Below are 71,680 nucleotides of genomic sequence, written 5' to 3'. Positions count from 1 at the left end.
AGGCGATAGGGGTGTTGTCACACCCCAATTTATGAAGGAATAAGTATAACTGAGGTGCAACTAAATCATTGAAATGAACAAGGGAAAAACCTTGTAAAATATGAATAATGGGATGATAAATCGGGCTTCGCCCCTTTAGATGAAGAAAGATAGATATCCAAACGATACTAATCCATCGACAAACATTACAACTTCAGGATCACAAGTTTAGTTTCATGCTTCGGATAACCAACATTCATTAATCAAAATGCTTAAGAGTCAAGAGTTTAAGCTTATCAAAAGATATTATTCAGAGTCATAACAAAATGTCTTAAGTCAAGGAAACGAAAGACAAAAAAAAAGCTAGTACTACAGCGGAAGTCGCAACACGGAGTTGAACCCTAGCCTCAGCCCTCCCCGTCATCACCTGCCGTTAACCTGAAAAAACATTTGAAAGTATTTTTGGGCTAAGTACTAATGTACTTAGTGGGCTGCAACTTTAAAACATTTCATAATCTGAAGAACAGTTTATCCAATCGTACTTGACATGACTTAGAAGGTTTTAAAGTGAAAGAACTTCTAAGCATGTTAAAACATTTCATATATATATATATATATATATATATATATACTTAGTTTTGCGCGCAGATGTCACACTCAATTCTGTTACTCGCTATGATCCCGGACCTTTTAGCCACCGACGGATCCATTTCTCCCATTACTTGAACTGAGGGCGTAACCCAGACAAGTTTACTTTTGACCTCGGGATGCTACCCAGACAGGCCCTTACATTACATGCTTCGGAACACATCCAGCAAGCACCCTTATAACGCCTCTTAGTTAGTGCCCGAATGGAGATCAACCCACCGAGTCAGCTAACAGTGTACACAATTCTCAAATAACGTGTTAGGTCATAAGAGAACCTCAATTGATTCGTTGTGGCGAGTCTTAAACAGAGCAGAGTGCACATAAACATTTTATTGGATAAACAATTTATTTTTCACGAACATTTAAGCTCAATAGCTAAATCATACATTTGGAAAAAAATAAGCCCACCTGTATAGGCAAAGCCAGTCGTTTAACGTTATCTCTGAATCGGAATAGCAGTGCTAATCCTCCTGACGTTCAAAGCCTACAAGAAAACTATTCTCAAAAGGTCTCCTTGAATCTAATCTTAAGTCGTGGTGAAGTGCTTAACATTCTATGATTCACTTAGCCGGGTTTTCAAAATTTAAAGAATAAATAATTGAAAACATTTCTCTTGAGTTAAGAACACCAACAATATTCTTACTCATCTTTCTTTAATAATTGGAAATTAAAACAAAAAAAACAAAAACAAAGAAAAACGGCCCAACTGACTTCAGCCCTAACCCAAAACCCAACCTTTTCCTCCTTCTTCCTCTTCATCAGTCACGCACAACACACACATCAGTCACGCACACACTCACGCTTCAGTCTCTCTCTCTCTAACTCACGGCCGCGTGCCACCACCCCCGATGACGAGCGCCGCTCCGGAACACCTCTCCCTCGAACCCCTGTCACTCCCCCTGTTCTCTCTCTCCTTCTCGGCGACGACGAAAACGCCGCCGCCTCCCTGAAAGCTCAAACACCGCCCCAGCCCCTGTTCCCGATGGCCGACGACCCCCAGGCCGCCGCCGTTCTGACCTCGACGCAACTCAACCCTGTCCAGCCCACCTCTTTCTCTCCAACCGTGGCCGGGCAGCAACGGCACAGCCGCCGTGCCCTGCCTCCCTCGACTCTTGACTCGACAGCAAACACAAACCAAGTTCAAGACTCAACCTTTCTTCCTTTTTTTTTAAAAAAAAAAACATGCTTGTAAAATTATATACGAACAGAGTGTATGCATAAGAATAAAGTTTGCATCTTTTCAAAATCTTGCAAAAACTTATACTGGTATGGTGGTTTACTGGAATGACACCATTGATATGCTTGAATTTACAGTTGAGTAAATGAGATAAGGGCTCAAGAGGGAACCTTAAGAGGTTTCGGTTGAGATTCGTTCTAGTTGTTGCTTGAATGAGGAGTTGATGGTTTAACTTCTTACCGAAGGGATAATGAATGTGCCGAGAAGGGTGGAGTAATCTCATCAATGGTGTTGTTTTATTAACCCCATTTACTTAGCCATCAAGTATTGGATAAATATCACATGCTTAATTATCCACTTGCATAAAGTATCTTATCCGTTAACTATGTTTATCCACTTGCTTTGACTCCTCTCTCTCTCTAAAGTTAGTTCCGCACCAGAGCAGAGGAATGGTGATACCAGGGGAATCACGGGGAGCAGCGAGATAGCTTTCGCCAGAGGAGTCACTCTCGCCAGAGGAATCACTCTCGCCAGAGGAATCACTCGGCAGAGGAATCACTCGGCAGAGGAAACACTCGCCAGATGAATCACTCGCCAGAGGAATCACTCGGCACAGGAATCACTCGCCAGAGGAAACACTCGCCAGAGGAATCACTCGGCAGAGGAATCACTCGCCAGAGGAAACATACTTGTATTTAAATCAATATGCAATGCACAAAATAAAATTTAAATAGCTTGAAAATTTACAAATGCTTTCGTAAATCATTTTTGTTGGAATTAAATAAATTCTTTTTTTCTCAATCCGGCGTGAATCATCTTAAATCTAAGTTCAAAATTATTCTAAACTTAGCTCGAGGAAACGGGGTATTACAGGTGTCAACGTTGGGGCATTGATACTTAACCCGCTAATAAAATTAAAATTTGACATCAAATTTATCATTTAAAAAGTGGTCTAATTTTTTAATATAACATGTATCTAGACATAGATATAATATCACTTGTATAAGGAGTAACTATAATTATATAAATCAGATTCATTGTATAAAATAATTTTCTACTAATTTGGTATGGAAAATAATGAATTTAAAAAAATGAATTTGTGCAAATTATGAGATTCTAATCCTGACTAATTATCTCAGCACATATTTTTAAAAAAATTAATAGACACGTAAAGATATCCGAAATTAATTTCATACAAATTATAGATAATTGTATGTATACATAAAAATACATACATTAATTCAAAATAAAAAATTATTATATTTAGAAAGCAACAGTAATTTTGAACAAATTCGGTCATATATAATTTTCTTGATCTCTTATAACTTTTGATTCAATAAAAATAGATAATTTTGTTTATAAATATAAATTATTTTATGTATTACAACTTTAAATTTTCATAACTTGTTTATGTTAAATTTATTTTTTATATATTATATATCAAATTAAAGTTCGATTTTATAAGCTTTGATTTAATATGTACATTACATATTTTATCTAGCACGTAATTACTTGAAAATGAAAAAGAATGAATTATGTATATAAAAAAAAGAAATAAATAAAAGATTTTAATAATAAATTGCACACCAAATTAATTTGGCGGTTTCGCATTCCAATTTCCAAGTAGTTGTCGGCAGTTAATTTTTTTTTATATATAATGAATATATTGAATTTGTTTTGTAACTATTATTTTTTTCAATTCCAATTATATCTTTGCAATTGAATTAAATTATATTTACTTTGTTTTTTATATATATAAAGATTATAAAGTGTGGTTCTAGGAGAATTGCAATTTACGTAAGAACGCGAGAACCATTAGACTAATACATTCGGTGTAAAGTTTACTGCACTCGAAAAAAAAAGAAGTTTTATTCAGGATTCGAACACAAGTGTTGTGTTATGTATCCACCGTAGATTTTAATGAATGACAGAAAATAGTTCATCGTTCTTTTTTTATATTTTTTAAATCCTAGCGAGAGATAGAGAAGAGAAATAGATCGTTTTTTCATAGTATTTTTTAAAATTCTCAAATTAGAGAAAAAGAACACATGGATTAGATCGGGGAATCAAAATCCTTGAATTTCACGTAAGTTTCGCCATATTTACGAACTAGGTTACTTTTCTGATTTCCTTATAATCAAGCTAAACACGAAAATTTAATAATTGAGAATCACATTACTCTCTTATAGCATAGTCCCTGCTTAATAAACACGCCCTTAATTAGGGGTTATTTTATAAATATAGCCTGAACTTTGATTTCTTGATAACTTTTTAGCTAGAATTTATAAATATTACAGATAGAGCTTGTACTTATTACAAATGACATGGACCTTCGAAAATGGACCTCTGAAAATTGACATGACATTATTAAAAATAAATAAAACTATACATGTACATGCAAATTAATTATTAAACATTAAAAAAATTAAATTTTCCCATCGACCAAATGTGCTGGTCCACGTCAAAGCGACAACAAGCAGAGCAATGGAATCAATGTTGAAATCGCAACGATTCTTGAATTTTGGAGACAATAGATTGAAATCGTGATACTCAACTATAGTGTTGTAGCTGATTTTGATTGGACAAATAATGCGAAAGAAGCGAAAATGGGCAATAATGAAGATGAGGAGAGACAAGAGATTACATGGATTTTCCTTTAGGGAGACGTCACTTTGATAGATGTGAAAATAAGCGATAACAAAAATTTATGTCTTTAAATTTAAGCGATAATATTATCCCTACTTAAAGTGAAAATAAGAAAGGAAAAATGGTGAACTTTCTTTTGCGTAAAATATGGGAAAAGAAAGGAAACATTTAAAGGCATATAGTTTTGTTATCCTTCATTTTTCCATCCATCAAAGTGAACGCACCCTTAATGTTTAGTAATTATTTTGCATGTGTGTGTAATTCGTTTTTTTTGAAAAATAATGTCAAGGTCATTTTTTTATCAGACCACGTCGTGTCTAGGGTCAGAATTCTAACTCGAACTATAAATTAAATATCAAAGATAATTACAAGTTATATTTATAAATTTGAATTAGAAAATCACCCATAAAATCAAGGTTCAGACTAGTTTTTTAATAATTACCCATTCTATTATTAATATTATCCCTTATCAACTTCACTCATGGTACCAATCAAAATCAATCTGTACTGTCTCTTAAAATTAAAACTATATAATAACTCTCGATTTTAAGATATCATTAATAACCATCTCCCCTTTTAATAAAAATAATTATATATAAACATTTAAGAAAAATATAGATTTTGCGATGTCCAACATTCGGAGATATGTCCCTCAAAAAAAAAAAAAAAAAAAAAAGGGCCATTCGGAGATATGTTTCAAGAGCACTTTGAAGTAGGATCCGAAACTTGAGCCCAAACAGCTACAAAATTTCGGCCCAGAAAACGTACAGTAGCCCAATTATTGTTGATAATTTAGTCCTCAGTCCACGTTAATTGAAATTTAAATTCAAGCTTGCCAGCTAATGTTAGAAACTCTTTTTTTTTAGAAAATAAATTATTCAAATAAATAAAAAAAATTTAAATACCACGTGACGATGGACTCGAACCCAAAACCTAAGACCTTGGACACTACCACTTACCGCTAGGTGAACTCACGCACACACTAAGTTTAGAAACTTAAATTAAGACAAGGAAGCTAAGATTAATTGATAAGACTCTTCTTATTAGGGCTGGGAATTTCGGGTTCGGGTAATCGGGTACCCGATACCCGACCCGAAAAAATCGGGTATTGGGTACCCGATATCCGATTTTTTCGGGATCGGGTACGGGTTCGGGTAGTTAGGGGTTCAAAAAAACGGGTATCGGGTATACCCGAAAATACCCGATTTTTTTAATTCTATTTAAATTATTTAATTAATCTAAAACTAAAAACTGTGAACCCCAGCCCTTACCTCCTCCCGCGCCCCCCCCCCCCCCGTTTTTCAATTCAGATTCATCCCTTCCCTCCCGGCTCCCGCAATCGGCAATTCCAAGCCCTAGAACTGTGAACTCTCGGCTCTCACGTCCAGCCCCGGCCGGCCGCCACTCGCCGTCGCCCCTCGCCCCTCGCCAGTGCAGCAGCAGTTCCGCCTCCGGCCTCCCCAGTTCGCGACCCTCGCCTCGCCTGTGGCAGCAGCCCTTCGCCGCCGCAGCAGCCCGCCGCCACTCGCCGTCGCCCCTCGCCCCTCGCCAGTGCAGCAGCAGTTCCGCCTCCGGCCTCCCCAGTTCGCGACCCTCGCCTCGCCTGTGGCAGCAGCCCTTCGCCGCCGCAGCAGCCCGTGCAGCAGCCTCCGAGCTCCGACGACAGGTGAGCTTTCTTTGTCATTGAATGTATAGAATGTATACTTCACAAATGTATAGAATGTATACATTATATGGTAGTTTATACTTTATAGAATGTATAGAATGTATACTTCACAAATTTAGTGTGATTTTGGCAGTTTATATGGTAGTTTATAGAATGTATACGTCACAAATTTAGTACTTACTACTTAGGATTTAGGAAACTGATTTTGCAGTTTATATGGTAGTTTATAGAATGTATAGAATGTATACTTCTCGGGTATAGTGTGATTTACTGATTTTGGCAGTTTATATGGTAGTTTGATACTTGTTGTTGGCAGTTTATATGGTATAGTTTGATTTTGGCAGTTTATATGGTATAGTTTGATACTTGTTGTTGGTAGTTTGATTTTGGCAGTTTATATGGTATAGTCATAGTGTGATTTACTGATTTTGGCACTTCATATTTCATAGTTTGATACTTGTTGTTTTGTTTTGTAGTTTGCTACATTGTCATGGAATCTTCTCGCAATAGTAATAGAGTTGAGGAAGATGATATTGATATGAATGATGATATGGATGATGATGGCTTAGAGGATATTCCTATTGGCGAAGACGGGGAAGAGACAATACAAACTGGAGCTCAAAGTGGAGCATCAAAGTGGCGCCCACATCTCGACCACGAGTTAGTGCTTCTACGTCAACATCAATCAGAGAAAGGAGATCAGAGCGTCGTAGTGCAATGAGCCTTGAGGCTTTGCAAGAGAGTGATCAAGATTGTGATGATCTTGATACAAACGAGCTCACTATCTACCTCACTGAGAAGCAATACAAAGTGGGTAAGAATGATGTCGACCAGTTTGATATTTTGATGTGGTGGTCGAGCAATACTGCACGTTATCCTGTACTTGCTGAGATGGCCAGAGATATCTTAGCCGTCCCCATATCTAGTGTTGCTTCGGAGTGTGCATTTAGTATGGGAGGACGTGTTCTATCACCGTATAGAAGCTCTTTGGCGCCGGAAATGGTTGAGGCCTTGATTTGTGCTGAGGATTGGTTAAGATCTACCGATATTGATAAAAAAGATGAAGAAGGCGTTCCAGAAGAAGAGCAACAGAAGGAGTTTGAAATGGGTAATTATATTTTATTCAAGTCTATTTGACATTAACATATTATTACGTTACATTGTTTGATTTTGTTTATCTTAATTTCAATTTCTTACAGTGCTCCATAGCTATACTCATGGTGATCCGAGGACGGCACAGAGTCAGACGGATCAAAGTGGAAGTCGTGCAACGGAGACGGATTAGTAGTTATGGCCCATGAACATCATTTTGTGATTGTGTATTTGACTTGACATTTGCTTATGTTAACAACGTACTTGGGTACTTCTAAAGTTTAGAAGTTCGTTTAATTTTAAATTATGACTTGGGAGCTGAGATTTGTGCTTGTTGATTTTTTATTTGTTGTTATATATTATTTGTTACTACAGGGAATTAAAAACGTAAGAAATTGTATAGGGCAAAGGCTGAAAAATAGGGGTTACATTTTCAATTTTTTTTTTAAAAAATAGGGTATTTTCGGGTATTAGGGTACCCTAATATCAAAATCGGGTAATTCGGGTACCCTAATACCCGAAATACCCGATTTACCCGATTGAATTGGACGAGCTCATTTACACCGGGTAATTTCGGGTACCCGAATACCCGACTCGGGTACCCGAAACGGGTATTAGGGTACCCGATTTTAAATTCGGGTTCGGGTTCGGGTAGCAAATTTAGGGTATTTTCGGGTTCGGGTACCCGATTTTTTCGGGTAGGGTACCCGACCCGTCCCGTTTAGACAGCCCTACTTCTTATCGAATCAATAGATTTGCGGTTGAGTGTGTGTGAAATATAACTAAAAAAGGAAACTTAAATTGAAATGCATTCACAAGTTATGACGACTCAGACCCGATTACAGATCTTGACCCGTTTGGACGGTTCCCGTATCCGGATCCGAGTGGATCCAAATATAGGCATGTCTCTTGAGAGGGGGTGGGGGGAAATTTGGAACCATTTTGATCTTTCTTAAAACAAATCTCATCTTCATCTCTCAACAATGCAAAGCTCCCTAAACCAAATCTTAAGAAAACATGTTCAACTTAAAGAATAAACACATGTAAGAAGACGGCCACTTTCGAATTCAACCAAACAATCCGACAGAGAAGAAATGATTTGCAGAAGATGCAAAAGGCATACCATGGCTCATACTCATAGCTGCAGTTAGTATCTTCACAAATCCAAGGAAACTAGTTCAGAAGCATCAACACTTTGCGACTTCAAACGTGACAGCACGAATACGGATCTCTACGACTTGATAAGTTATACACAAATAGATTTCAACTTGTAGCAATTCAAGGCAGAAATGACTGGTTTAAAATTGAGAAACTTGGCCTTAAAATGAGTTGTTGGTGGAAATCATGAAGATTGAATTGAATCAAATCTAGTGCATAGCAAAGCTTCACTATATCCATCATCACAAGCATCAGCTCACATGTCTAAACCAAATGCCAGCAGCAGCATAGAGGAGACGAGCAAGCAAGCATAAAACGTGGCAGAATGAGTGAAGAACATTGAATTTTACCTGAATCTGATACGAAGAAAGATTGCAGCTGATCCAAACACAAGCTAACTTATGTTGTCTCCACGACATCCCTGACATTCAAACTGAACTGCAAAATATAACGGAGGAGATATAATAGTGTCATGGAAGCAAGGATTCAGCCAAATATAGCTCACTTATCTAATAACAGAAACACAAAAGACTTGTTAAACTCTTTTGCATTAACAGAAACAATTAATTCCAATAATATTCCAAGGCATTAGCAAAAACATGAACTCAAAAACAAATATTGGGAAGGCCCTATGAGCCACTCTCAGTGTGCAATACAAAATTTATTTGCATTCGACACCAACTTCAGCAGCCCGTCTGGGCTTGTTCTTCCTTCTGCTCCCGTGTTGTCTATAGCCAACGGGCTTGATTAGGACAGTGGCATTACTTTTGGCAGCCATGGCATTCTCCTCCTTTACTAATTCATCACTTTCCTTGATCTGTGAGGGCCTCTTCCTCTTCCTGCCATTCTCTGCAACAGCTTGGTTCTTGCTGCTTTTACTCAACACCAAATTCTTCGTCTCCTCACCATCCTCATCTTCTTCCTCAATCTTCTCAACTTCGTCTTCCTCCTCAAACTCATCTTTCATTGGTTTTTGTGGCCTCCCTCTTCTCCTCACAGGTAGCTTCTCATCCTCACCGCTGCCAGTATCATCGCGAGCAGCAATCGCAGATTGTTTCTTCCCTTTCCCTCTCCCTCTTCCCATTCTTTAAAATCAGCAATTCGACCAAAATTGTGATAGTTCTGCAATACACAACATGGATACATATGAATCCATTTGCAAAGATTGATGATGGATATTCTAGTACAATCAGAAAACTAGATAAAGTAATCCAAAAAACAATCAAGAAAACAAACAATTCTGCAGATAATTAAGCAACAAAGCAAATCTAGAACTAGATAAATCCAAATCTAAATCTTATCTATATCATCCACTGAAAAATTCAAGAAACCAGACCCACTAAACCTGTGTTCAGATTTAGCATACATCACATTTATTTACTTAGCATACAATACAGCAAACAACAAAATGAGCTTCAAATCCCATAAAAATTAAAGCTAAATCGAGATGCTTGACTTGCAAATAACCTTAGTAAATCCAATAAAAATACATCCAATCCATGTATATAGCATAACTTAGAACCTCAAGAAACCATCTTTTTTTCTTGAAAAGAAAACTAAACGCAAAAAAATAGACACACTAGATCACCGTAAACAGAAAGCAACAGACTATGATCAGATCATTACTTTATAAGACAAAAAAAATATTACAATAAAAATAAAGAGAGTTACATACCAAATGAAGCTGGCTTCATAAGAAACAATACCCATCTGCATCCTAAATAAAAGAACCCATTTTCAAGAAAAACAAACTACACCAATCAGAAACCCAATAAAAAGATAAGATTTTGAACCTGCATGAATAGTTTCAACGGTAAAAGGGAAACAAAGGAAACAAAAAGGTGAAGTCTTGGTATGCTATGAGTAAGAATTAGATGAAAATTTGATCTGAAACAGGGAAAGAAAGGGAGAGACAGAAAGCCCAGATCAAATATACAGCAAGAGAGGGATTAAAGATTCAGAAAATGAACTCAGATTTGAAAAAAGATTGGATATTTTCCAGATTTCAAAGGCTGAAGGTACCAGCCAATGAGCTAAGGGAAGCAAAAACAGCAAGAGAGAGAGAGAGAGGAAGTGAAGAAAAAAATGTGTAGTTAAGTGGGAAGTGGTGAAAGGATATTTATTTAATTTGATGGGCTGTTTGGGAAGTTAGGGTAAAGTGCAATTGAAGGTAAAATAACTATTCAATACAAGAAACCAGTAAAAAAGAAATAAATACAGAAGAAATGAAAGAGATAAAATAGTATAAGAAAATTGTGGCAATTTAAATAAATGAGAAAATTGAAAGGCCATCTTTTGTTATGTCTCTCCTGTACCACACACCTTAGACAGAGTCAAACTTGTTATCTATAACAGTTTTTAACATGAGAGAAAGAGAGAGCACGTTGTATCTAATGTTGTATCTATAGAGTCAAAAACCCTAAACCATCTTTAAATATTTCACGAGTGGGAATTCTCTAAATTAAGTCCTTCAATTTGTAAAGTTCATGCACACAATCAAAATCTGCATCCACAGTTGACAGCTGTATATTATCTTATTACGAAAATATTATATACTATCATTGTCTCAATATCTTAGGCACAAACTTCATTTTCTATATTTGTTTAGTTTATGTAGTGTTTGAAATTCTAAAGAATTTTTAAGTACACTCATTCACTTAGTTCTTTTTGTTTGATTTAGTGTGGATTTTTGTGGAATAATATCGAGAGTTTTTTTGGGGCAAGGAATAATATCGAGAGTTAATTGTACTTTATCATTCAAATTTTCAAATTCTAGAGTTATTTATAAAAATTATATAACCTTTAAAAAATATAGAAAAATAATTTTGAATGTTAATAAAAAAAATGTAAAAATTGCACGAACTTAAAAATAGTCTGAATTTAATGAAAGTTATAAAAATGGTATGAGCTTACAATTTTGAACTTAAACTATAATGTGGAAGGCTCGAAATTCTAAATTCCACTTAGAGCGTTTTCAACAAAATTTGAGAATTCTTTTTTTATATCGTAGAGTCAATTTTGGAGGGTTCGTATGAGAAAAGAATTCTCAAATTTTGTTGGAACTGCTCTAAGTGGCATTAAAATTTTCACATAAATTTCATGTCTTTAAACATTCCATGTTATAGTTTGAAATTGAAAATGTAAGCCTATGTTATTATGAAAGTTCATACATCTTTTTGTATTTTTTAAAGTTCGTGTCATTTTTATAATTTTCATGAAAGCTTGAGCCTTTTTTTTTAAGTTTGTACTATTTTACAAATGTATCAAACTTCGGGACATAAACTACAATAATCCTAATATTAAGCCCATTGCGAGGCGTTTTTACACGTTTTTTTGCTATGCTTTTAGACGGATCCTTTGTTATCCGGCCCTTCGTTAGCGTCTATGCTCTCAGGGGTTTTTAGGTCTCTTTTCTCTTTCTTTTTTTTAATAAAATTTCTATTTCAACCTAATATTAAGCCCATTATTTGGCAAAATCTAATTATACATTTGAAAATTAATACTCTATCCATCTACCAAAAGTGTAGTATAATTTGAAGGGCACATATTTTAATAAAATGTTGAGAGTTATACTTTGAGTGGATAAAGAGTCATAAAAAGGGTATTGTATTAGTGTCCCATAAAAGGATTTTGAAATGGTGAAATTGGTGTAGGCGCATGTATTTGGCGTGGTCGAAGGGTATATCCGGAATTTCATCTTTACGCGGGAAGTCTTCCGCGTTTCTGGCGATCCCTCTGATGGAGGTGATCTCTCTGACGTGGCTGACTTCTCTGATGTGGAAGACTTCTCTGATGTGGAGGACTTCTCTGGCGTGGCTGACTTCTCTGGTGTGGAGGACTTCTCTGATGTGGAAAACTTCTCTGGTGTGGAGGACTTCTCTGGCAAAAGCCATTCCTCTGGTGGATGAGTTGTCTCTGATGGATGAAATCCCTCTGGTAAGAATGATTCTTTTGACCAGTATGATTCTTCTGGTGAGGATGATTCCTCTGATTTGTATCCTTTCTCTACTCTACACATATTACTCCTCATCAACCACTCCCCCCTCTGGTCTGGTTGAACCGGGTATTCTTCGTGTTCAACCATTGAAGTATTGTTAAAACTGGTGTTATGATGTGTTCCCTGATCCCTGCAAGTCCTGAAAACACGAGAATTTTAATACTATAAGAAAGCAAGGATAAAACCCTATAAATTATTCTCCAGTGTTTTTATTACTCCCACCCCCTGGTCTGGCTAGTTCACTCTGGATTAGTGCAACTAGTCAGAGGACTCGCCCGCGTGGGTGACGTCACCCGCATTAAATGCCTGTCCGAGCTACAGTGCTTTTCCCGTACCCCGAGGTTATCTTTTAACCTTTGCGTCCTTTCGCCTCTCTGTAAGGGTTTTCAGCCGTCGATTTATTTCCGTATGCCAAGCGTCGCTCATCCCGCGCATTGGTAGTTGCCCGCGTACATTTTTACTTAGTCGATTCGAACTCTCGTTTTTCACTATTCTTCTTCTCCAAGTTTTCCGCACTCCTTTATCTGTGTTTTCCGGCGATTCTCTCCTTGTTCCGGCGTATTTCCCGCGATCCCTCCGCTCCGGTTTTTACCGTCCATTTTTCTCTGCCCTAGGTAATTTGCGTATCCTTTTTCTTCCCCATTATTTGTGATCAGTGTAAGTAGTTTTGAAGTTTGTTGGTGCTCTGATTGAGCGTGTTAGAAACCCTAGGATTGATATTTCTGATAATGGCTTCCACTTCCGCTCCTCAACCCTCGCGTTCGCCCTCTCCTTCTTCCCGAACTTCTTCATCTTCCTCTCCCCAACTCCAGGATCTTGATAACCTCCCTTCCCCCTCTGCCTCTTATGACTCCCAAACTATCCCCAGCTCTTCTCGGCCTAAGAAAAGGGGTAAGAAGACCCCCCAACCCCCAAAGCGTGTTCCTGAATCCCTCCTTGGCGTCGCGGCAGTTGAGAAATTGGAACGTAAATGTCGTCACCCTGAAGGTTTGAAATTCGAGGCCTTCTCTAAAGGTTCAACACCTCCCGAGAGCCTTCGCCACCCTAGGGTAATAGTCATCTGGCAAGCCCAAATAGATGCTGGCCTAAGGCTTCCTCCTCCTACCCTTCTGGTTGATGTCTGCAACCATTTTCGTATCCCTTTTTTTCAAGTCGCTCCATCTGCCATCCGAAGATTATACGCCTCCCATATTCTTTGCCGAGCCCACGGTGTTAATGATACCGCCAAACTGTTCTGTCAGACCCAATCTCTTCGCATGCAGGGCAATCCTTTGTATAGCTTTGCGGGTCTTCGAAGATATCCCACTTCTTTCCTTTCCTCTCTAAATTCTTCTGATGGTGGCTTTTTGAGCTATTACTGTTATGTGCGCACCATGTTCGGCACCTGGCGTGATTATCATGTTCGGGAACTAGAATGGCACAATCCTCGGACTAGTTATAGACCAGCCTCCTCAGAAGCTCCCTCTGCTTTTGACTTGGAGGTCATAGCCCGTCTGAATGCTATGAACAAAGCCCGGCCCTTAGACTGTAAATACCTTGCTGAGAATAATTCGGCTCTGGCATACAATGGCCTGTTTCCCTTATATCCCCAGAAATCAATAGGTAAAGAATATGAATTAGAAAATACATTAACCTTTGTTACCCTGATTTTAAAGATGTGGAATTTTGATTTGCAGACATGTCTTGGAGAAAGAAGTGCGGGGACAATCTGCCCACTATTACTTCTCCTGTTCCCAGTGGAGAGCATGGCTCGGGGGATTCTGCTTCCCGAACTGCTCCCTCAGAACAACCAGCTGGGGCCGAGCTGGTCATCATTCCCCCGGTGATAGAGATCCCAGAGAGAAATGTGGAAGTCTCCCGCACCTTTGATGCCGAGGAGGTTGATGCGGGTAGCCTTGTTCGTAGGCGTGGCCGCCCCAGCACTGGTGATACATCTGGTGCCGGTGAAGGAGATGTCCAGATTGTGGACATTACCGATGAAGTTCCCTCGCCTGATTCGGTCCCTGGTGTCACCCTCTCCGAGCTTTCAAAGAAGAGGAAGAGAGGTTCTCTGATTTCCGTCGGTGAGAAGGAGAAACAAGAGAGCCTGAAGAAGGCCAGCAAGTCTTAGGAACCATCAAAGAAGTCTGCTGGTGGTTCGAAGGTCCTCTCGTCTGCAGTGGAGAAAGGCAAGGGGCCAGCGAAGAAGTCTGCTGGTGGTTCTAAGGTTTCCCCTTCTGCCGGGGGAAAGGGTAAGGGCAAAGCTGTGGTGCCCCCTGCTGATGAACCAGAGGATGTTGTTCCTGGGCCGATTTTGAGTTTGTCGGGGCAGGGGTTGATTGATGCCTTGATAGCTCGTGTCCACTCAAAGGACCAGGAGAAAGTGGAAAAGCTGACCCGGGGGGTTTTAGTTACTCAGCTGTGCCAGTTGGCTCTTCAGGTACCCTGCTTTTTACACTTTTATTATAGAAAAGACGAAGTTACTAACCTCTTTATTGTTCTAACGGAATCCTTTTTGTTTTCTTGTAGGTGGAGGCTCGGATGTGGGGGGCTGTTAAGTGCATCCATGACTATGATATGTCAGAAAAAGAGAGGGAGAAAGAACAGGCGGATATCGCTAAGCGTGATGACGACGTGGCCGGGGTGGTGGAGCGTTTGAGTAAGGCTGAAGCGGAGATTGCTGAGTTAAAGGCTCAGTTGTCCCAAGCAGAGGTGGAGAAGTCTTCCCTGGTTTCTGAACTAACAAGGACGACCAAGGAAAGTCATGAGAACCTGGCTAGGTTCAAGGCGGGATATGAAGAAGCCTACAAGGCGACCCAGCGTGATTGGAAGAAGACGCTCGTGGAAGCGCAGAATCGTGCCTATGTCCTGGGGGCGCGAGATCAACGCCTGGAGTATTTCTTGTCTCCGCAGGGTCAACACTTTCTGGGGTTGATGCTGGAAGGCACCTTGGCGGCCTTCAAGCGAACTCAAGAGTACCTGGAGGATTTCGGACCCCTCTTTGCCTATGTGATACAGCAGTCCGCCTCCAAGGCGTTAGAGATGGCGAGGACGACCTCGGAGCAGCTCGCTACCCTGGATTTGCATGCCTTAATGGATAACCTCAATGATGAGGAAATAAATAAGCTGATGGGGATCCCTGCGAATTCTCCGAAGAAACCAGAATGGTGGTATCCAGTGCTGGAGAGGGCCATTCCCTATTTCGCCTTTGGGGTTGGATCTGCTTCATTGCCCTCAGCTCCATTATATACGCCTGCTTTCTCTGCTTCCCTGGCGGGCTTTGTGAACCGGCTGTGGGATCCCACCAACAAGAGCACCCGACGGTTCTCTCAGTATGGCGTGGTGCCTCCTCTGCCCTCTGATCTGGCGGCCTCCGTTTCTGAAGATTCCGCTTCCTCCTCTTCTGCAATGGATCAGCTTCTTACCCTGTATCGAGATGAGAAAACGTTTGTTCAAGAAGCTGTGAAGCTGCTGGACTTGGGAGTCCGTCTCCCCGAGGTGAAGGAAGCTGGCATGCTGCCAGTCTTTACAGAGGGAACCTCTGCTAGCCAGATCCCTGCCAGTGATGTTCCTCCTCTGATTTCCTCTGCCTCTGCTCCTGCTTCCTCTACTCCCGCTGAAGATTCTTCTGCTCCTCCCTCTTGATGTCCCCTATCTCTTCCCTGATTTACAGGAAATTTTTGTAACTCTTTAATTTGTACAAACTTAGTACTTACTTCTCGTTCTTGGATGTACAGCTGTGCCTCCTTGGCATATTTTTATGAAACTTCTTCCCTACTTGCGTCGCTTTTCTCTCTTTGTTCTTTGCGTTGTTTTGTTGCTCTTTCATGTTGGATTTATATTCCCGCATCTCCTCTGCTGGTTTGATTTGATTTTGATGACTCTTCTAGCAAGGGTTCTGATGACTCCTCTGGTGAGGATCTTGATTGACTTCTCTGCCAAAGATTTCGCCGCCTCCTCTTACGAGGATTTGATTGACTTCTCTGCCAGAGATTTCGCCGCCTCCTCTTACGAGGATTTGGTTGACTTCTCTACCAGAGATTTCATAATTACTTTTCATTTAAGCGCTCCTTTGCTGTTTCCCATCCAAGCACTCCTTTGCTGCTTCCCATCCAAGTTTGAGCACTCTGTGTGGAGCATGGGAGACCCGGGGGGTGCGACCAACTTTCGCGGCTTATGATTAAATAGTAACCCTCTGCGCGGAGCATGGGAGGCCCGGATGGCACAACCAACTTTCGCGGCCTACGATTAAATAGTAACCCTCTGCGCGGAGCATGGGAGGCCCGGATGGCACAGCCAACTTTCGCGGCTTACGATTAAATAGTAACCCTCTGCGCGGAGCATGTAAGGCCCGGATGGCACAGCCAACTTTCGCGGCTTACGATTAAATAGTAACCCTCTGCGCGGAGCATGGAAGGCCGGATGGCACAGCCAACTTTCGCGGCTTACGATTAAATAGTAACCCTCTGCGCGGAGCATGGAAGGCCCGGATGGCACAGCCAACTTTCGCGGCTTACGATTAAATAGTAACCCTCTGCGCGGAGCATGGAAGGCCCGGATGGCACAACCAACTTTCGCGGCTTACGATTAAATAGTAACCCTCTGCGCGGAGCATGGAAGGCCCGGATGGCACAGCCAACTTTCGCGGCTTACGATTAAATAGTAACCCTCTGCGCGGAGCATGGAAGGCCCGGATGGCACAACCAACTTTCGCGGCTTACGATTAAATAGTAACACTCTGCGCGGAGCATGGAAGGCCCGGATGGCACAACCACTTTCGCGGCTTACGATAAATAGTAAAACCCTCTGCGCGGAGCATGGAAGGCCCGGATGGCACAGCCAACTTTCGCGGCTTACGATTAAATAGTAACCCCCTGCACGGAGCCTGGAAAACCCGGGGGGTGCGACCAACTTCCGTGGCTTACGGTTAAGTGCAACCTCTGCACGGAGCATGGAGGACCCAGGGGGGGTGCAACCAACTTTCGTGGCTTACGATTATGTGCAACCTCTGCGCGGAGCATGGAAGGCCCGGATGGCACGACCAACTTTCGCGGCTTACGATTAAGTAGTAACCCCCTACACGGAGCCTGGAAAACCCGGGGGGTGCGACCAACTTCCGTGGCTTACGGTTAAGTGCAACCTCTGCACGGAGCATGGAGGACCCAGGGGGGGTGCAACCAACTTTCGTGGCTTACGATTATGTGCAACCTCTGCGCGGAGCATGGAAGGCCCGGATGGCACGACCAACTTTCGCGGCTTACGATTAAGTAGTAATCCTCCCTCTGCGCTGCTGGAGCGTGATTCCTCTGCTCTGCTTGAGAAGAAATTTTAGAATTTAAAAATTAGGACCTACGGGTATACACCCTACTCCCCCTTCTGGTGACATGTGCAATACTCTGTTATGAACATGTTGGCCCAATTACTTTTTATTCCATCTCCGGCCCATAAACCCGCTTGGGCCCATTATCCCTTGGCCCCTTTCTTAGGCCCAATACCGTCTCTATATATACCCCTCCATCCTTCATAACCTAGCTCAAAATCCATTATTTCCTTTCCGCCGCCCCAAACTGCTCTCCTCTCAAACCCTAGATCTCCCGTCTTTTTGGCTCAAAATGCCTTCTTGTCTTGGTTGTAACGCCCTCAGTCGGGGGAGTGAGTCCTTTTGCGAAAGTACGCCGGCGCCCGTTGGTGACTGAAAAAATAGGACTCCCCCCCGCCTGAGGGTTTTATCTCCAAGATTCTTAAAGGAAGCTCCCTCGTTGCCCTTTTCCGACTTCCTCTCAGACCCTAGATCTGCCATCCCTTGTCTCTCATTTCCCGTATCTTTTCCCATCTTGGTTGTAAAGCACTCAAGTAAGGGAAGTTCCCCTCAGAACATTCATATCCTTGAAGGCTTTGCTTTTCCCTCTGTGCTTCCAGTGCAGGTCTCTAGCTTTGTGATTGTGAGGAGGGGACTTCCCGTATTTGAGAGCATTATTACCGATTTCCCGAGATCTGGAATTTGATTGGTCTTTTCCTCCGTATTCTTTCCCTCTGGCATTTTGACTTGTTGCTTTTCTTGGTATTCTGCAGGTGTGGGGTAAATCCGGAGTGGATCTGAGGTAGATCTGGCGTGAATATCTCCCAACGGAGGAGAAAAGCTTGAAGTGTTGGCACATGGGGGCGAAGTCACCAGCTCCTGATGTTTTGCTTTCCCTTTGACCTGCTAAGAAGCAGTTTTTGTATTTGTTTCTCCCTTATCCTGCTAAGAAGCATTTTGTATTTTGAATTTGAAAATTGGGGATTATGGGTATACACCATACTCCCCCCTCTGGTGACATGTGCAATGCTCTGCATGAACATGTTAAATAGCATATGTAATGTAAGAAAGCAATAATTGAAATAAACGAACACAAAACCAGGGAATTCCCTAGAACCACATATCTGTTTTATTGATATCATGGCCCCGGACCTCGTTAAAACCCCTGTGGGGAAAAAGAGTATCCGGTCTACAAGTGATTACTCCTGCTAAGTAGCAGTTATACATAGAACTTTTTGAGTGTGTTTATATTCCATGGCCTGGGGAGAGTTCTGCCGTCTGAATCCGACAATGTGTACGCTCCGCCACCCAAGACCTCTGTAACGATAAATGGTCCTTCCCAATTTGCTTCAAACTTGCCCACTGCCTTTAATGCGTCTGCTCTTTTCAATACTAGATCGCCCTTGACCAGCTTTCTTGCTCTGACCCTTTTGTCGTACCCTGCTTTGATGACACTTTTATATTTTGCTGCTCTGATTTGCGCTTCTTCCCGCTGTGCTTCCGCAAGGTCGAGCTCAGTTCTTCGAAGGTCGGCGTTATGCTCTGTATCATAGGTGATGATGCGGTATGATTCCAGTCTGGCCTCCGCTGGTATTACTGCATTGGATCCGTATACCAGCGTAAACGGTGCCTCGCCCGTTGCTGTCTTCGGGCTAGTTTGGTAGGCCCAGAGAACAGTGTCTAACTCCTCCACCCATTTCCCTCTGCTCTGGTTCAGCCTCTTCTTGATCCCTTCACAGATTGTTCTGTTAGCTAATTCCACCTGGCCATTTGCTTGTGGGTGAGCCACTGAGACGAAACGCTGGGTGATGTCCATTCGGTCACAAAAATCTGCTATCCTCTGCCCTGTAAACTGAGTCCCATTGTCAGACACAATGATTCTCGATACCCCGAATCTGCAACAGATGTTCCTCCAAATGAAACGTTCCACTGTCACTTCGTCTATCTTGCCCACAGCTTCGACCTCAACCCATTTGGAAAAATAATCTACAGCCACGATAAGAAAGCACTTCCCTCCTGGTGCTGTAGGTAACTTCCCGACTATATCAATGCCCCATTTGTCGAACGGACATGCCGCGTACATGACACCCATAGGCTCCCCTGGTATATTGATTCGCCCAGCATGTCTCTGGCAAGCTTCGCACTTGCGGACGAACTCTCTGGCTTCCTTGTTGATGTGAGGCCAGTAGAACCCAGCCCGAATAATTTTTCGTACGAGATCCCAAAATCCCGTATGCCCACCACAGCAACCTGCATGAATTTCTGTCAGAGCAAAATTAGCCTCTTCTGGAGATAAGCATTTTAGTAAGGGCTGAGTAAAAGATCGTTTGAAGAGTTGATCGTTGATTAAGCAGTAATTCTCATAGCGAGCCCTCTGATTGGATTCTTTGCTCAGCCGCTCCCCTGTCTTTAGAAAGTGTATAATCGGAGCCCGCCAATCGTCCCTGATCTCTACCGAGAAAACCTGCGAGGTCTCCATCTCTCTGGTATCACAGAGTAAAATAATTTCATCATTCCAAGTTTGCTCCACCGCACTGGCCATACGCGCCAATAAGTCCGCTTTCGTATTTTCCTCTCTGGCAATCTGCTCGATCCTGAATTCCATAAACTTTTCTTTCATTTCACTGATTTTGGATTGGTACGCCCTCATCCGCTGATCCTTGATACTATAAGTCCCTGAAAACTGTTGGGCAACCAACTGGGAATCTGTCTTTATGATGACACACTCGGCTTTGAGCTCTGACAAGATATGAGCCCCTCTAACCACGGCCTCATATTCCGCTTCATTGTTGGACAACCGACAAGTGAATTTGATGGCGAACTGGTATATCCCATAACCTGGTGAAGTGATATAAACCCCGATCCCACATCCCTCTTTCGTCACGGATCCGTCCACAAAGGCCACCCAAAACTCTGGTATAGGACGACGAGTTGTTTCTTGTATGAAGTCTGCCAATGCTTGCGCTTTGATCGCTGTTCTCGGTTCATACTCTACATCATACTCCCCTAATTCCACAGCCCATTTAACCATTCTTCCCGACAAATCCGGGCGCCCCAAAACTTGTTTGAAGGGAAGAGACGTGCGTACTATCACTCGGTGTGAAAGGAAATAGGGCCTCAACTTTCTGGCCGTGACCATGACTGCCAGAGCAGCCTTCTCAATCTCTGTGTAATTTTGCTCAGGCCCTTGTATGATTCTGCTAACGAAATAGATAGGCTTCTGGTGACTTCCCTCTTCTCTGATAAGCACAGAGCTGATCGCATCTTCTCCCACCGCTATATACAGATACAATGTTTCACCCGGCACCGGCTTGGTCAGAGTCGGCAACTTGGCTAGATAGACTTTAAGATCCTCAAACGCCGCTCTGCATTCCTCTGTCCACAGAAACTTAGTTCCCTTCCTCAATACTTTGAAAAACGACATGCTGCGCTCTGCCGAGCGTGATATAAATCTGCTCAGAGCAGTGATGCGCCCATTCAGAGTCTGCACTTCTTTGATTCATCTGGGCGGTGTCATGTCCATAATAGCTTTGACCTTTTCGGCATTAACCTCAATCCCTGCAGGCGTGACCTTATATCCCAAAAACTTCCCTGTTGTGACTCCAAAGGTGCATTTCGCTGGGTTCAGCATAAGCCGATGATCTCTGACCACCGTGAAGATTTCTTCCAGATCAGAATCATGATCCTCTGCCCTGACACTCCGCACAAGCATATCATCCACGTATACCGAAATGTTCTTTGCCAATTGTTCTTTGAAAATTTTCTCCATCATCTGCTGATATGTAGCTCCCGCATTTTTTAAACCAAAAGGCATACTTCTCCATCCATACACTCCGCAACAGACGGCAAATGCTGTTTTGGCAATGTCTCCCTTATTCATCCTGACCTGATGATATCCCTGGTATGCATCCATCATGGACAATAAAGCACACCCTGAAGTGGTATCCACCAGCTGATCGATCCTCGGCAGAGGATAATGGTCTTTTGGGCAGGCAGCATTTAGATCTCTGAAATCCACACACATCCTCCAGGTGTTTGTTTTCTTGGGTACCATCACCGCGTTTGAAATCCACTCCGGGTATTGCACTTCAACAATGTGCCCTGCTTCCAACAATCCGTAAACCTGTTCCCTTATTGCCGCGTCCTTCTCTGCCCCAAAATTCCTTGTTCTCTGCTTTACCGGCTTCACCTTAGGGTCCACGTTGAGGCAATGCTCTGCCAACTTTCTGTCAATCCCCTTTAAGTCGGTGGTATTGAATGCAAACACGTCTGCATTTCTTCGAAGACAACCAATGAGTTCCTCTCTGACCTGATCACTCATGGCAGACCCAATTTTTGTCTGGAAACCCTCTCTCCCTGGAAACAATTTTATCATATTGCAGACATCACTGGTGGACACCAGCGCGGTTTTTTCTGTGCTATCTCTGTCTTTTAATAAATCCGCCAACTCTTGGCGTTCCTCTGCTAAGGCGTGCACCTCACCCACCTTTCCCCTCTTCCGTGTATCTGATCCTTCTGTCATTCTTTCCCTCTTCTGGCCCGATGAGTGTGCAAGCATCTGGACGTGACATGCTTTCGACGCTGTTTGATCCCCACAAACTTCTCCTACTCTTCCCCCTCGACTGGGAATTTCATTTTCAAATGGAACATAGAGATCACGGCCCTGAACGCCGTCAAGGCAGGTCGTCCGAGTATGATATTGTATGCAGGTTTGGGCATGTCCACAACTAAAAATCGTACCATCCTTGCTCTGCTGATATTGGCTGCACTGCCGAGGATCAACGGCAGCTCCATATACCCTAATGGCATAACCATCTCTCCCCCGAACCCAAACAAATGAGCATTTGTGGGCTCAATGTGCACTTCTATTCCCATGTTTTGGAGGCATTCCTTATATAAAATATTCACGGCGCTCCCAGAATCGACGAAGACACGGTGAACCATGCAGCCTGCTATGTCCGCCGTGATGACCAGCGCATCATCATGCGGGTACATTAATGTACGTATATCCTCTGCTCCAAAAGTAATCGCCTGCTCCTCTGCCGCACCCGTAATTTCCATGACCCTTTTAGGATAATACCCTGTTTTTACTGCTCTGATGACTTGCTTTTTAGCCCGATTTGATGTGGGCGTCCCATTCTCTCCGCAAATCATGTGCACTTCTCTTCTATACGGTGGAGGAGGGGCTTGCCTCTCTGCCCCTTCTCTGCGATTATCCCGGTTGTCATCAGGCCTGCGATCTCTGTTGTTCCCCTGCTCTTGTCGCTGATCCCGGTTATTTCTTTGATCCCTCTGATCTCGCTGATCCCTCTGATCTCGCTGATCCCTCTGATCAGTCCGCCTCTGGCCCTCATTTCCTCTGTCAATGAACTGGTCGAGATATCCCTGGCGCACCAACAACTCCAGTTGGTGCTTGAGATGTCCGCAATATTTTGTAAGGTGACCGAAGGCATTGTGGTACTCACATAACTTGTTATTGGACCCTTCCTGTGGCGGCCCATTCCGGTAGGTTCCCGGTGCCCGAAAGAACGGTTGGTCTTTTATCAAATGGAAAATTTCATCTTGCGGCTTATTCAAGGGCGTGTACTCAGTAAACCGCGTAACCTCATTTACGGTGCGTTGTTGAGATGGCATTCCTCCCTGGGGTGGCAATACCCTCGGAGGCAACCCTCTGAATGGGGCCCTATCTTGGTGTCTCTGTCTCTCAGGTGCTTCCTCAGCTTTCTTGACCCTATGCTTATCATTTTCCACCTTTCTCGCCATCTTGGCATCCTCCAACTGCAGGTAGCCTGGCAACCTTGCCATAATGTCATCAAAATCCCTTGCTAGTCGGATTTGCAATTCGTCAAAGAAGATCCCCGGCCTGAGTCCTCTGACATAGGCGCAATTTTTTATTTGTGATTCTGCCTCTGGCACTTCCAGAGCAGCGAGGTTAAATCTTGTTGTATACTCCCTCAACGTCTCACCTTGATCCTGTTTGATATCCATCAGTGAAAGGGCTGACTTTCCTACCCTCCGCGAACTCGCAAACTGTCGTAGGAAGCGAGTCTGTAAATCTTCAAAAGAGTAAATAGAATTCGGCGGAAGCGTTCCAAACCATAACTGAGCTGGTCCAGTTAAAGTAGTTGAGAAAATTCGGCACTTGATGCCCTCAGTGTACATGTGCAGCGTAACCAACCCTTCAAACCGATTGAGGTGCACCTCCGGATCGGTAGTGCCATCATAATCTAGTGAGATGGGCTTGTAGCTTCTAGGTAAGGTGTCTGCCAAGATATCGTCAGAGAAAGGACTGCGGTTGTTGATAGGATGAAACCTTGAAGTCTTAGCCCTCTTGTCTTCCTTATATCTTCCCTGCTCTCTTCTGTCCCTTGGTATGTCTCGGTCATGACGTTTGTGAGCCCGGTGCCCTGGCCTGCCAGAGGAAAACTCCAGCTCCCTTTCTTCTGCTCTTTCGGTGTACCGTGATTTTTCCAGGCGATGAGACTTCTCTACTCTGTAAGATCGCTCAGATCTCTGTTCCTTGTCTTCCCTCCGGGATTTCTCCCTCAACGATTCTTCCAGATTTTCAAGCTGATGTTTCAATTGTGATACTTGCTTTTTCAGCCGTGCTTTCTCCTTTGGTCTCTCCTCCTCAAACACAAGGGAGACGGATTGACTATCAGACTCGTCAACCCGCTCTCTCCTGACAACACTATTAAGCCTAACGCGGCTCCCCTCTGGTATAGCTAGCTCTCTGTCAACATCGTCCCCTTGCCCCTCTCCAGGTATCACGGCCTGTTTGTTGATTGCCAGTATATTTGCCTCCTGAGCAGCGGGAGGTGGGGCCTCAGTGCCCTGCAGGTTGGCTGCTCCCACCGGGGTAGCCGCAGTAGGGATGACGGACATCATGGGAGTTCCCAATGCCTGCCGCATGTTAGCATAACTGAGCAAGGCCATCATTTGCTCTGCCAGCCCAAAGTTAATCGATCCTCCTCCAGACGCGGGAGCTAGATTCGGCAGATCAGAACCCGGTGTAACCAAAGCAAACCTCTGTGTGCTGACATTCAACCCTGTTGTCGGCGTGGCTGAGATAGCCTGAAAACCTGGTGGCACCGCGAAAGTAGGATTACCTTGAAGGCCAGTGAACAACGAGGTAGGCACCTCAGTAGTGACAGCAGCAGAGTCAAACTCCTTCTCCAAGTTCCGGTGAGCATCAGAGGATCCCATGGTACCTGCATATAAACAGAGTGAGAGAAAAATCCTAGCGACGAAAGCATAAATCCTCCGTTTACGGATTGAAATCCCGATATAAGAAATCCAATAAGAAATCCCCGACACCGGTACAGAGACCGTTAAGAAATTCCCCTCAAGGTAACGCTTATGCACTGGGAAATAAACCCAGGGCATAAATCTGAAAAATAGAACCCGCGTAACGGAGTTTTTCCCCGGTGAGACCGTATTAAGAAACGACGGAAAAAACAGAGCACCAAGAAAACCAAAACAACCATCAAAAGGCTTATCAGCGCAATTCGTTAGAAATGATAGATAAACAAGAGCTATGTAAGGAAACGAACATCATAGCCCAAAATTAACATGATCATGTCCTATAATAACCACAAAGCCTATAAACAACAGGATTACTGCGGCAATCAACCAAATTAGCAGCATAAGGCAATATTCAAAGCATAGGACGAAAGTTAATCTAAGCAAGCATGAAGGACATCAGTAATCTATATATTATATAAAACAGCAGTTTAACGGTAATATTTTACCGCCATATTTTTTCTATCCCACGTCTATTTAATTTCTCACACGTTCTCTGACGACGGTTAACACAATTCTCTCTCCCACAATTCATTAAAATGAGAAATTTCAATATTTGAAACTCTCTTCGTCAACCTCCGCCTTTATTTTGTTTCTCCCTCAATTCCCTCTCCCACAATTCATTAAAATTGAAAAATCACTTGAAACTCTTTTTCATCAGCCTCTTGAAGTCCGTTGGCAATTGTTCGAGTTTCTGGATTTTCGCAATTCTCATGAAATTTGTATGTAACTATATATATGTATATATCTTTATTATATTTGTGTATATTTTTTTCTCCCAATATATATAGATCCGCTTCTGCTTGATTTTTCTTCATTATGCCTTCAGTTCTCTCTTTCTTCCAAAACCCAGTGCAGCGATGGTAGAATGCTTCATCACAGTATTCATCAATTTTTCCTTTTTATGATTGAAATGTTTCGTATATTTAATTCTACAATGTTTCCTCTTTTTCTTCTATTTTAATTTTGTTTTTGTTAAATTTGTATTTCAGATCAACAAAAAAGAACCGAAGAAAGAACCCCAAATACCTGTTCCCAAGTAAAAGTTTTTGTTTTTATCTTTTTTAAAATGTTTTTTCCTCATTTCCTGTTCTGTTTTTTTTTTCGGCCTTTTTTTTCAGCAATCGATCCCGTGTAATTTTGCCAACGTGTTCTCCGGCAGAGATCTTGTGCGTGGTCTATGTGTGGGAATTCCTCTCTCCATATGTAAATAGTTTAGGAAGGTTTCAGTAGCATAACCTCTGTTTCATTTGGCAGGTTTTGGACAGTCGAGATCATCTCCTTGCCGCACTAGGTTACTGTCTTTGGCCATCAATCGCACGAAGGTACCACCACCGTCAAAACTGATGGGGTTGGGGCTTTCGATTTCAAGCCAGGAGATGACCAGGTATATCAATTGTATTTGCTAAATAAGTCTCTGCTTGCATATTGCACTTATTTATCTCGCTTTCTCATAGTAATGTGTTTTGGAGACTCGTCCGTAGCGTCCTCAAAATTCCTACCCAGTAACAAGCAAATTGTCAGCAGCCAAAGCCCATTTTATTGGATACTGGCAAAATGAAACAACTGGCCTTATGACTGTGATTTTCTTGCAAGGGCTTGTGCAGGGTTATAAGGTTTAAAAATTCTGAAAGAATGGGGCTCTTATGAGATGCTTTATCTTTCTTATGCTTAATTTGTATCCTGAAAGGATTTGCTGAGACTATATATTTTTGAATTCACAGAAGTTTCAAACGCAGAAGGATGGGACAAAGTACTAATTTGGTGATTGGATGACTCGACCAATGAGTGGCTTGCTCTAGATCATAAGGTAGTGTTATATAGTTCCTCACATGCATTAAGGCTCATTTGAGTTGAAATTTATAGGGCTGTCTAATTGGTTATCGGATTTTGGATAATCCGTTAACCGAACCGAAATTTCCGGGTTTGGGTATCCAATAACCGAATTTTTTGGGTATCGGTTCGGTTTCGGGTATCATTTTTAGAAAAATTTCGGGTATCGATTAACCCAATAACCGAAACGGGTTAACCGAAATAACTGAAAATTATTTAATTAATTTATTTTTTATTTAAAAATCGAGTCTTAGCTAAAATAAAATTATGATATGTTTAAAGTTTAAGAATAAGCCTTAGTATAGTGGATAAGTTGTTTTGTGTATTTTCTAGAGACTAAGGTTCAAATCCTCTATCTAGCAAATTATTTGAATTTTAATTTTTTAAATGGGTATTTCGGATACCCAAATAACCGAATCGGGTAACCGAAGCGGTTATTGGGTAACCGAACACCTAAAACGGTTCGGGAACGGTTAGTGAAATATGGCAATTTCGGGTTCGGGTAACCGAAAATTCGGGTATGGGTAACCGAACCCGAACCGATCGACAGCCCTAGAAATTTAAGTCCAACTCAATCATGATCGTGTGCATAATTTTTGTGCTTACCTAATGAATATTTGCAAATATGATGGAAAAGATTATTTTCCCTGGATTAAATTGGTTGTTGCATCTAAAATATTTATTGATTTGATATTACACATGTATTGTATTTGTAGGTGAACTATTATCTTATAGTTAGAGGTTTCACGTCAATTGTGGAACCACCGGGGTAACAATTTTGTGCAAGTCATGGTTCTTTTTTCTCTGTTTGATTCAGCCGCTCCCTTCTTCACCTTCTATTTTTTATGCAACACCTTCTTTTTCTCTATTTTTTATGCAACAGTCGCCTTTCTTCTTTTTCTGCAACAATTGCTTATATTTCTTCGCAAGATCAACACCTTCTTGCTTATCATTCCTTCATATTTGATTTTGTTCATTATTTTTATTTTATGAATGGAACATTTGTAAAGATGATCTAAAAAAAATCTACATTTGTAAAGATCAGATCAATATAAAGATTCTGATAATTTTGCAGCTTTATAATCTGTTTTTGCTATATTTTATTTCAGGGATATTCACCTTCTGAGTTCGACGATGGGGGCTACGATTAGAGCTGGTTACCCCAGGGGTAGGGGGACGAGAAGACGATTATTAATAACCCAAAGTTCTTAAATTATATGACAGCTATTAATATCGATATTGTTTATTTTTAGAGAGAATTAATATCGATATTGTTTTTTTTTTAGAGAGAATTAATATTGATATTGTTTTTTTTAGAGAATCAATATCGATATTGTTATTGATGTTTTAGTGTTATTTGCTCAACATGAGAGAGACTTAAATTATTTATTTTACAATCTGTAAATTTAATTATTATTATACTATATTCATTAAATTTAATATTATACTCCTACTTATTAAGTTGATAAAATTATTACTATACATTATTTTAAAACAAATACTAATATTTAAATTAACATATTTTTTTGTTATTAACTAATTTAACTCATAAATAATGATATTTTTACATAATTTAAAATTGTAGAAATAATTAAATATATCGTGGCCCGTGCATCGCACGGGAGGGCATACTAGTTATTCCTTTTAAACACAAATTATCCACCCATCAGCGGCACAAAACCCCATTATAACCACAACAAAGCATTAACCGACGTACTAATCGGTGCAAAACCCGTGAATTAACAGCAAAAAGGTTCATGAAGGAAGAGACAAAATGCTAAACAATCTTTCATCAGTGTGAAGCCCCTAATTAACAACAAAACCCCACATCCTCCCAAAAACAGAGTAATACTCAACAGCCCACAATCATAATTCTAAGATTATCGGAGAAAACATGAAGATCATCCACGACTATCACGTTTACACGTGAAACACCCGTATACTAATAGCATAAACTCAAGATATCAGAGACAAAAGGTCAATCCATCGTTCATCGATGCGAAACACTAGATCCGTAAGAAAAAAGCACCCAACATAATCAAAACAGAGCCTCACACCACAATTTTCCCATACAAAACACTAGATCAGTGAAGAAAACGTCAATTCTACAAGGAAACCCTTCGTCCGTAAACAACTAACCCAAACAAACGGTAAATAAACGTAAAATTCCCCGATTCATGACTTATACCCGTCGCCACCTTTCCCCATGCACCAAAAACATAAATCAACGCAAATCATAGTAGATTAACAGCATATTAACCCGGAAGATGCAATTAACCGATCAAAAACAGCTGGGTGTCCGAATTATCGGCCCAATTGGTGCCAACGCCCGCAAATCCGATTGGAATTTCAGATCTGCGTACGCCGGCGACCGTGATCTCACATCCTAGCTCAGTAGCTTTCCCACAGACGGCGCCAGTTGGTGTTTTATGAAACCAACACCTAAACTACGAGGTGAAAAGCATAAACTATACCTAGTAAAGTTGATCGGAAAGAGCAAAAGTAACAATCGGAGAATTGAGCACGAGAGCAAAATATAACTGTTGTATTCAAAAGCGAATGATAGCGTCCTTACAATGTACGAATGCGAGATCTATTTATAGAGTACAGGGAAGGGTAAAATGGTGAAATTGGTGTAGGCGCATGTATTTGGCGTGGTCGAAGGGTATATCCGGAATTTCATCTTTACGCGGGAAGTCTTCCGCGTTTCTGGCGATCCCTCTGATGGAGGTGATCTCTCTGACGTGGCTGACTTCTCTGATGTGGAAGACTTCTCTGATGTGGAGGACTTCTCTGGCGTGGCTGACTTCTCTGGTGTGGAGGACTTCTCTGATGTGGAAAACTTCTCTGGTGTGGAGGACTTCTCTGGCAAAAGCCATTCCTCTGGTGGATGAGTTGTCTCTGATGGATGAAATCCCTCTGGTAAGAATGATTCTTTTGACCAGTATGATTCTTCTGGTGAGGATGATTCCTCTTATTTGTATCATTTCTCTACTCTACACATATTACTCCTCATCATTAATTTTGGGCGTAGTTGCCTGTAAATCCAAAATGTTTTACTGAATTTAAAAATTGCACCTATGTTTTTTTCTTCCTCGGGATTCATAACCTTTCGGATTTTTTTATTCTTTTAATTTAAGTCCGGCTAACGATTTCCCCTTAATTTAATCCTACGTGGAACTGAGAATTGACATTGTGGAATCAAAATTGACATTGTGGACACACCTTGATGATGACTTAAAAAGACGTCGTTTGCTTCCAATTTAACATCTAAATTAATATCTTTTTCCTATTTTCGATTAGAGTTATTGTTGAATGTAGGGTTCTTGCTTTATCACATAAACGATGTGATTGGGAAGGAAATTGAGGGCGAGCTTGATAGATTCAGGGTTTACGGTGGTGACGTAGGGATTTTCGACATAGGAATTGGTCGAAGGCTTTCAATGTCGACTCAATCAAACACGTCTTCAAGCTCTAGGAATGCAAGCTCTAACACAATATTGTGTGGGCACCCCTCACACCGAAAAGAATCATGAGATGAGATACTATTATTGTGCTCAAAGAAAGGTAGAATTTTCATTTATTATTTTTCGTTTTTCCTATTGCATTGTGTGGCCTTTAATCTTGATATTTTGATATTCCATTTGTCTCTGAAAATTGTGGTCTTATTACCATATCGATACATCCTTGAAAAATATGGTATTTCCTTATTTAGAAATGTCCCCACAAACTTTCCTCACTCACTATTTACAAAAAAAAATGTGGGACTCAATCTCCACTCAAAACAAAGCTATACACTTTTTCTTAAAATGGCATTTCCTTTGAACAATAATTTTTAGGGACATAATTACGGAGTATTTAATGGTGGAAAAACAATGGATTTTGGCGATGGCTGAATCCTGAGCTCACTACATACTATAAGTTGAGCATGAATAAGATAATTCTTGAAGGGATAAGGCGTTTGAGGAGCTGAAGTTTTGCAAGTTGATGGATGAGAATAAACATAAAAAATTCTCTAACAAGGAGTAAAACACTGTGTTTTACTCACTTTTCTAAACTGTACGAATTTTCCATTTTAATAGAATGGGTTGTTAATGCATTACTACATTGCCACTCATCCTGAAACCTCATCCCAAGTACAAGCTCAAGAGTTTTGTGATCACAGTTAGGGTCATAAACAATCCTATCACTATTAAGCCTTATATTATCATCATCTTCATCAGAATTCATATCACCATCATAGGCTCATGTCCGAAATTAGGGTTGTATACAAATTCTTACAACACTCTAGTCTGTTCATCATCCTAGGTGATAACGTAATACAAATCATAATTACTCCCTCCGTCCCTAAAATAACTTCCTCTTTTTTCTATTTTGGGACGTCCCCCAAATAACTTCCTCTTTATTTCTTTCCATTTTTGGAAACCTACCCCACCACTAATAATACTTTATTTATTTTTACTTTTCACTTTTCACCACTCTCAATACTAATTATAACACTTTTCACAACTTCCAATAATAATTATAATCATTTTTTCTCCACTATCAATACACTTTACAACTTTTTATTAAAACTCGTGCTGTCCCCAAAGAGGAAGCCATTTCAGGGACGGAGAGAGTATAATAATTATTAATTATATATAATTCCAATACGTCATATCAAACAATTGATTACATATTGCGAATATTTTAATACATTCCACCAAACATGATATTAATTCACTTTCTTCGTCCCGAGAAAATAGTCATTTTTTGTCATTTTGTCACATACATAAAATTAGTCATTCCATTTTTAGATACTACCTCACAATATATTATCCTTAATGTATCGACTTATTTATCTAAGAGCATCCGCAATGGGGTTCCTTGATAGCCTACTTGATAGCCTACTTTTTTTTTTGATGAAATTACATAATAAATAATACAAATCACACACACACCCCACCTAGTGGTTATTGTGGCCGAGAGTATTCGAACCTGTGACCTCTTGGACAACAGGCAACCACCCTAACCACTAGGCCATCCTAAGGGGACACTTGATAGCCTACTTGATAGCCTACTTGATAGTGGTTGTGTTATTGAGTAGGTAGTGCTGCATTGGGGTTCCTTGATAGCCTACTTGATAATATTAGTTTTGATTTTATGTTTTTCATTTAAATTTTATTGCATAATTTAAATATCATATTTTTGTAATAGTTAAATACGTCATTAAACATAAAATTTAAAATTACTTAAAACATAAAAAAGAATTATAAAAATTTAAAAACACCTAAAACAAAAAAAAATTACATAAAAATTAAAAACACCTAAAACATCATTAAAATCACATAATTAAAAGCCTAGGATAGACCACGACGCCAATTTGGATTGTAGAAAGGGTTGCGTGGATCCATGCCGGAGAAAATTGTATTGTTGATAAATGGAGGAGAAGAAAATTGGAGAAGAAGAGGTGTGAAGATAGTGGGGAGAAGTTGGGGTTTTTTAAAGAGGAGAAGAAGGAAAAAAAAAATAGAAAACGGTCGGTCAAAAGTGCGCAAATCGAGGAGGTGCAGTCAAAATTCGAATAAAATTCGAATTTTCAAATTTTTTTTTTAATTGGGCGTGTGCATTGCACGCGCCATCCCTTCCCCCCTTCGAGCATACTCGAAGACTCGAGTAGCTCCACGCCGCAACGCCCTCCTCGACGCCACCCCTCTCCTCGAGGAGCCCCTCGAGTACCCGCGTTGTGGGTGCTCTAAATGCCATATGGCAAGCCTCTTTCTCAACTCACAATACAATTAATTAATCATTCTAAACACTAATATTAAGGCGAGACCTTTTCTCCAATCACAATACCCTTAACTATTTTCAATAAAACTTGTATCGTTCCTCTTCTAAGACTATTTTTTGGAGACGAAAAAATATATAGCGCCTTATCATATATTGTGTAGCAAAATAGCCCCAAATATAATTGAAAGTGATGTAAATATTAGTACATCATAAATAGAAAAGTTTAACAAATTTTGTTTTTGTTTGGCGAGTGCCCATATTTTTATATGAGATGGAAATCATTATGACTAGCGCTGTCTAATTGGTTAACGGGTTTTAGATAATCCAATAATCGAACCGAAATTCTCGAGTTTGGGTATCCAATAATCGAAATTTTCAGTTATTAGATCGGTTTCGGTTAGTGATTTTTTAAAAATTTCGGGTATCGTTTAACCCGATAACCGATTCAGGTTAACCGAATACCCGAAAATTATTTTATTAATTATTTAATATATATATATATATATTTGTAAATTAAAAATTAGAACTTTAGAAGTGATATGAACCCTAAGATCTTCAGCTTGAAAATTATTTCATTACTCTGTAAATTATTTTATAATATATATATATATATATATATATATATATATATATATATATATATATATAGGGGAGGCTATACAGAAAACTCCCCTTAGACTATAATATAAGGATAAATCCTAACTATTAAAATCTAATCATGGGCGGTCTAGATCAATTTCCTGTTGGGAGTTTCTAACTTTGTTTGTGTACCTATAATTCATACAAAATTTGCGGTAGAGGGTATAATTGGGTTTGATAATTTAATCTCTCTCCATCTCAATTATTTGTTTCCGAAAGTAAAGCCTTTTTTTTGGGGAAAGAAAATGCTATCAAATAAGTTGTTTAACATGTGTGCATAATTATTTTACCTATACCACACAATACGTATTAATTAAATTCGTAAATCTTTGACATATTTTCCATAATTCATACTATTTGTCCATATTTCGTTTACATATTTAACATAATTCATACTATTTGATCCATAATTCATACGTAATATACTCATAATTCATCTGCTCAAAATAAGGACATTTTACATAGAATATGGATGTAATGTTGTTCCATATGGCGCAACCGAGTTATTGGAGTATAAAACCATAGTTCGTACAGATAAGTCACTTGTATCAATGTGAAGTTGCCGCAGGTAATGAACTACATACACACTTGTAATTCGTCCAGTGAGTAATTATATTGTTTAAATCACTGTGTTATTTACTAGGCGTTAATTTATAATTATCTATACATTAATTCAGGCTTGTTCTTACAATTTCACAAATGAAATAAATTATTCATAATAGTTCATCGAAATATTAATCATGTGATTTATTTGATACTGGTTCATGGCATTGCATTCATAAATCGCAGATAAAATAAGAATGAATTATCTGTCAAATGGGGATGAATTATACGTTGCATCAGGATTAATTATACGTAAATAAAACATTAAAGTTTAGGATGAATTATACGTGAAATAAGGATGAATTATAAGTGAAGCTCATGGTAATTCAATCTAAAAAACGAAAACATATCTTGTTTTATAGGTCGCGGTCTTCTGAAATTTCCAATTATTATATTTTCCCTAAATCGCATAAACCATTGTATTTCCTCCATTCTATCAAATTAATTCTTTTTTCTTTAGATGTCTTAATTTACGGTTGATTTAGTTTAGAAAGAAAAAGATACACGTTTAGAGAGAAAATATACACTTAAATGTAATCCCAATAATTAAGGAAAATATATTTAGTAAAAGTATAAAATGACTTGTTTACCCAATAATTCATTGTACCGAAAATTTACAGAATAAATTGTAAGAAGATCCAGCCGTTGATTGATTGAGATCTAATGGCATATAATAGTTCCTATTTTATAGTCTAATCTTAGTTTTTATTTTAGCCTCACCCTATATATATATATATATATATATATATATATATATATATATATAGGGAGAGGTTCAAGAAAGAACCATAAATAAAATAAGACCGGAGAACCATTTTCAGCCATTCGATCATCAAGATCTACGGTGGATGCATCATCTTGTTGGATGAATGCAGATCCTGGGTTCGAATCCTGAAGGGAGCATTTTTTTTAAATTTTTCTAGTGCATTAATTTTAACAGCAAATGCATTAATTTTTACAGTGGATGCATTAGATTTGATGGTTCTCCCGTTCTCACAAATAATGTAGTTCTCTCTAGAACCACACCCTATATATATATATATATATATATATATATATATATATATATATAGGGGTGGGCTACCGTGAGAGCACATCTTAAAATAAGAAATAAGAGCAATTTTTAATGTATAAATTTTATATAGAACACGTATGAATTCGCTGTATAAAGGTATGAATTGTGAAAAATAAATTTTTGCTACCTTTGGGATTCGAACTCAGGACCATAAATCCATCCCACAGGATTATGAATCAACCGTAGATCTTGATGATCTAAGGGCTGAAAATGATTCTTATTTTATATCTTAAGAAATGCTCTTATTTTAGCCCATCCCTATATATATATATATATATATTTGTAAATTAGAACTGTAGAGATGATTAATTACTTTGCTCATGTTAAACTCTACGTGAGATATTTTTTATTAATTAAAAACACACACTAGTAATTAAGTAATGCTATATGGAGTATTAATCAAACCATTTGAACCTTCAATTTATAATATCATAAATATGATATCATAGGCGTTTCAATTTATGCTACAAGAATGATCTTTAGTTTAGTGGATAAGTTGATCTATGTATTTTTAGGAGATCAAGGTTCAAATTCTCTATCTAGCAAATTATTTAAATTTAATTTTTTAAATGGTATTTTGGATACCCAAATAACCGAATCGGGTAACCTAACTCCTAAAATGGTTCGAGAATGGTTAGTGAAATATGACAATTTCGGGTTCGGGTAACCGAAATTTCGGATACGAATAACCGGATCCGAACCGTTCGACGGCCCTAATTATGACTATCGCACCTGACAGACGTATTCCTTCCTTGGTGGTTGAATTTTTTTGAACCCTAAAGAAAGGTGTTTTTAGGTTAGAATTTTCCTTCTCCAAATTGAAACTTATGCGACAGAAATTACATAAGAGACCCTATTGCTTTGTTGGGCTGTCTTTTTTTCTTTTTTTTGTCCTCTTGAGGAAGGGGGATCCACACGTCAAGCAGCTGGGTGCCATAACTGATTATTGGGCCTATTTGATGTAATTGAGATTTGGGCCAATTATTGTAAATTTCAAAATATTGTCATATAGGAAGCCCTTCTTAAACCACCAAGATCTATCGGCCCATATAGGAAGCCCTTCTGAAACTACCAAGATCTCTCTCTCTTTCTATCCTTTTTCTGTTGTTTTTAAATGACTTTTTTCTTTTTTTTGGATGATGAGGATCGGTGCATATTGGCAAAAGGGTAGAGTATGCACTACTTCCTCTCCCAATCAAGAATGTCCAACACCCGAATCTAATTCCAATCAACTTAAAAGGGCCATTTATTTTCTATAATTAATACTCTCTCCGTCCCAACGAAATTTGAAGCATTTCTTTTAGTCACAAAATTTAAAAAGTTACTAGTATTTAGTGAAAAAGCGTGTCATTTCTTTTGGGCACGAGATTTAAGGAACTAGTGTTTAGCGGAAAAATGAAATGAAAAAGTAAAATGAAAAAGAGAGTATCGTGTTTAAGAAAAATAAGGGTGTAATTAGTAGTTTTAATTAGGGTCTTAGTTTCTCTAATTTATTTCAAAAAAAGAAACGACTCAACTTCATTGAGACAGCTCTAAAAAGAATGCGATTCAACTTCGTTTCTTTACTATTATTATAAGAATGAGACATATATCTTTACTATCATATAAGTGTGTCTCATTCTAATAATAATAGTAAAGATATATGTATATTACTCCCTCCATTCTTTTTTCATTTTACATTCAAGCAAATCTCATTTACAATGAAAAAGTTTTAAAGTCTTATTTGCTTATGAAGAAAAGTCTTACTTGATTTTATGAAAAATATTACTCATTCCGTCTCACAAAAACATGAACAAATGAGAGTGGCACGGGTCTTAAGAAATGTTAGTTGAAAATTATTGTGAGTGGAAAATGGGTCCCACTTTATAAAGTGTTGTGAGAGTAATGAGTTGATTGAGGAAAAGTAGTGGTGAGCCATGATGATTTTTTTGTGAATAAGTATAAAAAGAAGGGATAGAAAATAAAGGGATAATGTACAAAAATAAAAATGTTTATGTTTTTGTGAGACACCCCAAAATGGAAAAATGTTCATATTTTTGTGAGACGGATAGAGTATTTATATTTAAGTAAAAAGTATTATTTGCTATTTAAAAAAGCTCTTATTCGCTTTTAAGAAAAGTTTTGTAAATTTTATGAATAATATTAATATTCAAGCATGTTTCATTTACAAATAAAATATATTAAAGTTTTATTTACTCTTAAGAAAAGTCTTATTTGATTTACTTTTAAACAAAGTCTCATTTGCAAATAAAAAGTCAAATCATATTTATTTTTATGAAAAGTCTTATTTACGTTTAAACAAAGACTCATTTACAAATAATTTTTTTAAATCTTATTTGCTCTAAATAAAAATTTTATTTGAATTTATGTAAGTTTTATTTGAGTAATTTTTTTTTCCAACAAAACACCCAAAGGGTGAGGGGTTAGACAGACCCCAACGTGTAAATAACCATCAATCAATATTCCATATATAACGTTGCCCAAAAGTGACAACGCCCAACAGAGACCAAAGAAAATAAAAAGATTTAAGATAGAAATTTTCTTATTCATCTTTTTCTCATAATAAATTTACAATCAAAGAGAAAACATAAGTTTTCCCACAATAATATGATGAAACGAAATAATATTTGGGATTCGAAGAATAGATAATATATTATCTGAAGAAAGATTGAAGTCTTGGCCGAGTGAGAAATAGACAGCGTGTGAAACTCAATCCATTCTCCACACAACCAATAACGCCATGCTCAACTGCCATAACGAGGTGGATTTATGTACGGAGGGATTCAACTTAACTGGCTGCAAATCCAACACATAATTTTTATTTATTTTTTTACTTTTCTTCACAATATATATCACTTTTATTTATATAATTCAAATTTTATCTTCAACTACTTTTCGTATGTACCTAAAACAAAAGATGGAATCTTACATGTATTGGACCTTTGGTTCCAGATTCTTGGAATTCTCTCCAAATTTTTGGTCGGATAAAAGTTGTGTACATCACGATTAAGTTGCAAGTGAAAATGATCAAATAGCTTGTGAAAAAAATGTCTATTTAAATAGTGAAAATAAAAATTTAAAAATTAGTCATACTTATCATATTACCCTTCACATAAAAAAAAAACTTAAAAGTTATTCATTAATCATTTAGTTGGGAATTCGAATTTTTAATCTCGAATTCACAATCATTAATATTTTTAGTTGTGAATTCTAGCTTTCAAACTCGAACTCACAACTAATATAATTAGGTTTGAATTCTAAATTTAAAATTCGAATTCACGATCAATATATATTCAAGCAGTGAATTCTAGTTTTAAAACTCGAATTTCACAACCAATATTTGTGAATTCGAGCTTTAAAACTCAAATTTACAACCAACACTAACTATTTAGTTGTGAATTTAAGAACATTAACGACACAAACTTACCTCGATAACAATTTGACAACACACGACTTCAAATATAATATTTGATCAAATCCACGTCAATTTCTCCATCACTTGAATGTTTTAGTTTGATTTTTTCAATTAAAATCAAACTCCCAATTTTGACATATCTCGCATAAAATTTCAACTTTGGCAAATGGAAAAGTTTGGATATCAGCCTTTTCTTCTCAAATCACACCACCTTATGCTTTTCCTGTAACTTAAAAAAGAAATTAACGATAACTTTGAAACGGGATTTCGACCATGGACGGATGCGGAAATTGGTATTTGTTCTCCTTTCTCTAAAATTAGGTGGTACACGAGCTGCGTAATTTGTCATTTGGCAATAGCGCCAAAAAATTCCTTCCCTATTAAGATTTCATCTATACAACTTATCTCTGAAGATAACATGTACTAATTACTAATCAGAGAAGAGAGGGAAAAAAAAAAACGAGATCGACGCTTCGCGATTGCCGACAGACACCAGTTGCAGAGATCTGAATGCCACCACGCCGTCGCGAAACAATCTAACGTCTAACGATAGATCCATCGTCGCACGCCATCGCAGATCTTCACCGGTCGCAAGAGAGGGAGAGATCTACAAAGAGAGAAAGAGATTGGCAAATGTAGATCAATAGAGAGAGAAAAGAGAGTTGCCTTGAAAATTATATTTTTATACAAAATTTGATTAATTTTTAATTTTTTATGTTAGTAGATATTTATTGGATAGATTTATATATTGGCTCATAGTGATGCATCATTAATCGGAGTATTTTCCATCCTCAACCAATATATGCATATGAAACAACGCAGCAAATAAATTGCAAGGATTCACTAGTCAACAGTATTACGAAATACGAAAGGGCTAACAAAATCATTAAAAGAAGAAAGGGAAAAAAATGGCGTATTCATCCAAACATTAATGAGTGATTGACATGAGAGCACGCAGCTTCTCTCTCTTCTTGAGTTTCTTTGCAACGATCCTGCTAAATTAGGAGAGAGAACCAGTGAGATGAGAGACAATCGAACTACACAATCACAGAGCAAGAAACAAGACAATGAAAAGTGTTGCAGCTCAGCATACCATGCTACTAGTTGGGGTTAAGGTGGTCATTGCTTGGGCATATAGTAAGAAGGGTAACCCCCGATGGCCGTTTGTTGAGGAGGTGTTTCTTTCTTAACACCATACTGAGGATAAGAGTATTGTGGATGGACAGCGTATGGAGGAGCTGCTGCCGTTGGTGGACTTGTATAGGGAGCAGTCGGGTATGTTGCCATTGGTTGGGGATAAGCATAGCCCATAGGGGCTCCACCATTCATATGTACGGGCAATGGAACCGCAGATTGTGGTAGCTGTGATTGTGAAACCTTCCCTTTGTAGTTGTCGGCTAGCTTGACAGTGATGTTTCTTCCCTGCAATTCATGAGAGAACATTTTACATATCCATCTTTTACAGTTCAAAGAGATGTCTTTATATTGAAGGCAAGGGAAACTCACTCCAAGCAATTTTTGGGGGTCGTCTATAGCTTTCTTTGCTGCCTCGACAGTCTTGTAGGTAACAAAGCCGAACCCACTGTAAAAGGACCAATCCATCAGACTGGAGAGCGAGAGATTTGTTCTTTGAGTTGAAGAAGAAAAGTATGGATTAATTTTTCTTTACCGTGATTTATTTGTGTCCTTGTCATAAGCAACGGAACCCTCTTCAATCTCACCATGCCTACTGAAGAAAGCGAGCAGCATCTCACTCGTCGTCTCAGGTGACAAACCACCAACGTACAATTTCCTTTGGGCTTGATCAGGTGTTATGCTGTTGCTGCTTAGTCCTTCACTCGCAAGGTTACAAACAGCCATACGACCCTGTGGGTAGATAAATTGAAAGGGGAAGTTCAACTTAGGGGTGCTGGTGATTTTTTTATTTTTATTTTTAAATTGTAAAGACTTCACGTTTTCTGAAAGGTATGAACAAAAATACTCACATCAATCATTTTACTGGGTGCTTTTAGAGCCGTCTGAGCAGACTCCATATCTTTAAAAGTAACAAAACCGTAACCACGCGATTTTCCTGTCACTTTGTCGTATATCACAGCACCCTCTTCGATTTCACCATGCTCTAGAAATGCCTGCATCCAATCATTCACTCAACATAAATAAGTCAAAATGTTTGCATTAATACCGCATGACCAAGAGTGCAAGATTAAAGAATAGACACATTGAAAGTCTGGCTATATTATCAGTGAAATCGTATAAACAGGGTGAAGTCACAAAAACCAAAATGCATGTCCCGCAGGCAGCAAACACTCACAGCACACAAAGTTTCTGAAGTAGTATTCCATGCTAAACCACGAACAAAAAGCTTGCGAAGGGCAGGATCAGCACTTGCAACACTTTTAATTTCTTCGGCAATAGAAGGATATTGGGACCCCCTTCACGCCAGAACATGCAAACAAGCACACACATACAAAAGTCAATCCACACAGCACGCCACCAGGATGAACAAGAACGGCCTTCAGTTTAGTGTAAGAAGACATGTAGACGCACAACAGGCATCCACCTCGCACACCACACACAAGCACAATTAAGCATTTGTGTGCATAAAGGGTAAAAACATGAATAATGCACTATTAAATCCTAGTAGAAAAGCTTCTACATTGAGATAAAGCCCTCAACCCCAAAGAATGAAAAACTAAACAGGGAAGACAAAAAAACGAAGTAATTCATATCCTCATTTCGATTTCCAACAACCCACGCATCAGATCTCGCCACTTCTAGCCTTGTGGTGAGCCTTCTGGTTTCTAATTTCTCTGATACAGCTTGCAATTACACGAGCATCAATGTCAAGTATTACGAAGAGCTATACTAACAAACTATTGTTCCTTATAGCAAAATTCCATGTATATGACCATTGCAACTCTTCGCCAACTCAAATTGTAAAAATCAGCAGAGCTATATATTAGACTTCCCGTACAAAATGCCAACACAATCAAATCCTCTAAGCTCATAATTTAGAAAACCACGTGGTTCAGTTAAACATTTATGCAACAAGTCCATGCGTCCCATTAAATATGAGCAGTATTATAACTAATAGTTCTAAATAAAGAAATAGACATATCGGCTGCAGCAATTTATGGTATAAAAGCTAATCTTGAATCACTGTCTATCTACTTCCCAAGACATCCAACTTACATAAGGAAAATTCTAAACTATTCCAAACATGAAAAATAAAAGGAAAAGGAAAAGGAATAATCACAAGGCCCAGTAATATAGACAAGGAATTAGGGTTAAGGAATTACGCTCTAGCAAGAATATCAACAAGCTGCGGCTTAGCGAGCGGGTCGAGAAGCGCGCGCAATTCCTCCGTGGTTGAATTCGCGGTCGAATCGTTGGAGTTGGGCAACACCTCGCCGTTCCCCATTTCATCTAGCTTCCTCTTCTTCAAATCCTCCATTTTCTGCACCTCTCTCCGCTTCCTCTATGTCTCTCTAGCTCCCAATTGAAGATTTTTGTAGAAATAAAAGGGCAGCGGCAGCCTAGCAGTGTGTGTTTGTTGCTCGTCGCTGCGAAAACTGGAAACCCTTTCCTCGGTTACGGACAACATGCTCTTCGTTTTGTTTCATGCGAAAAGTCACAAACTTTGTGAATTGGGCCTTAATAAGTTGGGCTGTGGCAAGTGGGCAATTCAGACTTCTTGCCCCGTTAAGCCCAATACATCATTTGATCATCTCCCACCAAAAAGAATGAAAATTTAATATTTTGATGAATTAATACTCCATCTCTCCTCTTCTCAAAAAAAAAAAAAAAACTCTATCCCTCCTGAAATATATTCTTAAGGCGAGGCGGCATGAATTCAACAAAAATTAATGGTGTATTTGATGTGTGGAGAATGAGTTTTATAAAATAAAAAAAAATGATGATAGAAAAAGTAATGATAGTGATTAATGAACCAATTAAAATGAAAAAAAAAGGTAGGTCCATTAGGGACAATGCGTGTAAATATGTGGAAATTGTAATAGCAACAATTAGTGGAATTGCTTCCTAAAATAAATTAGGAAGATGTTTTGGACAAGATGAAAAAGAAAATAAAGGAAAATGTTTAAGCGACGGAGGGACTATGTATTTTGGATTTTCATTATGAAAACATAGCATGCGATAAAGTTCGTATGATTAATCATGAAGAATATATATATTGAGACATTTGCTAGCATGAATTCTTGATACATTTATTTATTTTAGTACTCCATGTTTTGCCACCAAAATGATGTATATATACTTGATCATAACAAGCCCCCCTCGTCAAAACTAAAGTTTTCCAATCTTAATCATCTCAACTTCACATCCTGAAAAGATTAATTCATAGACTCAGCAAGTTGCTTGAGAAGAGGTTTTATTCAACTATGTAACAAGTGAAGTACACTTATAAAAAAAAAAAAAAAAGAAACATCTGAGCTTAACTATCATTGCAAGAAAATGTAAATGGTGTTAAGGCAAGTAGCTAGTTTATCTTAATTGGGAATCATTATCATCAGACACTTCTGAGACAGAAACTTCTGGATCTTGATCTTCCATTGTGGATTTGCTGTTGGATTCCATGAGATTTTGCGTAGTTTTCTGCTGTTGATCGAGCATCATCTTCAGCTTCTTGCCTTGTTCTTCGATGCTAAGCTGCAAGTTTCTTTGAATCTGCGCGCAATGCAACCAAAATCACGTCATATCAACTCATCGATCGATGCATAATGTAGAGAGAGAGAGAGACCTCTAGTTGTTCGTGGAGGCACATCTGGACGTCGAGTTGCAGCTGCAGCGCCTCTTTGATTTGCATACCACTGCGAGGCATTTTATGATGAAGACGCAAAAATATATTTTTAAAAATGTGTTTCAACTAATTTATAAGAAATATTTAATTATCTTACGTTTCTATGTCGATTTGAGCTACGTTGCTTCCAATGTTACTCCTTTTGTCTGATCTTCCTGCAGCAACAACAAATTAACGCCATTTACATATGCACAAATTAAATTAATTTGGACAAAAATCAGATTTCTTTCATTGTGAACGAAACTGTTATAGACTCTACACCTTCCATTGATTCTGGCGCGTACTTCACATTCCGATATTTCTACAAATGGGAAGAAATTAATAACAGATAATGTTAGTTAGAAAAAGATAATAATAGAGACATATATGAATGAGTGGAGAATTAGAAAGAAATATATATATTATGCACCTGCAGATGGCTTTTGACATGAAAAATGGTGAGCCCCTCTGTATCCATCAGCTGCAGTATTGCCTTAGGCCTCGCCTCTAGAGAGAGGTGAGAGAATCAGTATGTACTGCAAGAGAGAGAAAGCGGGTAATTAATTAAGGTTGAAGACAACTTACTGTCAGAACCACCAAGTCGATTCACACAATCAACAAATCGATCATGCAGATCTTGGCTCCACCTAATCCTCGTCTTGCTCGATGTAACAACGTTACCACTTGCAGCCTGCTGTCCAAACGGATTCATGTTTCCAAAATGAGATGCACCAACATTCTGTGAGCCCTGCTCAGTGAGAGAGAGAGAGAGAGAGCCTAATTATTACTGATCATCAAATGTGATGTTGATTCTTGAAAAACTTACGCGAAGATCATGAATCGGATTGAAAGGGGGAGACGGGCTTATCATGCTCGCGTCGTCAATGTCGCCTAGTAGCTTTTCTTGAAGGATCAAGAGGTGTTCATTCTGATCAGAGAGATGGTTAGGCCTAAAAATTAGGTTTTTTGGTGGGGATGGATCTACAAAGATGCTCCTTCCAAATTGATCACATGAGTTGAATGTGGCAGCGTTTTCTTGAAGATCGTACCGCGATAAGCCCATGTGGGCCTCAGTCGCGTAGAAAGCAGCAGCCGTTGATCCTATCCTACTGACTATGGCGTCAGCAGGCCACGGATCAGGCTGTTGCTGGGCGCCCGAGTTTTGAGGAAACTCGGGCAGCTCAGAAGCAAAAGTGGTTGCAAATCCATAACTATGATTCAATCTCTCCATTGATCAAGCATCAAAACAAATCACGATTCTGTTTGATCTCTTTAAGACACAGACTGCAGAGGAGAATCTTGCAGCCCTAAAATGAGCCTGTTTTTTTTGACGATTAATTCCCTCGAAAATGTGGAGCCCGCAATGAACACGTGGCTATCAACTGCAGATTGGATTGATCTTGATCAAGCAGAAGCAATGCTTTAATGCATGAATTAATTTCTTTCCTTTTCTGTTGTTTGGAATCTTTTGCTGTTGTGACCTCTTTTTGCTTGTTTGAAATGTAGTGTTTGTTAGTATTGTAATGCAGCCGATGTGAATGTTTCAACAGCTGAATTTTGAGGGTTTTATAATTCCTTATAATTGGATAGGATTGGAACAATGAGCTTTTGACAATAACAAAGACAAAGAAAGTGTATAACACAAATAATCTAATGCCCTATTCGTCCCTTTCTATCAAGACATGCTTGCATTCCTCGTCCACTTCTCTCTCTCTCTCTCTACAGACACAGTTACTATATATATATATAAAACAAAGATTAATCTAAAAATTTGTGTGTACTAATCTATTAGTAGAGCGGGTAATGTTTGAAGCTAAAAATATTCTATATTCGAGTTTATCATATATCACGATCTTTAAAATTATTTTTCTTTCACCAACAAAGAAGATAATGAAAATTTAGCAAATGGAGATAATGATGCAATGATCAGTTCCAGAACCTGCAACATCTCAATGCAAATTAAAAAATATTGCTAAAATTGAAATGCATCTCTATCATCAAGAAAGTTTTTTGCTCTTCTTATGAAAATGCTAAACAATTATTGCTAATATTGCTAAAATATAGTATGTTGTTAACAATAAGCGATTACTGCAACGTGTTTATATGTATCATATAGATACAATATCATTTAGGAAGAAAGGGTCTCGTTTGGAAACTCTCAAACAATATTATTTAGAAAGTTTATTGCTATTTTTGTCTTACTTAATATTGTGTTAATGTCGGCCTTAATAAATAATTATAAAGGCGTCGAAATATATATAGACAGGTTCTAATATTGTATGTGGAGATTCGAGCAACATTTAATTAGCTGTCTTAATCAAAGTTTAGGATAATTACAAAAATGTAAGAACAATTAAAATGTCCATAAACAAATTAAACCGTGTACGCGCTAAACTTTAAAATATTTTAATTAATTTTTTTCTCAGAAAAAGTTTATAGCCCTACGTATATTTCAATGTACTAATTAGGCCCATCTTGATTGTCTGTTAACAGCAGAGACCAGAGAATTGTAACAGATTCGCTGTGATTGTATTGCTCGAGCTTGAGTACTCCTTGTACTCTTATTTTTTATAACATTTTTTCTTGACTTAAAAAAAAGGAAAAAAAGGATAATTTTATTGGATTTTGATGAAAATCTAAAAAAAAAAATAGCCGTAAAATATATATGATTAATTTTAGTTAGCTGGGGATGCGACGATTGGACTTTCAGATAGTGTGAATCGATGATTATAAAATTGAAATTTTTTATTGCATTTTCAATAATTAAATCAGCCTCTTGATCTAAACTATATATTACTAAAAAGTCCGGATCTGATATTTTAATGTCAACGCTCATAACGTGCTAGAAAGAAACAAGTTGTCAAAAAATATATAGATATTGTTGGAACTAAATAATCGTCTTCTAGGCTTTCTCAAAAGGACAAACATTTTATGCATAATGGACAAGAAAAATTTTGATATTGGCAATGAGAATTCTTTTGAAATCATATTTGCAATGAGATAGAAATACAAGATTCCAGATACAACTGTATTTCATCGATTATGACATCAAGAAATGGATAATATATATTTATAATCACCAAGTTCGCATTGTTTGTTTTGAACCTCTCGCACTATAAATATATATATATATAGAGTGGCTCTCAAAAAAACAATATAAATATATATAGGGGCAAAATAATATATGGAGTACTTTTTTTGAAAAATAAAATTTTAAAAATACTCATCTTTATAAAAACATATAAATTATGTCTATTAAGATATTTTTACCTTTGTGTACCAATTATTTTATTCAAATTATAAAAATAATTAAAATAAGAAAATAAAAAATCATCACCATCATCAGTCGGCGGCCGACGACCACCGCCTGCCACCGTCGACTGATGACCACAGCCCAGCAGAGGCAGCGGCCAACAACAGCCACATGCCACCTTTGGCCGACGATCACCGCGCCATCGTCAATCGTCGTGCTTCGCAGATCTACACCACCACCAACGATCCACCACCACCACCATTACCAATTCACAAATTCAACGCCACAAATCTTGTATAAAAATAAATGCTTCGCCCTAGCATACTCGACGTCAGGTATCGAGCATTGAGCATCGAGCAATAATTCAAATTGAACAATTGCTCGACACTCGAGCACCGTGTGTCGAGCACATGTACAACTGTGAAATGTGAGAGATGGAAAGAGAGACGGCAAGACACGACGACGTTGTGGTGAGGCGGTGGCACGACGCAAGGGAGGGGGCGACAAGACGGTGGCACAGCGCGGTGCAGAGGAGAAGGTGGCGGATCTGGGTACAGATAGAGAGAGATGTGTGTAGGGAGGGGGACATGACAGTTGAGTGGCAGTGCTACAATGAAGCGGCGACGAGGCGGTGGCATGGTGCAGTGCGGTGACCTAGTGGACTGACTAAAGGATTGACCCGTGTCCAGACTCACTCATGTCACGTCAGCCCTAGCCCTTTGGTCAAAAGGCTCAAAGTAAATTCAACCCATAAAACGTATACTCTTCCGAACATTAAATGCCTTTTAATATGGATTAAATATGAATCCCGTTTTTCAGAAGAAAGTACAAGGATGACTGATGGACGTCAACATCAAGTATAGATGTGCAGATCTTTCTACTCAGTCGTTCCTTGCTACAACGTGAAGAATTCAAAGAGAACAATGGATCGAAAATTGAAGAATAATGTAACATTATTAATCAGTGTTGTAATTTGTTTAGAATCAATGTTATAAAATTAAATTTAATAAATCGAGCAATTTTATTTATAAAAATAAATTATTTATTTACATAAGGTTATTAAATGTATAATATATTTGATGAAGTTACAGTTTTTATAAAATTTAAATTGGTTTAAATAGTTATTAATTTGACCTTCATTACATTGGTTTGTTTATGGATTCAAACTCATAATTTTAACATATATATTCTGTAATATTTTTGGATTTTGATTTATATTATTATATACTAACATAGATGGTTTATCTATTTAGATGTCCCGAAGGCTAAATGACTTTTATTTTTTAAATTTGTATTTAAACAAAATGATTGAATGAGTATTATTTGAATATTGATTCAAAAAAAATAATATTAAACTATATGCAAATATGCAAATAGATGATTTAATACATATATAACTGATACTTATCATTATAAACACTTGCTTTTTGTTTTTTGATAAATTTATATAATTATATTAATTATCAATTAATAAAATTTAGTTGGTATTCAACTATTTAAAACACAAAGTTGAAAAATAGTTTTAGATTCAGATTCGTAATTGAGTAATATTGGTGTGATTTGTATACAATAAATTGTGCATGTTTGTTTATATTTTTTGAAGTTTAGCATTTATATTTATTTATTTATTATATTATTCAATTTCGATGCTCATTGTGTATCGTGCATCACAAGGGTGAAGATACTAGTTTGAGATTATAGAATAGTACTCCCTTTGTCCCATAAAAATATGCATAGTATGAGACGACACAAATTTTAAGAAATCTTGTAAAGTATAGTGTAACTGGAGAAAGGGTCTCACATTGATTGTGATGTTTAGTGGGAGAATTATTACTATAAATGTGTTATACATATTTTTATGAGACAGAAGAAAAAGAAAAATTATGTTTTTATGGGACGGATGGAGTATTATTTAAGTATTTACGAAACTAGTTTCATTGCGATATTATGTACTAATTGGTCAAAATATTCCAAACAAAATTAATGGGCTCTATACTGACCCTTGTGGAGTCGTGTTTACTTTTAATGGGCTCAAACAAATGAAGAAGAAGGCTCAATACTATTTGGGCTGAAAATATAAAATTGGGTTTTAAGGATTTGGGTTTGGATTTTATAGTATTGCTTAAAAGAAAATCAGTGCATTTGTTAATGAACATCAAAATCTAGAAAAGAAAAATATGAAGGTTACACTTTCTTTCCCAATCCTTTGCATTTTCTATAAATCCAACCTGAATTTAACTTTAACAAAAAACAACAATATCTTCTTTTTTTCTAACCAATTTTATTATCAGAGCAAGTTTTCATGTGAAAAACTTGACATATATATATATGACGTCAATTTTTAACTAACAAAACATGAACACTTTTTATTCAAGTTTCTACGTGGAGCTCTGATGATAAAATTGAAAAATAAAAAGTTTCAAAAGTTGATCTAGTTTTTATAATTAATTTTTTTTTTTTGGTCGGGTTAGATTTGAAAAAGAGTAGGAAAGATTGAGATAGAAAGTATAATTAATTAAACCAAAAAATGAATTACCAAACTAAAAGACACAAAATCCTTTTTCATACTCATGCATGTATATATCTAAAATACTTTAAACGTGGTAACAAATATGAAATCAAGAACAATATATATAGTTTTAAAGACGATGTAATCCATGTGAATCCTTATTTCACAAAATCTTTCTTACATGAACACGAAAATTACAGCTCATAATGCTAAAATACAAAATACATCTACGTCATATCTTGATGTGAACTCAATAAATTGCATCACAACCAATGATTGATCATAGTATGAGTAATTTAGGGTTTCCAAATTTCCCCATGATTGCCTCACATCAGACCCTAGGGCAACAAAAGAGTTGGCAGCTCATTCTTGTTTTTTGATGAATTGGGTAATAAAGGAGATTCAGTGGATCTTTGACAGCTTTGCATTCCAAAAGATGAATATTTTGTTTTGTCACAATCTTGATTTCGTTCAATTTGAGTAGGTTATTGGAAATCAAATTGTTCATGGTTCTCTACATGCATGATCATGTGGACGATTAATTATTAAATGAAGTCTAGGCATACCAAATCACTGTACATCTGGATAATTGTTAGTAGACATATATAATTCAAATGGGAAATCTTAAGAAGGGACAAAAATATTTTGCCAATTAACTATATGGATTAGATCAAATAATAAAAAACATCTCTTAACGTACATAAACTATAAAGCCCTGACACTTGACCAATAAAGTATCGGCACTTTCGTGATTTTGGGTTTGAATCCCAAATGAAGAGCAATTATGTACATAACAATTTATTACCATGAAAATACAGTTACTTTATACTTGAAGGTTGCATTTGGTATCTATGTTTGCAAATGATGTGATTAATAAAACCAAGATAAATAATATAGGAAATGTGAGATTAATTATCTATTTAGGTGTACTAGTATATAAGATATAATTTAAGATAATAAATATTCTTGTTTGGTAGAAATGATATAACTGTAGATCAAATAATAAATTACAATTTTCACTTTATATAAATTTAAATAAATTAATTAAAAGAAACATAACAAACTCTTGCATTCTTGGACCATTGCCCCCCCCCCCCCCCAAAAAAAAAAGAAAATCGTGCCAAAGGACCCCCATGCCCCCCTCTCCCCAAAATATGGTTGCAGAGACAATCGTCGCCCCTCCCCACAAAATTCTTGCAATGTTGCCCGTGCCCCCTAGGTCAGGTGTGTGCCACACGTATGTCAATTGCCGCCACCTATGTGTCGTATGGCGCAACCACTACGACATGTGTTCACTCTCTGCCACATCACACATCCATGTATGCATCGAACCTCATCTGGTGCGGAAGTCACGATTTAGCCATGAGACCACCACCGACCTAAATATCTTCACGAGTCACTTTGCCAAAACTAAAGGCTCATCAATGCTCCTCGCACCTATTCACATGTGTGAAGTGTGCCTCAAAGTGCCAATTGCGATGTGCACAGACTCGGATAGTGTCCTTGCAGGAATTAAATTGATGAGCTAGCCATAAAATGACTAATACAAAAGTTCTAGTACGGTGCACCATAGTGCATGGTGTACACTTGATTATCTCATTCTAAGGTGATAAGACTTATAAATGGCTTTGGAGACTCCTACTTTTCCAATGTGTGATACTTAACTTTCCCACATTCTCAAGCACAAACTTTGTGCATTAATTGTTCACTCATTAACTGAAAAAATGAATAATCAAATACATTAAAATTTTCTTCAGACATAGATTTCAAATCTATAATTAAGTCCCGACAAATCATAACAAATTGACCATAATTAATTATGAATTGACCACCATTTATAATCAATTTTTCCAACAATTTATGAAATAATCAAGCTCAATAATCAACTATTAGTTAACAAATTGTAAATTAAATGTTTAAAAAATCACAAACTATATATATTTGGATATAGCATCCTTAATTAAAATTTATAAAATTAAACTAAAACACAAAATAACAAAATTAATAGTGGAACATCAATTAAAATGGAATAGAGAATTCCAAATATCGAAAACAATTTAACTAATGTTTTCTCGACATAAAGAAATTAAAAAAAAAAAAAACATGAAAACCTTTTGACAGCTATTTAAATGAAATTCAAATCAAAATTTGGTGCAAGCATATGTCATTTCATAGAGCCCTACGATCGATCACAATAAAATTCAAGAGCAAGAGCCATGGACCTAGTAGAACTATATTGTAGCCTTACCAAATAATTGGGTCAGATTTTACTACGCCCAAAAAATTATGTGGAACTTAAGATAATACTAATTATAATATTTTGTTAGTTATCTCTATATGGAATGAATGAATATTATTTGTTTGGTACAGATTGTACATATATTTTATATGTATGTACAAAATAATATTTTGTCCACGAAATATTCATGTTGTTGTATTCGTGCAAACTTACATAAAAACAAGGACACTGATGCATTCAAATCTTCTGTCCCTCACCTACTGTTTACCACTTCTTTTCTTTTCTTTTTCAAATTTGTGCACAAATTATTTTCAACTAAAGAGGCTCTGGAATTCTTGTTCTTTAATTGAAATCTTGTTAAATGGGATATATTCGAATTCAGATACTTTAATTCAAAACTTTGTTATTTATTTACCCCGTGAATTGGATAGTCGTCTACAATATGTCAAATTTTATGTGTTAGACAAATATTTGCTTTTTGCACCCTCTATTTGACTCAAATTCAAAATCTGCCACGCTCCACTTTTAAAGTTTGCAAATCAACCTTCTTTTCGCAAGCTTTTTGTCTTAGCCTCTCGAAATTGTCTCCCAATTTCAAAGATGCGAGGCGGGCTTCGGTAAATTGAAATACTATGAAGGATTTGTTTGTATGATTAGTTAATAGTTAATACTATGAAGTGACCCGGGTTCCATCCCTCTTGGGAGCGAATTGGAGATTGGAGATATAAGGTGGATTTTGGTGAATGGAGAGATAAGGTGGTTCTTGGAGTGGATGGTGAACTAATTACTAACATCTAACATGACTTTGTCCGATCAAAAAAAAAAAGAAAAAAAAGAATGATATATATAACGTGGATTTTGCGTCTGATACAACGTAGCAAAATACGAAACGAAATACTCCTATATTTCGATTATTGATACGAACCGCTCCAACAAACTCTAAAATAACAAGCAAAACACAAAGAAAAAGTCAGGCCTTCACAATGTGCAAAAGTTGTTGCCAACTTTATTCAAATCACCTACTAACTAGTAACAATTGGAATTCAAGACTCCCTTTATAAAATCCACCGTATCAAAACGCACAAGAAGAAAAACAATAACAAAAAATGGGTGGCCTCTCCTCCATCAAAACATCAAACCCCCTTCACATTTTCTCCATGAAACCACCATCATCACCAATATCGAAGCTCAAAACCCTCTTCCAAACCTTAATCTTCTCTCACATGTACCGTGCCGCACGTGCCCTTGTGAAGGCGAAGTCGCTCCTCCTCGAGCACGTGCGGGACATGCAGTTCCTACACTTGGCGGAGTTCAAGAGGAACAGGAACTGCAAGAGAAAGCTCTATTTCGGCTCCTTTAGGCTACATTACAACTGGTGTGCGTCGCACGTGATGCCTCTAGCTCAAGAGAGCTACTATGATGCTAGCTGGAACGTCGTCGTTCCAACTGGCACCACCACGAAGTCGGTCATACCCGATGGGACCACGTCGTATCGAGAGCCGGAAGGGCTCTCGAGGTACTTGGAGTGGCTTGAGGAGGAGAAGGGGAATCAAGAATCCATCTCTAATGAGATTGATAAACTTGCTGATTTGTTCATTGCGGATTGTCATGAGAAATTCAGGCTGGAAAAACAGGAATCTTATAGAAGATTTCAGGAGATGATGGCTAGAGCTGTATGAAAATAATATTTGTGTTTATATTTAATTTAAAGTGATGTCCCATAAAATTTAGCTTTTACTTTTTTTTTCCCTCATCTACTAGCTACCTTTTCTCTTTTGATTGTTTATGGGGCTTAATTGCTCTTTTCGATCTTTCTCTCTCTTAGGTTTGTGGGATTTCTGCAAATTTAATGAAGAATCTTGATTTAATCCCCTAGTGAGTATATGATCCAGAATAAGATGAAATATAATGAAAGAGTGCAATATGGTTGAGTGATCAATGTATATGTAAACATCATTGTATATATGTAAATATTACGAGACTATAGTACATAAATATATCTATTTAATTAAGCGATTCTGAATTGGGAATCAATTCAAAATCTACTTGACTAGATCTCATTAGAAGAAAAAAAAAATCTTGCATGTGAAAGAAGCCACATGTTATTAATTAATTAGTTAATCATATAGTCGTACTCATAACGATTTTATATCGTTATTATTTTTAAGTCACGTCTACATATGTGATAATAGTGATAAAGTAGAATAATTAAGATAATAATAGAATAAAGGATGCGAACTACAGAATTATATTAACTTTTTCTTAAATATTTCAACTTAAAGTTAGTTGAGTTCATCACTAAAGCCCATTAGTGATATGGTAGAAGAGGCCGATGTTATATAAACAAACAAATAACGAATAACTAAATAAAGGCTCGTTAATCTAAGGGAAAGTAGGGAACAATTTTCTGTAAATACACCCCCTCAAAAAAAAAAAAAAAGCGTATATAAATACACGGATTTTTATAATAATTTTTTGAAATTACACATGATTTTGTTTTTCGTCTGGAGAAAGAAATGGACTATCGAATTTAAGACTTTCTGATATTGCACACAAAATTGAATTTCCCTCTACTTAAATTTAACGTAACGAAATCGAAATTGACGTGATAATCAGAATAACGATGTTTTCGTTATATAAATATTTTTAATAGTTAATTATAGTTTATAATTTAAACTTTTAGCAAATTTCTTTATAGCTGCAACTTTAATTTGTGTTTTATATAGCCTGAATTTTGAAATATTATAGCTACAATTACATCAACATTACGAGAATAGACTATTCTTTATCGTAAGTACACGATGATCAATTGCCACGAAACCAGAATCCAATATATTCTACACGAAAAGAGATTTCCAACGATAGATAGCACATTGTCTTCGGTCACTGGTGTAGTCGGAATCGCGCCTGCAAATTAGTGCAACGATACCAACTTTCGAACGCGATTCCAACTTCACTGGTGGTCCGATGACGATGGGCTACCTAAAGTTGAAAATCCCGGCCCTTTAATGTATAATAAATTAGGCTTTAGTATCGTGCATGTCAATAATTCATTGTTTCATGTGTAATCTATACTATATTAAAAAAGGAGTTTCCAATTTAAAATCAATTTCAAATTGATTTCAATGGTAATTTTATAAATAAATTCAATTAAAGAGGGTGAAATTAATATTTAAAAAATTGCCAACAATATACATTCATTTCCGTTAACCCACTACTTTAGCAGATTGTATAATCTATCTTCTACTAATATTAGTATTTTATTACATGTTATTTTTGGCGAATTTAATACCATGTAGCTTTTGTTTTTTTTTTTTTTTTGATAAGGAAAGTAAATATTATAGAACGAAAAGGCACCAGTAGTACCAAGAAGATTACAAAATCATCGGGGATTCATCATTCGACATCCACCTATGAAACCCAACACCATGTAGCTTTTGTTATTCATAAATAAATGTAAAATTAATGATTATCAATTATGTGCTACGATGATATACATATTTATACATAAAACAAATTAACATTTTAAAAATATTAGTGAAGATCTAATGAGAACGACAAAAAACAAAATGAAATGGAAATATAGAAAACACAATGGAGCTCAAAATAAAATTGTTAAGGTTATAAGAAAGGGGAATTGAAATTTTTGTTTTGATATGTTTGTTTCAAAAATAATATCATACTCAATCCGTCCACAAAAAAATAGTTAACTTTTGTCATTTTGGGACGTCCACAAAAATTATTCTCTTTATTATGAATATAAAGATAAATAAATTTATATAAAAAAATAACACTTACTATTTAAAATTAAAATATACGTGTGTTTGCTCCAAAAAATTTATAATTATATGTAGTATTAATTGCAGTTAGTTCAATATTATATTATATATTTATATATATGATCTTATAATTGGTTGATTTCATTGCATGAATACTGCATCTATAATTTTGACAAATACTATATGTAGTCTTCGCCTAAATTAATAGATTATTCATGAATTATTGAACTGAAGATTATCTATATCAAATATATATATAAAAAGTTATGACTTTTTCAAAAATATTAATTGTGATTATTCTATCAATTCGTAAATGTTCGTTTTTAAAAAATAATCTTATGAAATATTAAAGTTTTTATTTTGTTAGTGTACCTTCTCTATTTTTTTGTAGTACAACTATAAATATTGTATAAAATTAAACATTTCAAAATTAACTATGTGTTATATTTAATAATTTTTCTAATTTAATATTATATATATAATTTTAATAATAACTATTATTGTGCATCGCACGATGGGAAAATCTAGTTTGGATAAAAAAAAGCTATTGTCATAGTTTTGATGTGATTGTAATTATAATTAAACAATTTCTCAAAAGTTCAAGCGATATAAAAAATAAATTAAAGTTGAAGCTATAAATTGTAATTTATTGAAAATTAAGAATATAAACTATACTTAACCTTTTACTTTGGAAATTAGGAAACAAAATAAAATTCAAATTAAAATGTCACCTCGCACAAACATATACATTCTTTCTTTTCTCAAACAACCCATCCACCAATAGCACCATCTCCCTCCCCCTTCTTGCTACCATCTCCAGCACGGCGAACATAGAAATTAAATGATATGTTTAAATAAATAAGTATAAATATTAAATAGAATTAAAATATAAATAAATATAAAATATATTTTAACAATAAAATAAAATAAAATAAAATAAACACACCAATTCCTCAATAAAATTTTAAATTAAAAAAACGTAAATTTTCAATTATGTATAAAATGTAATGATAATTATAGTTATTAAATAATTTAAAATTATTTGATAATGAAAATTAACATTACACATTATTATTATAAAGTATTACACGTCATAATAAATAATTAAATACATATTCTCATACAAAAACATCAATAAAAAGTTGTTAAATTTTAACGAAAAGTGAAAATAAAATATTTTAAAGTTTTCATAACTTATTTTGTTTTAAATTCATTTTTGATGATTTTTGTACCATATTAAATATTTGGTCACGAGCTTATATATAAAATGCATATTAAGGAGTCTTTATTTATAAATCAAATTTGACGATATTTTGATAAAAATTAAATCATATAAAAAAAATAGAGATAAAAAAAATGAAAAAAAAATTGATGGGAGAAGAGAGAGGAAAAAAGAGAGGGAAAAATGGAGGGAAAAAACTCCTCTTTTATATACTCCCTCCGTCCCTAAAATAACTTCCTCTTTTTCCATTTTGGGACATCCCCCAAATAACTTCCTCTTTTTTCTTTCCATTTTTGGACACCTACCCCACCACTAATAATACTTTATTTATTCTTACTTTTCACTTTTCACCACTCCCAATACTAATTATAACACTTTTCACAACTTCCAATAATAATTATATCACTTTTTCTCCACTATCAATACACTTTACAACTTTTCATTAAAACCCGTGCCGTCCCCAAAGAGGAAGCCATTTCAGGGACGGAGGGAGTATTATATAGATATAGATATAGATATAGATTAAACTTCACAAGAATTCTCGATTCGAACAATTAATATTTTTATCCCAACAAAGGGTTTATTAAAAGTTTTCAAGCAAAAATACATTTAATTAATTTTATGTTTGACATAATTTCATTAAATGCCCTTATAAAATTTTGTGATTTTCACAAATGGATTTAAATTGCAAGAGAGAAATTTGACTGGCCTTTTTGAGTCAGATTTTATGATGTGAAATTGGATAATTAAAATGTTGTTGGGCTTAGTAATATATGGGCCAAATTTAAGTTTTGCTGGATTATATAATTTATTATATTGGTCAATTTCTTTTGGTGTAATTTTATACATAGCCCCCATTTTTCTCATCATAGCCCTTTACTTAAAAAAATATTAAAAATATTATTAAATTTACTAATTTATCCTATAGCTCTAAATTTGAAATTGTAATCAACTGAAAACTTAATCACACTACAACCCCCAAAATATTTATATGCAAATCGTATCATCAAAAAAAAAAAAAAAACAAACAAACAAACAAACAAACACAGACGAAGGAATAAGGCACGCACCAATAATCCATCAATCACATGTTGGTTGATTTAACAAACCCACTCGCTATTATTATTGCAGATTGCATTCTGATGTTGGCCCCTATGATGGTTTGAAATAAATCAATTGAATATCACTTGAAAATCCTAATGATAAGTAAGAGCGATTGAATCTTCCATCAATCGAACTACCGAAGAGATTGAATCTTCTAAAGTGTTTAGCCATCCACTGAAAAATTTTAATAGACGATGAAAATAAAATGAAAAATTATTATTTACGAGCCATCAACTGGCGAAATTGAATCGTCCTAACTTTTCAGCCATATGTGGAAGATAAGTAAGAGAGTTTTATTAGCAATAAATTAGTCTCTCTTCTACGCTAAATAATACACCTTTACGCATTGAAGAATTCTCATCTCTTGTTCGTTGCTGCCAAATTTTTGTATCTTCAATCTTTTGGTGTTATACTGATTAAGTTTTTACTTTATTAATTATTAGAATTTTAAATTTGGGGCTATAAGGTAAATAAGTAATTCTAGTAACATTATTATAATTATTATTTGATAATGGGCTATGGTGAGAAAAAAATGAGCTATGTATAAAATCACCCTTCTTTTGTAGTGAGTTGAAATTTTTATTTATGTACATATTCAAAATTCTAGTTCCAAAACTGTCATAGATATTTTTACATTTCAGAACGAAGCAAAAATGAATATTTTTATATATGTAAGTATTATTTGTTTTTCTTATCCAAAAATAACGATTAGCTCTCTCTCTCTCTCTCTCTATATATATATATATATATATATATATATATATATATATATATATATATAGTGGTTAGATCGTCCATAAAATTATAAATAGGAATATATTTACACAATTGATTCGCCCATAATTTAACGGTCGAGATTTAATGAGAAATCGTGTAAGCTAGCACTTGGGATGAATGGTATACGAATTCATCATATAGAAATGGTGCAATAAAAAATTTATAGAAATATAATTTGTTCCTACAAGTCCAAGTATAATTGATGAACAAAATTTGAATCAACATTTTATTCATTTTCTTTATTTTCAATACAATATAATTACAAATTCATATGAGTAAATTAACACGAAATCTAACTAAACCCCTAAACTAAATCTTCATTTTTCATCATTTCCTTCAATTTCTTGCAATGGAGGAAAGTGTTGTGCATGGGCGACGGTGATGAATTGGAGAAGGTTGGATATTGTTGTCTTCTTAACCCCACACTACAACAAAATGTTTGATTAGTGACATAATTTTTAAAGAATTGTGACACTTATAATTGTTACTAAATAAAATTGTGACATCTCATAGATGAGTAGCTATTATGCGTGTCACAAAAATAAAAATGTCACTAAATTTTGTGACATTTGAAGGTGTAACTAGTTTTTGTGACATATATAAGTGTAGTTATTTTTGTGACATGTAAGAGTGTAGTTATTTTTTTGTGACATGTAAGCAAGTAGCTATTTTTGTGACATTTATAAGTGTAACTAGTTTTTGTGACATCTAAGAGTGTAGTTATTTTTTTGTGACATGTAAGCAAGTAGCTATTTTTGTGACATTTATAAGTGTAACTAGTTTTTGTGACATGTAAAATGTGTAATTATTTTTTTAGATATCTCACCTAATTTGCTAATATAAAAATGACCTTACAAAATGAAATAGAAGGTATTCAACTAATATATATTCGAGGCAATTGCAAATAGAAGAAATAGATGTTGCTATTATCCATGCCAAATAAGCTCTTGAATATTTATGCAATTAACTCAAATAACAAGGTCAGCCACCAATATATATGGGGCATGGTGAAATATATGCAATTACATGTGTAAAACATGATTAAGAAAATGCTTTCATTTGGGAAAGATCATCCTCAGCAGCCACTCTTTTTAGCATACTATTCTTGACCTTTATTTGGTGGCCCCTTATGAAGGTTCAATATATCAAGCAATTTATGCCCTTTCACTGAAATTGTTGTAGGTGCAAGGAGCCGTCATGTTGGAAGCCACGAACTTCAGCCTAAATCAAAGCATCACTTGTTAGAAGAGTGTTTAAAGGAGAAAATGAGAGGGCATAGAGAAGCAGGGGAAGTTCTTGACTCACACAAGTCTAATCTTGGTGTACATCTAAAGAAGTTAAGATCAAACCAACGACATCTTAAACTAAATTCAAATGTTCAGACTGAAATAGAACTTTACTTCAGGTGAAATCCTATACTAGCCAATGATGTGAAGAACAGTACTTCTAAGTTTTCAACTTTTATTCAGAGAGTCCACATTTCCAGCCCTACAAGTTCCTAGTGAAGTTAAGATGAACTTTAAGAATTTTTATAGTTCAATAAGCAGCAGGAACTGGAGCTACTCCCGATGAAATGAAAGCTAAAAAAGGTTATTGTTGATGGATACCTGGATGCCATTAGGTAAGCTTATTGATGAAAGCATCAGCACTGCATCCTGGCTGAAATTGATCTCCAGCCTCCAATGCTTGGGTGCAACCTTAACAGGAAAGAATGGTTGCAAAATTACATTGTCATAATTGCAGAAATATGATGATGATTTGTGAATCTTTTTGGAAATTAATAGATGACAAAGGCCTCTAAAAAACGTTATTGCTGATGGATACCTGAGCTCGTTTTCAGATGGTTGGGTACGTCCCCTGTACCAGCTCCAAATGCTGTACGATAAAGTAGAACTTCATATCTCAAATTGCCTATAATTTCATTTGTCTTTGCCATGTATGCATTCATTGCATTTTCTTGTGCAACAAATTGTTGTTGTTGCTTGCTAAGTAATAGCTTGAGCTGGGCCATTTCAATGTCATGAGCATTGAATTTTTCTGATTCACTTTGCATTTGTCTAAGTTTGGCTCGGAAGGCGGTCACACTTGATTTCGTGACACCAATACCATAACCACGAGCTCGACCAGGTTTATCACCACCCATCAAATCATACCAAACTGAACTTTCTAATTCAACAGTATTTTCACAAGTTCCTTCAGTTTTACGTTTAACAATCTCTGATTTGGCAGCCATCTATAACACAAAAAAAAACATAACCTAACTGAAAATGCTATGAATAGTTATATGAAGATGAATTCAAAGAACTTACCATGAATTCTTTTGAATCACTCTGCACATAAGAACCATCTCTCCTTTTATGTGTCAAGTCAAAAAATGTAAGTGGCCCTGGATGTTCTTTATATTTAATGACCTATTAAAAACAAAACATTCTTAATTTCACACGTGATTCTTAACTAAAATAAGAATATATGTAAAATAGGCATTACATGCTCATCTTCAACTTGAGCATAACTCTTGGTTCCAGTTATATGAGTATGACTTTGGGTCGCACGAGCTTTTTTCCCTTTCTCAGATAGTTTCTGTACATAGATAGTAAGAAATATTTAAGAATATAATGAAGATTATAATATAAAGAAAATGAATTACTATACCACCTTTGCCTTTTCAGATTTCATATTACTCTTGAATTTAAGCCATTGATGATAAGCAAATCCAGGTGGAGGCTCAATCCTATCAAGCTCTGCCAAAATTTGATCCTATCCAGCAACATAGTGAAACCCTTGTTGGAAAGTCCTCCCATGCATTTGATGTGAATCAAGGTCAAGTTAAAGTATAGCTGTGAGTACTTGCAATTAGGATACAATTCTTTATCACATTCTGCTAGTATTTTCTGATATCGTGAGGCGTCAACACCACAAAAATTATTTTCAAGGTGTTGTTCACTTGAAGAAATATTAGCATGAAGACCTTCGACATTTTCAGGGGCTTGACCATCACTAAACTCACCAATTTCATGGTTTGAATCTCCTCCTAAATCATTTCCTAATGCAGCATGTATCATATCCCTAATTGTGTCACTCTTACTTGGGACATCTCTGTGAACAGTAGTTGTTTGAGCCGCTAGTTTTCTTATGTAAGAAGTGTCATATTCCGACGATACATGTTCTCCGTGAAAATTCCAAGTAGTATATCCCGGACAAAAACCATTGAATAATATGTGATGAAGAACATTTTCAGTTGAAAACCTTTTGCCATTACAACACTTCAAGCAGGGGCAAAGTATAGTTTCTTGAGCTTCCATGGCAAATTGTATGAATGACTTACATCCACTCTTATAAACATCACTAACCCTTGGCGCATTAATCCAACTCTTGTCCATTTCAAAACTAACAAGCTAAAAGCAAAGAAATTGTATAATTTCGAGCTTAATTTTGTAGAACTATAAATCAACAAAAAATTCATATACAATTGCAGCAAAAGAAAAGAAAAGAACAACCTAAAATCCCCATTCAAAATTTTAATTGAAAGTTTCATTTGCAGTCGAGTTTGCTTAATTAACCAGAAATTCCAATTCAAAAACTAGAATCAAACAATTTCACAAAAATCATAGAAAATAGTCAAGGAAGGAGATTGAGAAACTTACTACTTAGAATGGCTACTATGAGACTGAACTTCAATTCGAAAGTAGAGCTTCAATTACAATGCACCAAAGCAGAGCTTCAATAAAATGATATAATAATGGTTATAAATAGAGAAATTATATATGAAATTAGAGGAGAAATGAAAAGGTCGCACCAAAATTTTGATCTCAAGCGGATGAGATCGCGAGGGATGCTGCTACGACGATGTCGGAGAGTTTTGAGCTCGGATCAATCTCTCTCTGGGGATTAAATTGAAGTTCGGAGCTCAGAGTTTGAGATGAGAGATTCAAATCAGAGGAGCTCAGGTGAAGGAAACCACAAATTCACAAATTCAAATCGGAGGAGTTTGCTTGTTTTTCGAGAGTGATGGTGAATTGCTGGAACTAAGCTGAAGCTTTTTGTGCTCTCCAATGTCACGCCGGAACTAACTTCAATTAAGCAAATTGGCAATTAATATTTTATTTGTTTAAATTTAGTACTTTGCATGTCTCGATTTTTGCACCCGTTTACCAAACAAATTGTGTACTACTCCCTCTGTCCCAATAATCTTGTCCCACTTTCCTTTTTGGGTTGTCCCAATATTCATGTCCCATTTCTAAATTGGGACATAATTAAAAAATATTTAACATTAACTTAATACATTTATATATACCTATTAAATCTAAACCCTAATTATCTATTTCTCTCTGCACATTCTCTTTCCTCTTTCTCTCTTCTCCACCTATCCGCCGCCCTCCCATCTCCCACCTCCCACCTCCATCGCCCACCCACCTCCACCATCGCGCCACCTCGCCGCCCTCCCACTTCCACCCTTGCGCCCTCCCACTTCCACCCTTGCGCCCTCTCGCCTCCACCCTTGCGCCGCCCCTGCCACCCTCGCGAGCTCGTTGCAGCGGCGGCGTAGAGCGCCCACCACCCCTCTTCTCACTTCGCCTCACCGCCTCCTCTCTCCTACTCTTTTTTTTTTCTTTTCCAGAAATTAGGGCTCGCCGGAAATTAGCCTCGCCTCCACCCTTGCGCCGCCGCAGCAGCCGCTGTCCTCCGCCTCCGGCTCTCGCCCTCGGCTGCCTCCTCTCTACTACTCTTTTTTTTTTCCAGAAATTAGGGCTCGCCTCCACCCTTGCGTCGCCGCAACTGTCGCTGCCCTCCGCATCCGGCTCTCGCCCACCACCTCTCGCCGTCGGCCGAGAGATGGTGGTGTTTTGGTGTTCATAATTGTTAGTTTTTTATTTTTGTTGTTTTAATTTCAGAAATTGAAAGATTTCCATTTTTTGATTTCTGGTGGTGTTTTGGTGTTCATAATTGAAAGATTTCTCTCCTCTGTTTCACTGTTTCGAAATTATGGTGTTTTGGTGTTCAAAAGTTGTGGTATTCATAAGCTCTCTTCTCTGTTCACTGTTCCGGCGACTCGCACCGACGGCATTCACTATTCCGGCTGCTCGCCCACCACCGGCAACAACAAATGGAAGAGGACTGTTAACAATGCTTAAAATTTAATTAACAAACCCATAAATATGTGGGCCATACAACTTTTTTCTTAATACTACTCTCCTTAATACCTGTGCCGAAAAGAAACGGGACATGATTATTGGGACGGAGGGAGTATTAATTATTTGAAGTCCATCTCGAAATTGATACTATTAAATATAGTTAAATATAGTATAATTTTAGAGTTTGATACTAAATATATTTAATTATTTTAATATCAATTCGTGTGTATATATATATATATATATAATTTACCAAGCAATATTGGGCATGTTGCTATACATAATTAAGTTAAAAAAAATTGCTTTTAGCTTTATTAAGTGGTTACTCAATTAACATTTTTTGCATTATTTTTATATGTTATTAATAAAAAGATATTGTGACATCCATATGTCATTAAAATATATTGTGACACCTTGAGATGTAGAAAATTTTAGTTACATAAATAGGTGTCACACAATTTGCTACATTTTAAAGTGTAACAAAAATTTACTTACACTTTTTTATGTAACAAAAGTATATAGATACATGTGTTGATGTAACTAAATATTGTTACACCTAAAAATATCATAAATTTTATGACACATATTTTAGTGTGACTAAAATAATGTCACTATTGGAACTTTTTTTTGTAGTGCCAATATGTCTTAGCCTTCACACTTGACACATATGGAACGAATTGATTTTTTTTTTTTCGTACCATTCATTCCTCGCATATGCGGGATAAATCTTGGGGCGGCTGGCAAGAATGGTGCTTGCCCCGACAGATCTTAGTACCGGTTGACACGACAGATTTTGGAATGAGAGTTATGTTACGGTGCATTTATAAAATTTGGTTCTCATTTCTCATAATTAATAATTTTTATTTTTATTAGAACTCCTTTTTGTGTATATATATTTTGCATTATTAGAAAATTCACACTAATTAATATAACTGTCCACTAACATATGGCAAACTAATTATTTTTTTCTTCAAGCGACTTGGACCATATAATATGTAGATTAAATTAATAATAAATTAGAAATCCCATGATCGACCATGCTACAATGTTTGGTAGCAAAGAAACAAAAATGAAGATAAGTTATGATAGTGAAGGCATGCGTGCAAAACTTTCTCAAGTCCCTTTTCTTCGATTAAGCGTTGTTTATTTCATGTTTATTTGGGGATATTAATTGAAGCGACAAAACTCGTTTCAATGTTTTCAATCCTCACAGTATTAGCGGTACTTATTCAAATGAAATTTAGAAAATAGTTGTTTGAATTTGGTGATGATGTGATAATGTTACATAAACTGTCTCATCAGTGTTCACGTGTGGAAATAGTGTGACACAAACTAAGTTGAATATCTTTTATGAAATAATTAAGATATGCACGAAATAGGATGCTTGCCTTTTGCCCTCACATCACATGGAGCAGTTAGCCATGATCTTCATAAAGTAAATAGCCACACACTAGAAACAAGCTCAAAACTAGTAGTAATTATTTATTCCATCACCATCACCATCCACAACTAGAGAACTAAGAACTAGTACAACTTTAAGCAAATTCATACAAGACTTGTTTATATAACTATTTCCCACATATCATATGATCGTTTGAGGCCAGAAATTTTGTCAGTTTTGAGTGGGATTGGGAACGCTGGGCGGTCTGGCCCTCAAGCTTTGCTCCGTGGCTTTCTTCGACTGCTCGTGTTTTGGAGAAGCTGATGAAGACAAAGGATACGTTGATTTTCTTGACTTTTTCATGACGAATCGAGAAGTTGTCATCATATCTTCATCTGCAGCTTGATGAAATGAAGGAGAGAAAACAAACCAAAATAGGAGCAAGGCCAGAAATAGAGAGAGGGATGATTTGAGTGTTATCTTCATCTGTGTGTGTGTATATATATATAGATAGAGAGAGGGAGAGAGAGAGAGAGTTGTATGCGTAGAGAGATTTAGTGGGAGATTTGTAACATATGGAAATGGAGAGTTGGGCCTCTTATATATATATGTGGGCAACATCTCTCTCCAAGAGCTGGCAAAACAAGTTAGACGAGTAAGTATATGCTTAAGAGCATTAACATCAGCTTATTCGATGGGTTGACTCGAATCATCTGATCAATAGATAAATCGACCAATACAGTCTCGTGTGATTCGATAAGATGAACTTAATTAACTCTATAGTCCTTATTTCGAGCGCGTGTTTACACACATCATAATTATAAAAATGTTAAAGTTTGAATTTTCAACGGCTCTTTCAACTGATTTTTTTTTCATTTCCTTTTCAACGGGTCTTTCACTTTTTTTTCTCTCTCTCTTTTTCCTTCTACAAATACCTATCTATTCTTACACTATTTTTCACAAATAATCATTCTTCACTACATTCTTTCTCAATTTCTCCCTCAACTTTCTCTCAAGGTGGCAAAGGCACAGGGCAAAGCGTCAGAAGGTTCAATCCCTCCTACTGAGTACGTGGAATTCATGGACGAGACATGCACAAATCTCGCCAAGAATCGACTCAAGCGAGAGATTCATGACGATAAAATTTTATTCATGGATACGTCGAGGATGACACCCAAGCAACAAGAAATCCATGCAAAATAGGTGGCGGCGATCCTAGCGAGACAAAGAGGCGGGAATGTTTGATTTTTTTTTTTATGTTATTTCAATTTATGTCATTTAAATTTTCATAATTTAAATTAATGTAATTTAAATATTAAGAATTGTGTTATTTAAATTTGTCATTTAAATTAAATAAAAAATAAAAAATCAAAATTAATTATATAGAGTCAGCAGTATGAGTCAAGTCAATGCAACACTTGACTTATAAGTGGTCCTGGAGCATGACCGAGTCAAGGCTCATTCAACCAATGTTAATACTCTAAGATCAATGATTTTGAATTCGAATCGTGACACGATCTTTAAATTTATTTATTTAGTTATTAATTTATTAAAAAGAAGGTTGGACGGGCCAGGTCGAGTCCACCCAAACCTAGTAAAAGTTCGATGAGGTCGGCCCGACTTAAAATTTTAGTTTATAAAATGTGATTTAAACTTTGGTTGGATATCATTTTTCCGATCCAATGACTTGTCGAACCAGACGAAAGCCCAATGGGCTTAGATTGGGCCAGCCCGACCCGACCTTTTGAATTACTTTTCACCGAAACCACCTTTTTGGTGGTGTTTAAGTCAAAGCTTGAATTTGTCGTACATAATTTTTCTAGTGCAATTTGTTTCTTCGAGGATTGGAGCTAATTTGGAACACTTGTTTGAAACTTTAGAATTTCATTCGTTGTACAACATATTATTTCGCGTGTCATCACACAATCCTTACCTATTACTCCCTCCGTCCCACGAATTTTGACATATTTGATTTCGATACGAGAATTAAGGAGTTGTAAATTATTATAGTTAATAAAGTATAAAAGTGATAAAGTAGGAGAGAGAAGATAATAATTATTACCTTATTTGGAAATATGTCAAGTTCGGGGGACGGCCCAAAAATGATACATGTCAAGATTTGTGGGACGTAGGGTGTACAAGCCATCTCTTGTACTTTTTTGGCTTAGGTTTTAACTTGTAAAATATTGTCCTATCACAAGTACATTTAGCAATGTTTCCAAATGTGACATCCTTTATTAATTATTACTATATTTTATTTTATCAATATATAAGATATTTATATTCCTGATAATGATTTCATTATATTTTCAATCCAAATAAATTTATTTCAAACTTTCGCGTAGACCTCTTAGAAACTTTGAAGTTATGCTGAATATCCCCAATAATTTGAAAATATTACTCTCTCCGTCCCCATTCAATTATCCATAAAACCTGAGCACATCTGTTAAGAATATAAATAGTTTATAATAAAATAATTGACAGAAAACAATTTTTAGAGTATATTTGTTAAAAAGTAGGAAAGATAAATGAAAATATTTTTTTTAAGTGAAAAGAGAAATGATTATATGAGGCTACAATAATATTTGATATAAATAATAAATTATGTGAATATATTTATTATATTAAATTTTTATTTTTGTAATGACCTATCTAAATAAAGAAATGCTATGACCTATTGAATTCAAAGGGGAAGTATACCAAAATTTTCATTTTGGAATAAGCTTTTCCAGCCCATATGTTTGATTTAAGCTAGAAATAGTGGGCCATGAAATTAGGCCCAATTAACTTTGTTAACCGTTTAAAGCCCAAGTTCAACCCCCCTACGACCCCATCCCCATCCCCATCCCCACCACCACCCCCCACCAATCCCCTTCAATTTCCGTTCTCATTCCCTCTCGTGAGAGAGGTTTACGATCGACAAAATCTGCCGCATTTTCTCTCTCTAAAAATCTTCTTCCCTGAGCTCGTAGAATCTCTCTCTGGAGACGTTCATCATTCTCCCAAGGCATCAGAGGCGCGGAAAATCTCTCGAGCCATTCTGGGAAATCGTTCCAGTTGGATTGACTTGGCATTTCTATGGAATATGGACTCATAGACAGCAGCGGTGAGTTGTAATTCTGGCATTTTCAATTACTTCGTGCTCGTGGGAGCATGTGCTGCTTTTCCGTTTTCTCGGTCGAATTATTTCTCGTCGAGGATATAGACGTGGATGTTTATTGAAGAATTTTAGATCTTAGGTATAATTTAGGTGTTTTTTGTTGAATTCATAGGTTTTGGAAAGGAATCAATGGAAATAATCTAGGAAGTTTGTGGTTTTAGAAGTGGGGTCGTGAAATTGGGGTTGAATGTTTTAGGTTTAGGGCTTTAAGAATGTTGCAGAATTCCGTTTCTTAACCTCGAAATAAAGTTAAGTTTTCCGGGTCGTGATTCATTTCTGCATTTCAGTTTCCATGAATTGAGATTTCTTGTTTCAGAATTTTGACTTCCCCTGCCCCCTTTATCGTGTGGGGGTCGAGTTTGTGACGAGAGAAAACATAAATCAGTGTTTCGAACAGTGATCATCATAATTAGTTTTCTACTATTCGTTTTTTACAGCATGAGTAGGACAACTTTCATAATTGCTGGCATCACTGATTTGTTTCGTTGAATAGTTTTTCTCTTTCGATTATGCAGATTGCACCCACGAGTGTTATGATCATAATCGGTCAATTTAACTACTCGAATAGCTTATTAATATAATTCTTTCATTGTCGGGACTCTTAGTGAACTGTTTGTTGGCTAGAACTTTGTTTGGTAAAGTATTTTCAAGATAAAAGAGTTTTGGTTCATTATTTGCACAATTTGTGGAGTACTTATAATTTAATCAAGTCAGTTGAAACTAATACAGGCACTGATGATGATAATCCTCAAATAGTGTATAATAGAGGCACAGTAGGAGGTCGTGTGGCAGGGAACGGAAGATCATTTCTACCATCAGCCCCATTTCAAAGGATTCAAATTGATATGGAATACGAAATACATAATCTGGAACAGATTGCATATGGTGCTGTTCTACGAGCTTTCAAAGCACAATCTGATGCACTTACATGGGTATATTTTGCTAGATGTTTATGTGTATTGAGTTGCTTATTTGTTTTGTTTGGAGAGACAGCATCTCATCTGATTAGATTTGGCTGTTTCTTGATATGGTTGTTGCTCAGGAGAAAGAGGGCCTTATAACAGAATTGAGGAAGGAACTGAGGGTATCAGACGATGAGCACCGAGAACTTCTTAGTCAGGTCAATGGTGATGACCTCATTCACAGAATCAGGGAGTGGAGGGAGGCAGGTGGTAACCGAAATGTAGCCCCCAATGTCCCCCAGCATATAAACAATCAGTTACCAAGTCCCACAGTTTCAGCTTCTCGTAAAAGGCAAAAAACTTCCCTATCAGGAAATCCGTTCAATGCACATTCTCAGGCTTTACTTTCTCAGCCAGTGGCTGGTAGCACCCTGCCATTAAATTCAGTTGTGAAACGAGGACCTTCTTCAGGGATTGGTGGGAGAAGGCCGAATGTTGTATGTTAGCATTTATAATAAGGTTTAGTGAGGTTGTATTCAATTAACACTCTCAATTAATTTATATATTTGTTGTTCCCTAGGGTCAGCCAGCTTTCACTTCAGGAAAACCCATGCAATATCAGTTTGGTGATCATGTTTCTTCTGGGGCTCCTATGGATGATCCTTCTGAAAGCATCCATGAGTCCTTGATTGGTAGGCGGGTGATGATAAGATGGCCTGCAGACAGCAACTTCTATGAGGCTGTCATATCTGAATATAATCCTGTAGATGTATGTTCAGTTCCTTTTTGTACCTTTTCTTGGCCTATTATATTGGAGAACATCTTTGTCTTTTTTGTGTGCATAGGGATTTTCGATGGCTGGAAACACATCCCGGCAAATTCCTACTGTACCCTCCATGTCATGGATGAAAAGTACAAAGGCAAACGAGAAACATAAAGTTTGGCAAGATCCTTAAAATATATTTTTACCAAAGAGGGTTGAGAATAGAAAAGGAAACATAGTGCACTTAGCCCTCGTAACTTTCTAATGTCAAGGGTGTAAATTGAGTTCATTCCTTCTCTTTTTCATCACCATAATTTTTGGAACATCTTTTACCTCTTAAATGCGATCGCCTACCTTTGTTGGAATAATATGCTATATGGCAAAAGAAAACCAATTTCTATATTTGAGAGGCTTCGTTGACATGAGTGCTTGCTTTCCTTTATTGGCATATGATTATGATTCACCCTAGCTACTGCTGAATAGAAAATAGTGTGTCAAGATTAGTGTTTTCTGGTGACTTATATGTAACTTTTTCCTCCAAAACTTTCTATGGCCTTCCTTTATATTATGCTTTATTGCGCTTTTATATCGTTTGTTCGTGTTTATGGTATTTAAGAAAGCAGTTGTTTCCCATTTTATGAGTTTGGGCCATTCCTTTAACCTCTAAAGAGATCATAAAGCTTATGATAAGATATATCAATTTTCTGACAAATTAATTCTAACTTCTACTGGTCTTCCTGGTATTTTCAGGGCCGTCATTCTCTGGTTTATGATAGCAATCTACCGAGTGAGACTGTGGAATGGGTTAACATAAAAGAGGTAACTGTCTTTTGCTTCAAGACAATATCTTTTCTTTGCTTTTACTTCTGAAATCTTTCCACGTGTGCTTTATAGCATGTTATTTGGATCATAGAGTGGGAAAATAAAAAATTCTCATTTTGCTTGAGGTACTTTTTTGTTATATTTTAAATGCCGACCGATATTCAACTTAGCCGGAATCCCCGTCTTTTTTCCTGGATTTCTGGAAACACAAACTTTAAGGTCGGATAAGATTAGGTTGTTGAAGGCCAAACTTAGGACATAAAAGCACCTCTAAAACCTTAACTGTTCTATTTTTACTGATTTGGACCTACTTCGTTAAATCAACCTTAATACAGGTTCCCCCTGAGGATATTCGGTGGGTGGGCGAGGATCCTGTAGTATCTCGACTAGGAGACACAGGTGGGCCCAACCCTGGCAGAGGGAGAACAACCTTAATGAACCAGTATGCCAATGAAATGCGGCCTTCACGAAATGGGGCTGTGAAGGAGGATTCTGAGGAAATCGAGATATTGCATACTGATACATTAATTAAGAAGGTATTGATATGATTACCTTTTTGGAATCTTGTCGGCCTTTGCAAGTTTACAGAACTGTTTGCCGTTGTTATGGCAGGTGGAGAAGGTGCTTGAAGCAAGTCATCCTGATGCATCAGAGATTGACAAGGCTAAGAAAATGCTCAAGGTTAATGTTTATTTGATTGTAGAAATATTTACTGTGTCAATTTTCTTTCGCACTAACGCTCCTGTTATGAAATTGGTGATGCAGGAGCATGAACAAACGTTGGTTCAAGTAATTCAAAAACTTGTGGATGCCTGTGATAGTGGTAAGAAGATCATTTTAATTGTCGTTTTTTGTTCCATTACTGTTTTTGCTTTTTGTCAGACTACAATATAACCTCTGAGGAGAAAATGAAAATAAGAGCCTTGTTTACATTCATTCTTACCCATATAAATTCTTCATTGCATTTCCATTTTGGCATCAGACGACGAGCAGCAACAGCAGATCACTGATTATCGTGGCCGCGGCAACGAGCTCGAGATTGCTGGAAGGGCTGGGAGTTATGAATTGGCTAGAGGTTGAAAGTGATGCAGAATTCCTACAAAAGATTCTAATGGATGTCCATAGTTTAACCCTAAACTGCCTTGTGTTGTTAGCCTCTTTAGATTCATGTGATTAATGTAACTGGGTGCTGTGATTAGTTTGCCTCATGGGGGAAAGAAAATTTTAGGGTATGTTAGCAATTGTTTTAGTTTTCATGTAAACAGATCAATTTCTATACCTTTCTTTGATTTGGATGTGTAGTAAGATAGATTATTTCCTGTACATCAAGAAATTGTGATTCAGAAATGTCTGTTGCAATTAATTTATGTTTTGCTTCATGGTTCATTTTGTGCAACCAGTTCTATTTCATTGTTCGTTTTGATGATTAGGTATCACAAGAATAGAAGTTTCATGTTTGTGTTCTTAAAAAATTTGTTACCTATTTGTCTTTTACCTTAATTTAGTAATTTAATGTGTATCTAGGTTTTATTTTATTTTTATTTGATAATCGATAAAGAGTC

The 71,680-nt window shown here is 36.9% G+C and overlaps 6 protein-coding genes across 10 annotated transcripts; 2 read left to right on the top strand and 4 right to left on the bottom strand.

Moving 5' to 3' along the window:
* Positions 1 to 8,898: 8,898 nt before the first annotated feature.
* LOC130988894 (uncharacterized) lies at positions 8,899 to 10,655 on the bottom strand. Its single transcript, XM_057912862.1, has 3 exons — positions 10,160 to 10,655; positions 10,042 to 10,083; positions 8,899 to 9,488 (listed from the first exon to the last, which is right to left on the bottom strand). The coding sequence occupies exon 3, from the start codon at positions 9,448 to 9,450 to the stop codon at positions 9,028 to 9,030; it is 423 nt and encodes a 140-aa protein (XP_057768845.1). The 5' UTR covers positions 9,451 to 9,488; positions 10,042 to 10,083; positions 10,160 to 10,655; the 3' UTR covers positions 8,899 to 9,027.
* Positions 10,656 to 39,039: 28,384 nt separating this feature from the next.
* On the bottom strand, positions 39,040 to 42,059 carry LOC130988892 (UBP1-associated protein 2C-like). Of its 4 annotated transcripts, none has more exons than XM_057912861.1 (7): positions 41,577 to 42,059; positions 40,589 to 40,709; positions 40,263 to 40,406; positions 39,947 to 40,143; positions 39,784 to 39,859; positions 39,371 to 39,699; positions 39,040 to 39,272 (listed from the first exon to the last, which is right to left on the bottom strand). In XM_057912861.1, exons 1-6 carry the CDS (start codon positions 41,729 to 41,731, stop codon positions 39,397 to 39,399), a joined length of 996 nt encoding a protein of 331 aa, XP_057768844.1. In that variant the 5' UTR covers positions 41,732 to 42,059; the 3' UTR covers positions 39,040 to 39,272; positions 39,371 to 39,396. The 4 variants fall into 4 exon arrangements, with proteins under 4 accessions (XP_057768844.1, XP_057768842.1, XP_057768843.1 ...); XM_057912859.1 differs by having other exon boundaries at positions 39,040 to 39,269; positions 41,577 to 41,905; XM_057912860.1 differs by having other exon boundaries at positions 39,040 to 39,699; positions 41,577 to 41,897.
* A 591-nt stretch (positions 42,060 to 42,650) lies between these two features.
* LOC130988891 (myb family transcription factor RLI1-like) lies at positions 42,651 to 44,780 on the bottom strand. Its single transcript, XM_057912857.1, has 7 exons — positions 43,902 to 44,780; positions 43,661 to 43,823; positions 43,506 to 43,582; positions 43,358 to 43,397; positions 43,194 to 43,251; positions 43,037 to 43,106; positions 42,651 to 42,963 (listed from the first exon to the last, which is right to left on the bottom strand). Exons 1-7 carry the CDS (start codon positions 44,304 to 44,306, stop codon positions 42,781 to 42,783), a joined length of 996 nt encoding a protein of 331 aa, XP_057768840.1. The 5' UTR covers positions 44,307 to 44,780; the 3' UTR covers positions 42,651 to 42,780.
* A 7,402-nt stretch (positions 44,781 to 52,182) lies between these two features.
* LOC130990539 (uncharacterized) lies at positions 52,183 to 52,755 on the top strand. The gene has a single exon (XM_057914765.1). The coding sequence runs from the start codon at positions 52,183 to 52,185 to the stop codon at positions 52,753 to 52,755; it is 573 nt and encodes a 190-aa protein (XP_057770748.1).
* A 6,108-nt stretch (positions 52,756 to 58,863) lies between these two features.
* Positions 58,864 to 60,706, bottom strand: LOC130988888 (uncharacterized). The gene is made up of 6 exons (XM_057912856.1): positions 60,614 to 60,706; positions 60,446 to 60,538; positions 60,268 to 60,369; positions 59,783 to 60,191; positions 59,566 to 59,655; positions 58,864 to 59,179 (listed from the first exon to the last, which is right to left on the bottom strand). Exons 1-5 carry the CDS (start codon positions 60,632 to 60,634, stop codon positions 59,576 to 59,578), a joined length of 705 nt encoding a protein of 234 aa, XP_057768839.1. The 5' UTR covers positions 60,635 to 60,706; the 3' UTR covers positions 58,864 to 59,179; positions 59,566 to 59,575.
* A 6,617-nt stretch (positions 60,707 to 67,323) lies between these two features.
* Positions 67,324 to 71,504, top strand: LOC130988886 (protein EMSY-LIKE 1-like). 2 transcript variants are annotated; one of them, XM_057912853.1, is made up of 9 exons: positions 67,324 to 67,577; positions 68,361 to 68,563; positions 68,674 to 69,030; positions 69,114 to 69,302; positions 70,047 to 70,115; positions 70,454 to 70,654; positions 70,731 to 70,799; positions 70,884 to 70,941; positions 71,101 to 71,504. In XM_057912853.1, exons 1-9 carry the CDS (start codon positions 67,550 to 67,552, stop codon positions 71,196 to 71,198), a joined length of 1,272 nt encoding a protein of 423 aa, XP_057768836.1. In that variant the 5' UTR covers positions 67,324 to 67,549; the 3' UTR covers positions 71,199 to 71,504. The 2 variants fall into 2 exon arrangements, with proteins under 2 accessions (XP_057768836.1, XP_057768837.1); XM_057912854.1 differs by having other exon boundaries at positions 67,332 to 67,577; positions 68,388 to 68,563.
* The last annotated feature ends 176 nt before the right edge of the window (positions 71,505 to 71,680 follow it).

This window comes from Salvia miltiorrhiza, chromosome 6 (assembly GCF_028751815.1).
Source record: "Salvia miltiorrhiza cultivar Shanhuang (shh) chromosome 6, IMPLAD_Smil_shh, whole genome shotgun sequence".
NCBI lineage: Eukaryota > Viridiplantae > Streptophyta > Magnoliopsida > Lamiales > Lamiaceae > Salvia > Salvia miltiorrhiza.
Note: the sequence above shows the minus strand (reverse complement) of the source record. Positions and strands in the feature narration are given on the sequence as shown.

Bases quoted from the DNA above. Each gene is read 5' to 3' on its own strand.
- LOC130988894 (XM_057912862.1), bottom strand. From the start codon at position 9,450: ATGGGAAGAGGGAGAGGGAAAGGGAAGAAACAATCTGCGATTGCTGCT.
- LOC130988892 (XM_057912858.1), bottom strand. From the start codon at position 41,731: ATGGAGGATTTGAAGAAGAGGAAGCTAGATGAAATGGGGAACGGCGAG. The intron at 40,144-40,262 runs GTGAGTATTTTT...ATCTACCCACAG, and splicing joins CACCCAGTAAAATGATTGAT to GGTCGTATGGCTGTTTGTAA. The intron at 39,860-39,946 runs GTAAAGAAAAAT...GTCCTTTTACAG, and splicing joins AAGGACACAAATAAATCACG to TGGGTTCGGCTTTGTTACCT.
- LOC130988891 (XM_057912857.1), bottom strand. From the start codon at position 44,306: ATGGAGAGATTGAATCATAGTTATGGATTTGCAACCACTTTTGCTTCT. The intron at 43,398-43,505 runs GTGCATAATATA...TCCCATTTGTAG, and splicing joins ATGTCAAAAGCCATCTGCAG to AAATATCGGAATGTGAAGTA. The intron at 42,964-43,036 runs GTCTCTCTCTCT...CATTGCGCGCAG, and splicing joins GCCTCCACGAACAACTAGAG to ATTCAAAGAAACTTGCAGCT.
- LOC130990539 (XM_057914765.1), top strand. From the start codon at position 52,183: ATGGGTGGCCTCTCCTCCATCAAAACATCAAACCCCCTTCACATTTTC.
- LOC130988888 (XM_057912856.1), bottom strand. From the start codon at position 60,634: ATGAAATCTGAAAAGGCAAAG. The intron at 60,370-60,445 runs GTAATGCCTATT...TGTTTTTAATAG, and splicing joins CTCAAGTTGAAGATGAGCAT to GTCATTAAATATAAAGAACA. The intron at 59,656-59,782 runs GTATCCATCAGC...TTTCCTGTTAAG, and splicing joins CCATCTGAAAACGAGCTCAG to GTTGCACCCAAGCATTGGAG.
- LOC130988886 (XM_057912853.1), top strand. From the start codon at position 67,550: ATGGAATATGGACTCATAGACAGCAGCG. The intron at 68,564-68,673 runs GTATATTTTGCT...GTTGTTGCTCAG, and splicing joins AATCTGATGCACTTACATGG to GAGAAAGAGGGCCTTATAAC. The intron at 70,800-70,883 runs GTTAATGTTTAT...TTGGTGATGCAG, and splicing joins AGGCTAAGAAAATGCTCAAG to GAGCATGAACAAACGTTGGT.